Raw genomic sequence first — 70,590 nt, forward strand, 5'->3', positions numbered from 1 at the left:
GTCTGCAGCGTAGACACACTCAAAGATCATTGCATTATGGCGTCTGTACGTATCAATTTCACATAATCCAAAATGTCATTCAGTCTAACGCTGCGCTAGTGAGAGGAGCAAAGAAAGGAACAATCACATTATCCTGATAATTCAAGCTGCATATCAAACGATGGCTTAATAAAACTGGTTTTGAGACCACACATCACTAGATGGCTGGGTATTACATTTCATGTCCCAATAATTTAGCAAATGCAAACAGTCACATCATCTTTCGTTGTGTGGAAGGAAGATCATATTGCTTTTTGATTTGAGGTATCAGTATGGAAGCAATTGATGAAATAGCCATATACAACCCACAGCGGAGTAGTGCAAAGTGTGTAGGCTACAATAATGGGACATTGGAGGAGGGAGGGGGAGTGAAAGAGAAAATTAAAACCATTAAAATATAAAGGCAGCGGGATTTCCTGGGGATTGCTGTCATTAAATTGACATCGATGTATTTGTAACCACAGTTTCTCCGCAGTCACTGCTCTGCACTTTACCCACTGTGATCTGATCTCTACCTGCTGATTCCCCTTTGTGATACAGAGAGTAAAGTTCACCATTCGTTCAGGTTGGTGGATATAATGATGGGAGGATGAAAGGGGGTTGGGTCATCTTTTCCATTAGTATTAATATTAATATTAGTATCATCCTGAATGTACTCATTACATAATGTCTCTATGTGCCAAAGATTTTAGTTTGGGGTCAGTGACTGATACATTTCCATGATCACTCAACATGTATAAATTGATATTTTGTAATGTGCTGAATCAACTCCAATTGTATCAAATCAAATAGTGAAAAGAAATTCATACAGCTGATGCAAAAACATAAGTATAAATAAATATTATATTATATACATTGGGGGTTTATGTGAGTTAATGGTGTTATTTTTGTGAGATTGTGTTTTCATTTGTGGTTAATAACATTTAACATGATTTCTTTAGTTATTACAGCTCTCATTATCAAAGCAATTGGATTACTTACCGAAGTAAATTTGGGTAAAATGAAGCTTTTAAAGTTAATTGTCTCATCAGTAAACTTTACACATTTAGTCAATTAGTGAACCAGTGCCAGCTACTGTGAATTCAAATGACAAAATTAATATTTAACAACTAGGGCAGAATCGTTTGGCTCTCTGTGTAATCCAGATGTTTAACTGGTGGAACAGATCCAGACGGCCGGAACATGACACTCACCAAACAACTTCCTCTTGATAATTCTGTCGGCCATGTCTACTCTCCTCTCTGCAGCACTGCTGCGTCTGGCGTTATTGCTACTCACGCATATCAGTTCACCTTTTATGTCCTTGACACAGCAGCACACTGAAGACATTCATCAGAAATATTACAAGTGACAAGGATTTGGCTGTATTCGATTGACAAGCCAGTGGTGCAGAATTGAGTCCTACAACCCAGAAATTAGTTAGCATGTTTCAAAGTCAGGTACAAAAGTGTATAGGCTATGTTTTGTTCACCAAGAAATGAACACTTCACCACGTTTATTTCGCTTCAAATGTCGCCAGAATAAAATGTAGGCGTTGTACGTTTCTGCAATCCAAAATACGTTGCATATCACATTTAGATACATGAATATTAACATTATACATGTCATAGAGTCTGCTATTGAAAGACCGTGGTGGCGAGTGAAGCCCCTCTGTAACCTATCATAAATCTTTGTTTGCCACAGGGTATTTTCCGGGTTGTCCTCCAAACAACATGTCATCCTTGCACCATTTCAATAGGCCATTGGAAAGATTATAACCATGCACTTCTCCCACATAGCTCCCCAACAGACATCTTCAATAGATGCACGGCCATGGAGAAAAGACATTAAGCGCACTGAACAACAATCAAAGGCAATTCATTGCTGTTTGAGGCATCTGTTAAACAGTGGGTGGGGGAGAGAGAGAGAGGGAGAGGGAGAGATAGCCCAAGTAATAAATAATTAACAAATAAAGAAGTATTAATCGTTGCAAAAAGCCTGTCATCTCCCCTCTACTGGAGATAAGCCCGAGAGAGAGAGAGAGAGAGAGAGAGAGAGAGAGAGAGAGAGAGAGAGAGAGAGAGAGAGAGAAGATGGTGATGATGATGATTATGGTGATGATGATGATGATTATGCTGGACTGCAGGCATTTGGCAGAAACAGATGAAGTTCAGAGCCATCGCACAATCACAGCTGTCGTATAGCATCAGCCGACAAGCTATCATCTACCCCAGGGGGTGGTTATTAAGCCCCATGTGTTGGGTGGTCCCCTCCACCCAGAATGGAGTGGGGTGGGAGCAGAGACTGTAAAAAGTGCTGGTTGCCTGTCATGAAGCATTCCGTTTAATGACCCATCATGAAGTCGATTATCTGAGGCTGTCGATGCATCGATGATAGTATCATTTTCTCTGATCAGTATTCAACCAGCAGCAAGAGTAGTCATACAGAGACGGAGCTTATTATGGGAATTTCAAATTCCGCCTACGGTGGTTAGGTTAGCTATAGCCAGAGCTAGCAAACATTAGCTAGTGTAACCCAGCAGTCACTAATAGTATAACTACTGATAGGTAAACAAATTAAATTATTGAAGAGACCAGCAGAAAGTGGACCGTTTTAAGTTTGTTGTGAAACTATGAGTTCATGGAAACTCAAAAATGTAGAATGCTTACCGAGATTCATGCATACATTTGGGTTTATCTGATTATGTGAGATGGGAACCCCCCCCCCCCCAAGTTTAGATTCCCCGTCCATTGTCTCTGCCCCCTCCTCAACCCTATATATACCTCTGAAGTAACTCAAGCAGTACATGAAATAGGCACGGACTGCATAATCGGGCACGTCGGGCAAATGCCCGGTGGCCTGGCCTGCAAAAAAAAAAAAAAAAGAAAAAGTGGTGCCCGCAGTCAGGCCACTCACTGAACAGCATGCCAGGCGCCGCCTACTGGTTTACTAGTGGTTTTATTACTTTATTCAGGGTTAAAGTGGGTGCATCTCATTGTAAAATTGGACTCGGCCCAAATTGGGCTTCAAACGGCCCAAATTGGGCTTCAAACGGCCCAAATCTGGCTTCAAACGACCCAAATTGGGCTTCAAATGGCCCAAATTGGGCCAAAGGTCGCCGGCACGCGCGTCGGCCCGTATCGGCCTGGCCTGCTTGGTATCTAATGCCTGGCCTGAATTATGATCCCAGTCCGCCCCTTAAGTTCATGAGCCATTTACTCCCTTCATAATGACATGTCTGTACCTGGCATGGCCTTAAGAAGGTCTGTATATTTTAATATTATTTGCTAGAATATTTGAATATTTCTATTTTTTTTTTACTGTCTAAAGGCCTAACTGCCTAACTGCCTGACTAACCTGACAACTTAGTCTCATTAGTGCAGACTGGTGTCAGCTGCTGTCAGGATCTCAGGCTTGTTCATGGTTGATTGAACATGTAATTGTTCTGTTGCCATCCATCTGTCATCAACTGTTCATTAGGAGAATATATATACACACATATAGACACACACACACAGTTGCGTCAGCTAGTTACTGTAAATTGGTCAGGATTCACACTCTTGAGTAGCATCATGTCAGAGAACTGAGCACTGTGATTTATTCCCAGAAATGACATCAAAATTCTAATTTCACTTACGCATACATTATTTTCTGCATCACTAATAGAAAGAACTTTAGATAAGCGTTTCATTTGGCTGTGTCGAATGAGTCGCAGATCTGATAAATGGATGACGAAAACCCATTTTGTTCTTTAAAATGGTTAAAGTCACACTGCAAACAGAGAGAAAATCCCTCAAAACTTCATTAGTGATGATGATGTTGTTATGCAGTTGAATATCCGTCGACTTCTTTGTTGTGCCTATTATCAGGCTAAATTGCTATATGAAGAGACACAAAAGCAGGCTATTTTCACAGTAGATGTGGCCATGACAGTGGGGCACGTTTGCGCAGAATGGTTGATTTCTTTTATTTTCCTGTCAACCATTTTATGTGAAGCACTTTGAATTGCCTCTGTGTATGAAATGTGCTATACAAATAAACTTGACTTGACTTGGCAGACACACAAATGATTGAATCGCTTTCAGAGAAGAACACATTATGAAAATAGAATATTACGTAAGAATAAGTAGACGTAAACAGACACAGGTGAAAGAAAAACTGTCAAAAGTGTCAAACACAGTTACGAAGACTACAACTTCGTAAGAGAAGCAGCAAGCAGGATTACACCAGCCGCGATGCCTGCAACTTAAAACATGTGGGCCAGGGGCGTAGTGGGCGTGTGTGTGTGTGTGTGTGTGTGTGTGTGTGTGTGTGTGTGTGTCTGGGTGTGTGTGTGTGTGTGGGGGAGAGACGGAGGGGGGGCAATGTATGGGGGCGGCCCCCTTACTCGGATCACGGCCATTTTTAGAAACTCGACCTTCATTTTTACGTCACCGACACACCGGTAAAGTTTCGTGACTGCATACTGTCGTTTTGGTATGAGGACGTGTTGCTCAATCAGGGCCAATGGGGGACACTCGTCTCTGTTGCAGTCCCACTTTGTGAGAGACTTTAGAGACACACTTTGCCTACGGTGCTGCAGCTTTAAAGTTGCACACTGTCTTGTCCACTCGCTCTCTGGATGTTGCCGGCATGTGTTGTGTTGGAACCAAGGCTAGAGCTGACCTTTAGTCTGGCTGTTTATCAGTTCAGACCAGGCAGGAGAAGAAGGGGAACTTACTACCGTGGTGTGTGGATGGCTGGGAGATTGTCTTTACATAATTTATGGAGTGAGTGGGTTCCTGGTTAATGCCAAAATGTGCATTGTTTGAAAAATATCTCTGTCAGTATGCCAACAGAACAAAGGCTTTTTCTTTTTTACATTTAAAAAAGAGTGCATTGGTTTTCTTTCATATGCTCTATTGTGGACAAAGGAACTGACGTCATTCTAGGATTTCAATACAGCGTTTTTGTCCTGATCAATAGCACTGTAACCAAGTTTGACTTTACTGTCTGTATTCCTCCCTCAGTGTTAAACAGTGGGAGCAGATATTAATAACAGCTGTCTGGCTGTATGGTATGAATGGTGCTTTACTGCAGAGGGAATTCAGATGCTCACCTAAGCCCCTCCATCTTTCTGTTGCTTGATGCCACAGTGTTGATCTATATTGATGTTTCTCCAAAGTTGGTGCGGTGGTGATGTGATCTATATTGTGGATGAACTGCTCCTCAAATCAGATGTTTCAGGCTTCTGTTAGGTTTGTGTATCAGTGGTAACACTTTATTGACAATAACGTGGATGTATCATCTCATCAGTCATAATTAACTTATGTACAAGTTTATATAATGCTAATTGGTGTCCGATTGATTTGACTGTTATCTTCTAGTTGGTGCAACAAATGTCTAGAATAATATAATGTAGAATCTGTACTTATTGTTTTGAAGTGATATCATAACCAATCACCAAAGCCAACATAAAATGTTGGCTTTGTACGTTTCTGCAATCCACGGATACGTAATCTCTCAATCTCAGAATTTACGTTTCCAAAACTTGGCATTTTACATTTCTGCAAACCTACAATCTCAACGTAAATTTGAAACAAAATGCTAGTTAATTTGAAAACCCAATGTAATTTTAAACGCAAAAAAACCCCCAACGTTAACAACTTTGGTTATGTTTAGGCAAGTAAAACCACTTGATTATGGTTAGGGTTATGGTTTGGGTTAGGCTTAAATAACAAAAATGTTAAATGTGATTTAGGGCAGAGATATAGCTTGCTTTTAACTACGCATTCTGATAATGGCTGCCTTGCTTAGCTGCGTCAGTTTGGAGCATATGCGTAGTGTTAATTTTGATAGGACGCCTACGACCGACGGGCCAGACAGACACAGGTGGATGCGCATGCGAACACATAGCCAAAAGCATATATCTCCACCCTTACAGTTGAAATGTAGAATTTGGAAACCCTGAGGATTGAACATGGCCCTCCAGTGTGAAAGTCTAGTAATATGGAAGTCAACGGGAAAATGATCTTATTTTCAATAGCAGACTCTATGACATGTGTAACGTTGATAATATATATACACGTATCTAGAAAGGTAATACTGTGTGTTTGGTTCAGTAACGTGATATGCTACGTATCCGTGATCCGTGGGTTGCCGACACGTACAATACCGGCCTTTTATTCTGGCAACCAGGCTGACACCCACTGGGCCCTCAAGCTTAATATCTCTCTGCTATTTTACATATATACTGTCTCTGCTTTAAGGCACTTCACTTCTCTTTACAGATCAAAGTGCCAGAGACAATCTGAGACGTAAAGTAAAGGAGGTTATAACTAGTGGGCTAAAGGTCACAGGGACTTTTCTCTCCTCAGTATTCTGTGTTTGTGTATTCAGATAGGGTGAGTCATAGGCCCTATTATTCCAGCTCAGAAATAATAAGCCAGGTTTTTTCTGAGAGGATCTTTCTCAGGTCACTATGATAATGGATAGCCCACTAAAACACACAGCAGAAAGTCTCCTGCTTTCTGTCCTTTTCAAATGTCATACTGTAATGATGTCATACCAATGATGTCATAAGCCTTTTTCCTGCGCAGACGAGCAGAAATGCAATCACAGACCAAAAGCCCTCTCCTCCTTTTTAGCTGCGAAATACCTGTTTAGTATTCTCTGCTCGAAGTGACGGGGGTTAGTGTGTGTGTGTGCATGCGTGCGCGCATGCATACGCTCGTGTGTGTGTGCGCGTGCGTGTGTGTGTGTGGGTGTGCGTGCACGCGTGTGTGTCTGTCTTGATGAGCCACCTGCATCCAAAGGGCTCTTACTCAAAACAAATAGACGGAATAGAAGTTTTGGACTTCAAGTCAACCTGTTATATAAAGGTTGAATTGCATATCTAAGCACTTCCCTGAGCAGGACTGAGCGGGAAAGTTTCTTTTGCTCTAACAAATTGAGTGGCAAAGAAAGGGTCTCCTAGACTGAATGAGCAGCGGATATGAGCAGAGAAGGATTCAGACGAGGAGATAGCCTTATAGTGTTTGACCTATCGAGAGGTGAGGAGAGAAGGATTCAGATGAAGAGAGAAGGATTCAGATGAGTAGAGGAGGATTCAGATGAGGAGAGAAGGATTCAGATGAGGAGAGGAGGATTCAGATGAGGAGAGAAGGATTCAGATGAGGAGAGGAGGATTCAGATGAGGAGAGAAGGATTCAGATGAGGAGAGGAGGATTCAGATGAGGAGAGGAGGATTCAGATGAGGAGAGGAGGATTCAGATGAGCAGTGGCGTGCCTGACCAAGTTGGTGCCCTAGGCAAGATTTTTGCTGGTGCACCCCACCCCTCCCCCCTCCCCCAAAGAAAATATAATAAAAATTATATCGCAGCTAATCCAGCACTGCAGTGCAGGCTCAGAATCGCCCTTCCCCAGTGGCGCTGGAAGTACTTTTAGGTAGGGGGTGCTGTAAGGAAGGTAAGGAAAATTTTACGTTTTTTGGACTTTCATCCATATTTAGAAGAATATTTAATTTTAAATTAACATTAGGATTATACTGTTGTGATGTCATTATTCAGTATCTTCTCCTTTTCTCACTCACTTTCATGTAAGCACCTGCTCTCCCTTTAGTCGTTTTACACTACAACAGACAGAAACACAGGCATAAACACTGAACTTATTATTATTATTATTATTATGGAAAACCAGATTATGATGAAAATCAAACACTTTTGAAGAGAGAGCGTATGAAATAAGATTAGAGCTGGGAAGCACAAACTGTTTTTTAATCCATCTTGTTGGTGGTATAAACACAAGACAGCCAAATCCAACAATTTCGAAAATCCATTTCTTGCCACCAGGGGGTGCTGCAGCACCCTCAGCACCCACCTTCCAGCTCCCTTCCCCCACTCTGGGAAAAAGCTCTGAGCAGGTAGAAGGGGGCGCGGCCGCGCAGGGGGTGGGGTGGTATGGATTAGGGACCATGGTGAAAGTGCTGCAGCCCGGGCAGCCAGAAAGCCAGAATTAGAAAAATGATTTCACTATTATTTAAAGACTTAAGATGTTGTTCTTCTTATTTTTGTCTACTATTGTAAAATAATAGTAGGCCTATTATCATGAAAAAGTATTTGTAAAAAAATATATATATATACCCTCTCTGGCGCCCCTAACGGCTCAAGCGCCCTTAGCATTTGCCTAGTTCGCCTAATGGACGGCACGCCACTGCAGATGAGGAGAGAAGGATTCAGATGAGGAGATAGTGTTTGACCTATCGAGAGGTGAGGAGAGAAGGATTCAGATGAAGAGAGAAGGATTCAGATGAGGAGAGAAGGATTCAGACAAGGAGAGGAGGATTCAGATGAGGAGAGAAGGATTCAGACGAGGAGAGAAGGATTCAGATGAAGAAAGAAGGATTCAGACGAGGAATGAAGGATTCAGACGAGGAGAGAAGGATTCAGACGAGGAGAGAAGGATTCAGATGAGGAGAGAAGGATTCAGACGAGGAGAGAAGGATTCAGATGAGGAGAGAAGGATTCAGACGAGGAGATAGCCTTATATGTGTTTGACCCATTGAGAGGTGAGGAGAGAGGCTGCCTTGAATGAATAAGTCAGCAATTCGGTGGAAGGAGTGATTCAATTAGTCTTCATGGAGATTCAAGGATTGTTGCACAAAGCCAGCTTGCTTTTACCCCTATTTCAGAATATGAAGGCTTTACTACAATAAGCTCATTATAGGTGTTGCAGGTGTTTTGGTTTGTTATTCCTGATCCTACTGCTCATCATAAACAGCTCAGCGGATCACCCCATCACAAGCTACGTGCAAAACAAGAGCCAGTGTGAAATGTGTGCATGGCTGGTAAGTAGCTCCTTCACAGCATGGCTGCTGCTAAGTAGCTCCTTCACAGCATGGCTGGTAAGTAGCTCCTTCACAGCATGGCTGGTAAGTAGCTCCTTCACATCATGGCTGGTAAGTAGCTCCTTCACAGCATGGCTGCTAAGTAGCTCCTTCACAGCATGGCTGGTAAGTAGCTCCTTCACAGCATGGCTGCTAAGTAGCTCCTTCACAGCATGGCTGCTAGCTCCTTCACAGCTTAGCCCACACTGAAGACTGACATGTAATTAGCTCCATCCGCTCTCCAGTGGCTCTGCAGTATGAACATTAGTCGGGGGGGCTGTGTGTGTGTGTGTGTGTGTGTGTGTGTGTGTGTGTGTGTGTGTGTGTGTGTGCATGCGAGTGTGTGTGTGTGTGTGTGTGTGTGTGTGTGTGTGTGTGTGTGTGTGTGTGTGTGAGTGTGTGTGTGCGTGGGTGCATGGTGGGTGGGTGGTGCACGCCTGTGCCCTTTACTTTGACAGGCTACTAGTAAGGGCTCTGTCTCGCTCACTAGCTCTCTATTACTGTATAGGAAGGTGTCACAACGAAGGCAGAGAGGAGAGAGAAAAATCCATATACAGAAAGAAAGAAATTAAGAAAGAAAGAAAGAAAGAAAGAAAGAAAGAAAGAAAGAAAGAAAGAAAGAAAGAAAGAAAGAAAGAAAGAAAGAAAAAGTCATTCTGCTAAGTATAGCAAACAAAGTTGCAGGCAGAATAATAACTGAAGGAAAGAACACAGAACACTGTGCGGATACTGGAAACTGAAAATACGATGATGATCACCAATAACAGCGTGTTTCAGCAGCAGCTTGCATGTTGATGTGTTCCGGCGCAGAATGAGAGCTTGATCAGCTGCTGCCAGATGGGACAGGGCATAACTCAATATATAATGAAGAAAGCAGTTCCCATCCGAGTTCAGCCTCAATATTATGTGAAACGTGAGTCAATGGCACCACGTCAATGTCACCCAAGACTCAGTAAAACCCCCAAAACAACATGCATCTTGTGAGTCACTGCTATTTCGTTTATAACCGCAATACTCTAACGTGAGATTGGAAGTAAATTAATTTCTTGTTGATCGGGCTATTTTAGGATGGTAGAAGGTGACAAGCAATCTGAGCCCCCACCCAGAGTCTATCAGTGTGACGACTAATATGTCCCAGAGTCTTATGAGTCGTCAGGCTGATAGACTCTGGCTTCCCAGACCGGGTGGGAAGCAACAATCATCCTTTGTCCTCTTAATCAAGCGGCTCAGGTGGAGAGCGAGGGACTCATTTCCCTCCATGTCATCTCAATGTAAAACCAGAACCAGACAGGTACACTCCACTTTCATGAACATCTGCTGATGCGCCTGCACTGAGGCAAATTGACCGTCATAAGCCAGAAAAGCCATTCAAAAAGGACACAGTGCACTTAGGACTTTGATTTTCTCGAGCTTTTACACATTAGGTGTAGCTACTTTCCATTTGTTACATTAGTGCTCTGAAGTAGATGTTGCTGCTCTTGAGTGCTTGCTGATCTCAAATAGAGGGGGGACTGCATGAGCAGTGAATAGGTTACGGCAGGGATACTCAACTTGCTTTTCCCGGAGGCCACGTTTGCAAAATGATAGGAGGCCAGGGGCCAGTTAATAAACAAACATTAATAATATCCATTTTTCCGTAGAGGATTGCAGGTATTTGGGGTGTCAGCCGGAATTTTGTCTGACAATTTTGTGCACACAGGATAGGTTAAGTTAGTTAGTACATATAAGTACCTGGGGGGCGAGCAGTTGGCTATATTTGAGAATTTAGCTGGAGCTCAGTCAAACTTTATAGTTTTCATTGTGAATTAGAAAATGGCCAGGGGGCCACTTGGCACCCTATCGCGGGCCGCATCTGGCCCCCGGGCCACAAGTTGAGTATCACTGGGTTACGGGTTCAAGAGAGCCATGTAATGTCAGTGTGCTCATAGTTCAACGACAGAACAGAGTAGTACACTCACATCAGAGGCCACTGTTGACATGTAAATATACATGAGTACAGGCCATGAAGTAGTCCACAGCCCCCAGGCCAAGAAACATCCTCCTATTTCTTACATCTTTCATGTTCACCAGTAGACTGTCAGTGAGGATGGCCTGACGCAGACATGTCCGTTTTCATAACAGAGATGTTTCACGAATTGCGGTAATCTCCTGCCATGGAAACTTTCTATTGCTTAAAAAAAAACGTCCTCTTCTAGTTCTGATATAGACACATTTTGAAAGGTCACTGGGATTATTCTGACTGAGGTTGAAGGCGTGACTTTGATAGACTGATGGCATCTTAACACTTCACCCACATCAGGTCATCGAAAGACAAGTATATTTCCATGGAGAAAATGCCATCTGGTAATATAGACACCATGGGCACTTTATGGGCACCATCTCATGTGCTCAGACCACAGAATGAACACAGCAGTTTGTGTTGGCTTTTCAGTGGAATCAACCACATCTAATGGGGAGTTGTGGCCTTTTGTGTTTGTAAAAGCACATCATTGTGAAAAATGTTGAGGAAAATACAACAATTCTGAGTATCCCTGTTAGATGTTTTTATGACTTTTAAAGAATATTCTTTTCACAAATGTTTTTTCCTGTGTGTGTGTGTGTGTGTGTGTGTGTGTGTGTGTGTGTGTGTGTGTGTGTGTGTGTGTGTGTGTGTGTGTGTGTGTGTGTGCAAGAAAGACCAAATGAAACAAGCTAGATTTTTTTTAGAATATCCTTTTCAGTTAGGCAATTTAGGAGTCAGATAAAAAACAAACGATGCATTAAAAATGTTTTCAGAACATGTAAAACATCAGGGGCAAGGATGAGATTTCTGGGGACGTGTATGTGATGTGAAAACCTCCGTCTCCAGTTTCCTCTCTGCCTACCTGCTGCAGCACCTGCAGACCCATGTGACAGGCTCAGGATCTGGGGTCAACCTGCAAATGAGACATGGGATATTAATAGCAGCTTGACCTTTCATTATCACCGGGTGTTCTTTACTCAGGAACAACAGTATTACATCCTGGATTCATATAGGCTACTTTAGAAAAAAAAGGTTTGGATGGGTGGTGATATCAGTGGTGCTCAACCTTCTTAAGGACCCCTAGTCCACATCAGGCCATTGACCCCCCATTTGATGAGATATTTGTCTCTCTGACCCAAATCTGACAATATTTGTTCGATATGATTTTGTGCAGACCTCCATGACTATCGTATTGTAGGTAGATAACAGTGAAAACTAAGATCAAAATAGTTATTCTTCTACAATTGTTCTTGCAAATGAAACAATGTTTAAGTCATGAATTTGCTGGGGACCCCCTGTGATGCCCTCAAGGACACCTGGTGGTCCCCGGAGCCCACGTTGAGAACCCCCAGTGTAATGAGTGTGTGGGTGAACGAGGGTGATTTCTCCAGACTTGTCAAACAAGCACACTTGATCATCACCATTCATGGAACACTGGGTGCTGCTGATTACTTGATTCCTGTGATTGCTGGACTGCCTGGACGCCACCCTCCTCATCAGGAAACAGGTCCGGGAAGCCTCTCGATGGAAAGTACAGCAATGTAATAAATGTAAATGAACGGCCTGTCCCCGCCGCCGCTGATTTGTTGTTTCATTATTAAGGTGAGCGGGGCGTGATAGTGAGTCATCACAGAGCGCTCACATGAAAGGTAATGAAGTAGTTGACGTCTCATCATTTGCTCTGGATATTTCCAGCTTTCATTGGACCTCATCTATATTCATGATAACATGCTGGCTGCATATGAACCCGCCCCGGAGTGCTTCTTGTGAAAATATGACGGCGCACTGCACGCCCAGAGAGCCTATTTTCGTAAAACTCATCAACGCCTGTGTTTGAAAGAAATGCACGGCTTGAATCATTACCATCAATATTTACAGCTTGAACACGACCCTCGTTGATCCACGCAAGAGAAAATAACCACATAAGATCCTGAACTGACAGAGGGAAAGATATTTGTTTAATGATATCTCCACATTTTTCCCTGCGGGCCGTGAAACTTTGGTTTCCGGAGTTTGCTTGCTTACAAATGCTACAATAACGCTTATATGTTTGTAGCAAGCTACAATGTAGCCATCTGTAGCATTTGTAGCAAGTAAACTCCGGAAACAGCTGCTACAAGCTCCGGAAGGCATGTGACTTTCACAGAAACATGACGTCGCCCGTCGCAATAATAGCGATTGGTCAGTTCACACACATGGGCGGGACCTCTCCTCTCTCATTGGCTGCCATTTTAAATACCCTCCCTCTGATTGGCCGAGAGCGCCTGGCAGCCATTGGCTGATTCCACACAACATGATGCACATTTTGAAATCGGCGTTTCGCTGAAGAAGTTTCGAGGCAGACAGAGGAGCAGACTCTAGGACTTCTTTTATATCAGAAGGTAAGAAGAGTAGAAGTAGTAGTAAGAAGAGCTTTATTCCAACGTTACTTTTCATTTATTTCGATCGTGGTGTCGAGTTAAACTCTTACATTGTAATCGATCAAGATCACGCAGTTAGATGTGTGTTGATTGTGTCTGTATGAGATGCAGCTGTGGTATTGTTTCAAGTCAGGATAGTTGCTGTCCTAATCCAGTGATTCTCAACCTTTTAAAGGTTGACAATTATCATACATACAATGGACCCCTAATATAGTCCACATTAGAGCCACAATCCCCCCATTTGATGAGATTTTGTCCCAAATCTGAAAATATTTTCGACAGATATGATTTTCTACATAATTCTAAAACTATCTGTACTGTTAGGTAACGTTGGAGAGAAAACAGCTAAACTAATCAAAATCGTATTTTCTTCTACATTCTCTTTCTCCAATTGTGTTAAGTGCTTCTAAATTAGATGATGCTGCAATTTAACAATTCATCAAGTTGAGCAGGATAAAGCCAGCAACAATTTTTGGGTTAGGTTGTTTCAGGTTGTATTAGGGTTAGTTTTAGGGTAAAATCGCTAAACCGGAAGTCAAATTGTGGGAGATTGTTGCTCACTTCATGGAGATATCAAGTTGCCGGGGACCTCAAGGACCCCTGGTGAGCCGGAACCCCATGTTGAGAACCACTGTGCTAATCCATACACAACTCCACTGTATTATATTATCCATCTTTTTATTGTAAAGACTGTCTTGATGAATGGCAAGTTGTTAATGCATACGTTTGCCCACTGCAGCACCGGAGGCCACTGTCATGCTCCAGGGGGAGGACTCAGCCCAGCTGCAGTGCTGCGTGGCGGTTGAGCGGCTGAACGCAGCCGGACAGGCCACCCGGCGGCAGGTCATCCGCAAAGCCTCCGTCATCCTGGGCCGCAACGAGTTCCAGGAGATCACTCTGCAGGTGCACGACGGCAAAGTGCCCCAAAACTACATCCTGAAAGAGTTCAAGCTCTTCACCAAGTTCGCCCGGGACGGGAAGTGCACCGTCAAACTGCTCCCCGAGAACACCCAGGTGCTGATCTCCGACTGCCCCCCCCACCAGCTCAGCCTCTTCCTCAAGACCCTGAGCATCAAGCACCAGGCGTGGAGGGCCGGCAAGCCGCTGAGCGACCGGGAGAAGCTGAAGGCGGCTCTGCCCCGCAGCTTCGAGGCCATCAGCCCGCTGCAGCAGAAAGACGTGCAGAAGGCCAACGAGCTGAGACTGGGCCAAGCTCCTCCCAACGGGCTGGCAGAGCGGACCAATAGGAAGCCCGGGGCAGGGACGGGACAGCAGGTCAAAAGGTCGAGGAGCGACTGCAATTTTAGCCCAGTGAGTTCGTTGTGACGCCGCAACCCGTTTGCCAGAATGTAGCGTTGGTATTTTACGTGTCTGCAAAACAGGGATACGCACAGTTTTGGCATAGATGTGAAACAAAACGTCAGCATTTTACGTTCCTAAAATGTCTCCATTTTACATTTCTGCAAACCTACAATCTCAATTAATATTTTAAACAAAACAGCCGTTAATTTGAAAACCTCGCTGCCTTTCCAATGCCAAACGTGGTTATGTTTAGGTAAAGTAAAACAACTTGGTTAAGGTTATGATTATGGTTTGGTTTAGGCAAAAATAACAAATGTTAAAAGCTCTTTGTATGAGTCAGTGTGCTCTGTGCTACGTCCTTTCAGGTGACGCATCTGAGCAGCACTAAAGCTCTTTGTATGTATCATGAGTTTGCTCTGTGCTACGTCCTTTCAGGTGAAGGCCAACCCGAGCAAGAAGCCGGTCCTGTCTCTGCCAGCAGCGCGCAAGCTCAACAAAGAGCAGGCTGCAGTGCTCAGCGCCGTGCTGAGCGGCAAGAACGTCTTCTTCACGGGAAGTGCAGGTATGAAGTGTGTGTGAGGCTGTACAGCACATTTAACACAATACATCTGAGTACGTTTACAGAATCAACATTCAACTGTTTCAACATGCTTGGGAGATCCGGATACCTGATGAAGATTCACTTTTATACAATTATTTTTTAGAAGACCCTCATTCTTTGAGTTGGTAATCATTAAATTAGCTGGACTTTTCTTCATACATTCACACACAATACTCCTGCTCAAACCAGTCAGGTGTAAACATTCTCCTTCCTGTGTATTTATCGTCTTGTACTAGTAACACACACACACACACACACACACACACACACACACACACACACACACACACACACACACACACAGACACACTTCATATTTTCTGAAGTTCTCCATTAAAACATCATCATCTGGATGTTGTGTTTTCTTCAGGCACAGGGAAGTCCTTCTTACTGAAGAGAATCATAGGATCTCTTCCTCCGAAGAGCACCTATGCCACGGCCAGCACAGGAGTGGCCGCATGTCACATTGGAGGAACAACCTTACACAACTTTGCTGGTCAGTCACTGCGTGTCTGAAGTGTCTATAGCACAGCTTTAGTGACTTCTGTGTTTGACTGAACATTGCTGTTAAATGGCTTCCACTGTTGCCATGGGGTATTTACAGAGGCCTTTGTTTTTCTCCTGTCTCCCCTCTGCCTTTCTTTCTTCCTACACTCGTGTCTTTCTCCTCCCGTGCGCTCTCAGGTATCGGCTCGGGCTCGGCGCCGCTGGAGCAGTGTATCGAGCTGGCTCAGAGGCCCGGGGTGCTGCAGCACTGGACCAGCTGCCGCCACCTCATCATCGACGAGGTCTCCATGGTGGAAGCCCAGTTCTTTGACAAGCTGGAGGCCATAGCCAGGTGAGATCCCATTCACAGCTCAACGTTTCACAGGTCAAGTCAAGTTTATTTGTATAGCCCTAATTCACGAGCATGTCTCAGAGGACTTCACAGAGAATATGTCTAGCTAAATCTAGCTGACACGACAGTAACAATTACAGTAGTAATAAATAACAACAAGATTGAACAATCATATGATAGAGATGGAGAGAAAGGGAGAAAAGGGGGATGGAATGTGGGGGAGGAGAGAACGGGTGACATGCAGGTGGTGGGCCAGGTTCAACAACATCAACCAAAATGAGGGCAATGTTTTCACAATATGACATTGAGGCACACGCAGGTTTGGAAACTGTTTTTGAAAGATATTTAGGTCCTGAGGGAACAGAATACTAATTAGGAAATATTTAGAAAAGAGAAACACAGGTGTGCAGTTTAACACTTAAAGGAGAACTTCAACATAAAACAATACAGATTTATTTTTGCACGTGATCATTTGTGCATGAATGACATCACTGATCCACAATTGAACTCAAATCAACTGTGGATAACTGGCAAACTAAATGAATGCCTGCTCAACTAATTTACAGTCATTTACACGGATATGTGTGAGATCATGTGCAAAATAAATCAGCATTGTTTTTCTCCTTTTTAAGTTGGCTATATTCATCTCCAGTGACATGATGCCCCTGACTCTGTGCCCTGCTGTAGGTCGGTGAGGAGGTCCACCGAGCCGTTTGGAGGCATCCAGCTGATCGTCTGTGGCGACTTCCTCCAGCTGCCTCCAGTGTCCAAGGGAAAGGAGAAGGCCCGGTTCTGCTTCCAGGTCCGACAAGTCTGGGATGGCAGCAGCACTTACTTATTTACTTAGCATAATGTTCATGTCATTACCATCGTTGTATTCTGCATCTATACTCATTAGGCTGAGCATCATTTATATACCCAGAGGAAGAGCTGAGTATAGTCAGTATAGCTGTGTTTACTTTTAGACCCCACTGATTCGCATGGACCTTGCATGGCTCATCAATTTATCTTATGATTTATTGCCCTCAAACTTAAAGGGACACTTCACCGAAAAACAATGCTGATTCATTTTGCACATAATCTCACACACATATCTGAAAACTGTAAACCGTTTGCAGGCATTCATTTCATTTTGACAGTTATTGAGAGTTGATTTGGGTTAAGTTGTGGACCACTGGTGAGAAGAGATGTGTGAGATAATGTGCAAAATAAATCGCCATTGTTTTCCCCCAGTGAAATGTCCCCCTTAACATAGGTCAGGATAAGCTCGACAGATTCTAAACTTAGTCCATGAAGCATCTCAAACCTCGAGGAAGAACTGAGACCTTTACCCCTCTGTAAACCCTGCAGGCCAGAAGCTGGCGTAAAGTCATCCAGGCTAACATGGAGCTAACAGAGGTGCGGAGGCAGACGGACCAGTCCTTCATCTCCCTCCTGCAGGCAGTGAGAGTGGGCAGGTAATGAGCACTCGCACAGCCCAGATATACTGTATAATGTGTTATGCATTAGTTATGCGCATATATACATATTTATTTAGAGTTATCACATGTACTCAGTATCAAACCTTTATTGACAGACACTTAGTCCATAGATGGCACATACACAATTACAAAAGGACATAAGCGCACACACACAAAAAACATACATTATAAAAAGGATTCGTACCAGAATTTCCACATATGTGACTGGTATCTCACAGTGCTTAGCCCAGGATCACTGAGCAACTTAATAATGACATTCTGAGACACGTTCAATCGACGGATGAATCTGTACATCAGATTTCTCAGGAGCGCCTGGAAAGTGGCCACCCCTGCCGTCACTAGCACTGCTCCACCTGGGCTTTTTTTCAGCAAGATGCGCATGCAGTCATTATAGGCAACCTGAAGTTTATGGATGCTTAAACTTTACCCACATGGGGGCAGTATACTGATCAGTAATGTGAACATAAGTTAATAAATAAAATAATCTACAGAACCTCGGTGTTGTGCTATGGATTTAGTTTACCCTCCCAAATGAAGGGCAACATAACGATCGTATCTCGATTATTGACACCATTTCAGAGTCACAGAAGAAGTCACGGCTAAGCTGATTCAGAGCGCCTACCATCAGATCGAGAGGGACGGGATTCTAGCGACCAGACTGTGCACACACAAAGACGACGTGGAGCTCACCAACGACAGCAAGCTGCAGCAGCTGCCAGGTGTGGGAATTCTTCTTCTCGCTCCTAGCCCTTTCCTCCAGGTGTTACCACGGTGTCTGTGGCTTGGAGCAAGGTGACAATAGGCTGGAAATATCTCCTCCTGTGATTTACTTTCACCAGAGATTTCTGAGAAAGTAACGGTGTGTGTTTGACTCATGACTATCGGCTGTGGTTTTCAAACTTTATAAGTGAACAATATTTTGTATAATAAAAAAAATAGAACGTTTTTACTCTAGTCACAGGCAGGTTCATGCACAGACATCTTAATCCCACCCAAAAACATTCCCTTAGAATTTAATTTTATGAGAAATTGTGGAAAGCTGAAACAAACGGAAAGCATTTTTTTAATAATCAAGACAAACTGGCTTATAAAGGGTTACAATTTTGAAAATGAATAAACATTTGGGTATGTATGATCATCTGAAGGTATAAGGTTTGGCACACACACAAAAATGTCACCACTGTATCGTTAACATATTAAGTGACCAAAAATGGTAAGTCAACCTGGGATAGGTGAAATATTAATTTACCCATCATGAGGGTTAAGTAGGGGTGGGCAGAGACTCGTGTAAAGGGCGCCTAACATATTTAGGATGAGGAGCCGAATGGTAATTTAGAGTTCCTTCGCTGCGATATGAACTCTTAAGCGTGTTTCACGGTGCTTCGTGTCCCTCAGGATCGGCGCGCGTGTTTGAGGCGCTGGACAGCGACCCGGCCCTGGTCAAGACTATAGACGCTCAAAGCCCCGTCAGCAGACTACTGCAACTCAAAGTGGGAGCTCAGGTAGGCATGCCTGCGTGTGTGTACAGTAAATAGGCATTTGAGTTCAGATATGATATGACATTTATGCTTCTGCTTTTACCTGAAGGTCATGCTGACAAAGAACCTGGACGTGCAGCGAGGCTTGGTGAACGGAGCCCGCGGGGTGGTGGTGGACTTTGAGCCTGGAAAACAAGGTCAGTGTTTGATTATTATTATTATTTTAAATTATTATTATTATTTTTCTCCCCAATTGTACTTGGCCAATTCCCCCTGCTGTCCTGATCGTTGCTCCACCTCCTCTGTGCAGAGCCGTAGACTAGCAGCACATGCTTCCTCCGATACATGTGCAGTCGCCAGCCGCTTCTTTTCACCTGACAGCGAGCAGTTTCACCAGCAGCACGTACAGTAGTGCATGGGAGGATCACGCTCATGCCGACCACCCAGTTCTTCTGTTTATTCAAACCGACTTGCAGTTAATGCCCTCATTAACATCAAATGCATCACTTCCTATGTGCCAGAGTGCTGCTGCTGTTGTTTTCCTGGGAAAGCATGTAAAACCTTAACAAACTGGCTATAGGCAGAATCACTATTGTGCTACATCAATCAGTGATGGAAATGGAAACAAATGGATACAAAATGGAAATGTATTTGTATCCAAATGTCACTGATCATGACTTAAACTAATGCAGCAGTGATAACCTCTTGTCCACCGGCCCTCTGCCTCTCTTCCCTCAGGACTCCCACGGGTGCGTTTCCTGTGCGGGGTCACCGAGGTGCTGAAGCCGGAGCGCTGGATGTTTAAGTCCGGGGGCGGGCTCTACCTGAGCCGACAGCAGCTGCCACTCAAACTGGCCTGGGCCATCTCCATCCACAAGAGCCAGGTGAGCCAAGGTTCAACGGCACCGCAGCAAATAGGATACAGTAAAGTAGCGGTACTGTAATGCCAGTGCTGGGCTATAAGGTATAAAGCTATGATGGCCAGATTTTCCCTTTCTATATGCCATTGTATCATGTTGGTGAGTATAGCTTGAATGAGTGACTCACATGTGAATGACCAGGCAAAAACTTAATTTATTTTCCCTCAATGTTTCGTGATGATTCATCTGCAAAGAGCAAAAGATGGCTGCGATTTTCATTGCCGCGTGAATTGATTCTCTGCTGGGCTTTAAGAGCTCAGTCACTCTTTGCTCAGTAATCATTATGACTCTTACCATACAAGGTTATGATCAACAGAAGGGGATGAGATCAACATCAATTAGAACCCAGACTTCATTCAGAGAAGAAAATCATCTATTTTTCTTTTACTAGAGGAAGAGTTTCTAATTCAAATTGATTTATTTCTGACACCAACACAGCAGTGGGAAGATTATTTGCAAGCAATAGGGTCACGGAAGTTGTAGCTTCCACTTATTTTATGCTGGATTATTTACGTCGGAACTCGCCACAGGTGATCGATCGATCAGAACCACGGGGATATCTTTCAAGCTTTATTGAAGTATCACAGGCGGAGAGTGGAGCTAGTGGGCAGAGAGAGAGTACATGGACTGAACATTGCTTCTTTATGCTTGGGATGTATGACATCCTCGGTGACATCACAGGAGCAACTCGGACATCACCGATGACATCATCACAACAACTATGACATCACAGGTGCACCTGCCGTGATGACACGCTGCGGTGACGTCATCGTTGGGTCGCTGGCTTGAATCCGGCCCGTGGGTGTTCCCCAGGCATGGCCTCATCAGTCGGTATGACCACAGGTCAATAGGGTTACCACACAGGTCAATAGGGTTACCACACAGGTCAATAGGGTTACCACAGGTCCTTGAAATCCTGTACATGTACTGTAACGGCACAGTTGAGAAGTGGTCACACATTCAAGCCTCTTTTTAATTATCTGTGAGCTTCTGTCTGCTAGCTCTCATTATAGAAATGTCAGTGTATAAAAATGTCTGTGTTGTAACGGTAAATAACCTTAATGGAGAAGGTGTGTGGACCCCCAGAGCAAGAGCTCCTCTCCTTTTTGTTGAGGAGGAGCGCCGTTCGATCTGCTATTTTTACTGCTACTTTCCCGGGTCCGCCTCCTTTATGAATGTTGGTCTCTGGGGTACCAGTGAACACTGTCTGCTCGTTGCAGAGTCACTGCTAAACTATAGACATTTGCCGTGCCCACCACATGTTAATGAGAGAAATGGCCATTATGGGCCGGGTCACTGACCCTGAACCAGTATGGATGGATGAACCTGCAGTGGTGTTGACATATCAGTGATCGCACTCTGTCTCACCAACAGCCCCTTATTCTGCTCTCAGACTCACAGCAGATTTATATCCTGAACTCGCTCCCTGGAATTGGTTAGACAAGGAAACTGGGCCCGCTGGGTAATTGAGTTCATTGGTCACGACCAAAATGTCACCCACGTTTGATCTACAGCAGAGGAACAAACGCGAGGGACACAAAGTGCATCCCACATTCGCATCCATTCAATGCAAAAGAAAATTGAAAATGTAAGAAAGTAAAAATAAAAAAACAGACCAGATTGTTTACCACAGATAACCTGTCAGTCAAACGGTCAACTCCCCTATCAATAAATCTTGTCAAATCTGATTTTAGCTGCAACAATCTTCCTCTTGTACAAGAAATGTACGCTGCAAAAATATAATATTCATATATTGGTAGGCTGTGTGTTACACCTGGAAAAGGGAGTTCCTATTTGTTTTTGAACACATTTGCTGCAAAATACTGGAACCTCTATCCCTCAACATGCTGGCTGCGTTAGAAGTTGGAGAGCAGCAGTGAATGTCCAAACGCTTCTTTCTGCCTGTCATCAAACCCTCTTGCTAGTTCAAGTGTTTCTTATGTCTTTTTATTTTATTTCAGGGGATGACACTGGACTGTGTGGAAATCTCTCTGGCGCGCGTGTTTGAGAGCGGCCAGGCGTACGTGGCCTTGTCCCGGGCCAGGAGCCTGGAGGGGCTCAGGGTCATGGACTTTGACCCCCGTGTGGTGCGGGCCGACCCGGACGTTCTCCTGTTCTACAAGAAACTGAGGAAAGAGAGGCTGCTCATGCAGGTGAGTGCAGACCTTCACAAGCCTGAGATCCTTGTAATCCTCACTGACATTAATAATATATTATTATTATTATTATTATTATTATTATTATTATTATTACCTGTGGACACACAACTTGTCATTTTCACCCAAGCTGTATTATGGACAAATACACCATGAAGTCCTGATCCAAGCAATGGTATATGATTATTTGAAAAAATGCAGTCCTGTAAAATTACTTTCTGTGTCGCTCTCTGTAGGCGTCCATGGAGGAGTTTGTTGGCAAAAGCAACAAGGAAAACCGCTGGTGATGAGAATCGCTCATACCTCAGTGATGTTGTGCACCATGTGCATGAGTATGTGGACAGATCATCCACACTGTAATTACTAGTATATTTTTTCTATTGTTTTATTGACGCACTCTTGTGACAGTCTGGTTCCTGAAATCATTGTTATAACTGTAGGAACGCTCTGTACAGTATCCACAGCATTGTTTTCTTTTCAACAATGGGCATTATTGGAGCCACGCTGCCACCATCTGTTAATTTGGTGCAACTTTTTTAAGAGCTTATTTTTATATTGCCAATTGTATTTATTATCATGATTGCCTTGATGTATTTTTTCTCTCAAATAAAGTTTTAGTCAACTTACTAATTGTATGGTGTACCTTCTGTAGTGAAAATCATCTGGAAACTTGCCTTAAATATTGCATATTTAATGTGAACTGACCTGGCCGTACCCTGCTGTAAGGAATTTAGATAGAAATATGGATTTTGATATCACTATTGATTCAATAAGTTAATATCAAAACCCCGGGGCACCACCACGTTCATCAGTAATTTATATTACTTTAATAAGTAATTTATATTACTTAATAAGTAATCTATATTACTCCTGCCGTCAGTCACAGGTAAATCAGAGTCAGTTCTAAAGGAAGGAGATCTTTAATCGACTGATATTATAACAAGCACTGAACACGTGTTTAACTTCAAAACATAATGCGTTTATTTAATCCACAAAATAGTAAAATCACAGTATTATGCATAACACCTTGTTCGATTGAGGTAAGAAAGGAGGAGAAAAGTGAAAAGAAAGGGAATAATATAGCTGCTGATAAAAGGTACCAGCAGGTCAAAAGGATTCTCTAGAAAGCCTAGTTTAAACCTAACCTAATTAAATACATATTCTAATTCAATAGGTGAGTATTCTAAGTTACTCTATATCTTCACAGCACTCTCAAAATAAGCAGAAAGATGTGTGGTCACTTTGCCTGACGTGGGGAGGCTGAACAAGTCGGCTGACTTCTCTCTGGCATGGTACGGGCTGTTTCTCCACCAAACCCAGGGTTGTCATGGCGACGACGGGCAGCCTGTCTGCTCGTGGAAGGGCAGGCGAGGGGTCCCAGAGGCCGGCTGGTTGTTCCTTCAATTGTCTTTATCTCATCCCGTTGAGAAAGGGGGATCGCCTCTGGTAGTGGCGATTAAATAAAAGGATAATCAAAATTGATTTAAGCTTCACCTATCAAAAAATAAAGCAACAAAAGGCATCTAATCTCACTATATTTAGTTCGATGAGCTCCAGACTATCGCTTGCTTCCGTTTGTCGAGTCAATACTGTTTGAATGGAGCTTTGTTGTCCACATGCCTGTTCTCGGGAAGTGGTCTCATGTGCTCATGGGACCTGACACGGCTTTCCTCCCTCAGGGCCAAGGGATCCAAAAATCATATCAGTGGGTTGGTTATCAAGCCCAAAAGGACAAACATAAGACTTATCACATGCTTAAAACATCTCATCAAATGACTTCATGGCCATGACACTTTCATAATTACAACACACACATTATTCTGATTATTTTAAGACCAAACATGGATGATGTATCCTTATATTAAGGAATAAACCAAAATATTTCTGGGACAATATATCTTTACCGAATCTTGTATACGTGTACGTAACAAAACCATATCTTAATGTCACACACACATTAACACACTATACATTCCTACTTATTAAGTACGTAATACTAATTAACTTGATTAAGTCTCACATCTTGAGAATAGTCAGTTCCTCTTAGCGCCATACAGCCCACTCCTGCTGCTCTTTGACAAAAAGGAATGTGAAGTGGTTTATAGCCTTTGATCCCCCACTTCCATTCGATGACCTTTGGTTTAAGGTGGAAGATGGGACCGTGTTGTACATTTACAAAGCATTATTAAACATACCCACAATTTATATAGATCAATGGGGGTTGCGATTTGGAGAATATTGATACCAAACACTCCATGAGTTGCACGTACGGTACACAAGTTCCTAAACTGTTTGCTTCAAGAGTCCTGTCCGGGGTCCTGTCCGTGTGACCTGTGAACTAAATCTCCGCCAACCGGACAGAACGGACATTGACGAAACACACTCGTCAACAGTCACCCTTTGGTATTTCCAGACAGGCTGGCGCCTTGGGCCCTTTTTGGCTCCCCCCAGATGCAAGGCGCAGCTAGAGGTCATTTCCTGTGACCAAAATCTGACATGGTACAATGACACTAGAAAATGTAGTTTTCACACTCCTGCAATAGTAGTTAGATTCAACAAAGTTTTTATGATCCCACCCTGTTTGCAGCAACACCATACAAGACATAACATAAAAGAAAATCTGAATATGAAGAAATATACAGAATATACCATATTAACCAGAATCTGGAGTTGAACATTCCTTAAACTTTAAAGAGATGAGACACATTACTGGGCTTTTTTCACCAACGGTTTGTATAATTATTCTCTCAGTTAAGAACTCCATTAAAATAACAAATCCATCTTCAAATGTGCATAAGACAAGGCTTTGAAGCCCCCCCCCCCCATAAAAATAAATGAAGTCTGCATTATTATTGTTAGAATGGCTATAACAGCTACCCGAAGGAGGAGGAGGAGGAGGAGGGGGGGGTGGGGGGGGGCAGTGTAAATGTACTATCTGAGGAAAAAAATGATTATATTAGTCTAATCTGTGTGATTGACAGGAGAGATGATCAGAGGGGTGGAGTTTACATCACCATTTTTAGGACATTTCCCAGGACCCAAGATTGGGTAGAGTTTCTCAGTGAAGGTGCAGCCAGTAAAGGAGTAGATAAGAGCTGCAGCATCTACGTCGTAAAAGGAGACCAGACCCTCCTCATAATTCACAAACACCCCCACCTTCTGAGGCTTCGTCTTCAGAGCGAGGCGGACAGGAGGGCCAGCAGCAGCTATGTACTCATTTCCATTGCTCAACACTATAGCCCAGTAGCCATTCTCAGGACTTGTCGTGATGTGTCCCTTCCTGTTGATCGAGCCTCTGGCCACTCCTAAAACCCAGTCAGTCTTCCCTTTAACCTGAACCTCGTAATAAAACTTCCCTGAAGAGAAGCTCTGCTTTCCTAAGGTACGGGGAAATAAAGAAAATCTCTCTGGGTTCTCTGGGAGATTCTTCTTTACACCACCATGATATACTTGTTTCCCGTCATCAGACAGGATGAGCGTGGGATTTGCTGTAACAGGATCGAGAGTCACATTCACTGCAAACTGCTGGATCCTCTTCAGCTCAACATCAAGCAGCTTCCCCATCTCTTTACTGAGTGTCTCCTCCAGCTGAACCACAGCTCTCATCACCGTCTTCTCCAGTTGAGCCACAGCTCTCCTCACAGCCCCTTCATATGATGAGTGGACACTGACCTCTTCTAACCAGTCCATGTTGTGTGGAGGAGTGTTCAGGGATGGGAAGCCTTGGATGAGGTGAATGTGGTCTTCAGTGTGTGAGAGCTGCTCCACCTCAGTGGTTCTCTTCATCAGCTCAGAGATTTCCTGATCCAGCTCTTTGATGAAGCCTTGAGCCTGCTTCTCTGTTGTTTTCTGCTTCTCTTCGATCATCTGAATGAGCTCAGCCTGGCCTCTCTCCACAGACTGCCTCAGAGCAGTGAAGACCCGCACACGGTCTGCTATCTCTCTGTCTGCACCTTCCTTACTGAGCTCTACTGAGTCTTTGATCTCCTGAATCTTTAGCCGTCTCTCCTGGATTCTCTTCCCCAGCTCAGCCATCTTTCCTTCATATCCTTCTTTCAGAGGAACAATTTGATGTGACCTGTGGTCTGTCTCAGTACAGAACTGACATACACACATCTGGTCAGTCTTGCAGAACAGCTCCAGCGGTCTGTCATGCTTCTTACACATCCTGCCTTCCAGGTTCTCCACAGGATCCATCAGCTTGTGTCGTTTCAGGCCTGAGATTCTCTGATGAGGCTCCAGATGAGTCTCACAGTAGGAGACCAGACACACCAGGCAGGAATTCAGGGCCTTCCTTTTGGTCCCTGTGCAGACATCACAGGGAACTTCTCCTGGTTTGGCACTTTGCTGGTCTGGGCAGCTGCTGGCTTTCATCTGAGCTGACTTTCTGAACTGAGCAGCCATCTCCGATATGAAAGTATTGACATGCAGCTTAGGTCTTCTTTTGAAACGCTTCTGGCACATGGGACACTGGTGCTGGACACTAAAGTGCTGTGTGATACAGTTCTTGCAGAAGTTATGTCCACATGGTAGGGCGACTGGATCAGTGAACACATCCAGACAGATGGAGCACAGAAACTGATCTTCGGATAGGAGACAGCTGGCAGCAGACATATCTATACACGAGACCAAAAGTGAAAGTGTGAAATAAATAACACTAGTAACATGTGTAACACCAATTCTTGAATGTTCATATTAAAAAAAAAGTCAAAGTCAGATTATTGGAATATTAAGCTACGAAAAGTCAATTTGATTATGTAATTTAGTTAAATTGCACTTCACTGAAAACAGTGCAAAATGAAAACCAGGAAACATGGATACAGGACAATTGGGTCGACAGTCTCGTCACTGGCTGCTCTCTGTTTAATGTTACTACTGCTGTAGGTTACTCACCTCTGTTGTATTGTTGAGAAAGGCTTGATGAACTTATAGGTTTAATTTTCTTTAGAGAAAGACAGACTTCTTGACTGCAGCAGTGCTATCGCTTTGAGTAAGTTTTAGTTTAAATTCTCCTCTCCTCTCCTAAGAGAAAGACAGACTTCTTGACTGCAGCAGTGCTATCGCTCTGAGTAAAATTCTCCTCTCCTCTCCTAAGCAAAGACGTTTTTTTTCCTTCCACGCTGGTGACATGTGATGTGATGACTGGACTGCAGAGACTGGGGCAAATAGAGGCCAGTGTGAAGGGTATAATGGAATGTGTGGGGGTAGTGGAGGGGAAGAAAATAGTTGTCAGTTTTTTTTAGAGGAACTGGACTGTTAATGTCTCTGCTTTTCCTTTCATTACAAATTACAACTTGTATTTATAATTATAGACAGTCAATGTTAGACAGGATTACAATAATAGGCAATGCAAAATCTGTGTTTACATCAAGAGTTCCACGTTTTTGAATGGCCGAACTAGGTAGCAAGCCAAATTATAAACTGCTATCACATAAATCTCTGGTTGGAGAGTCGATCAGACACACAATATATTGTTCTTACTACGAAGGACACGTGACGGCAACATTGAAAGAACAGACCATTTCTTCAGATGGAATCGTCATGTGTTCAGAGTGAATTTAGGAGGTCAATGTAGTTAATTCACTCAACTGAAAAGGAGAACAAATGGAGATGTGTGTTGAGTAGATATGGAATATTAGGCTACAGTCAGCGTTTGTTTTCTCACATTCCATAGATTTTTGCAAAACTATCTACATCTATTCAGCAATATGTTCAGACATGTTTTAGATCATCTGGGCACACAGAGATATTTTTTCTTTTTCTTTCCCCCTCTATTTCTTGACAGGTTTTACAGCACATATAGGCCTACCGGTAGGCTAGTTCTCCATACCAAATATGTGATGTTATGTTTCATTTTGCAAAATCATACTGATGCTAAGTTTGATGGTGTTTGTATACAAATCCTTACAGCCTAATCTCACACACAATCATAGCACCCATTTGGATGACCCCCTCCCATTTTTCTTTTCTAATAAATAATATTAAAAAAAAAATCACTTATGATAACAAAAAAAAACATGGTTATATGGACCAGGCCACACATTTCTTTCCACTAGACTTTGGCTTGTCTGTGATGACTATTAAACTTGCCTTTACTTGGGTATATAGTGTGTATGATTACTAGCCTACTAGAAGGCATTTTATTTCATCATTCATCATTTCCTTTATTTAATCAGCTAAGTCCCATTAGACCAAGAATCTTTACATTTTGTCACACCTCACTTGTATAATTCTTCCTCATATAAATAATACCTCCTAGGAAGTTGCTTTACAATATGAATGAATAGAGAGATGGGAATGTGATATTTTTGTAAAGATAGCCTACAAGAATAGATGGACTGTCTTCTCAAATCAATTGCCCAACTACAAATATATTATTATTAAACCAGTGAGTGATTTTGATGGTGATGATGATGATGATTATCACCATCATCATATTTTCTGGTTTTGCTTAGTTTTGCGTATTACCAAAGAGGGTGGAACGGAAAGAGTCGAGAAGTAAAGCATTTTTAGAAACAGCCGCTAGAGGCGCTGCGGTAGCGCCAAAGCAGTGCTGCCGCCATCTTGGCCCCTAAAATCAGCCTTGTGTCAACAACAGAATTTGTACTGAACCCATGTTTTCAAAGTGCTGTATCAGAATTAATGTTTCTGCTTTGATTCGTTCATACATTGAATATGCATATTTATTATATTTCTTCATTGTTCAACTGGCAGAGGTAGGCTAATATGTACTGGATGAATGCTGTTTTTACCAAGACAGTCCACAGACAGACCGGTTTCACTAGTCTGCTTTTGGGCCAAAATGGCGGAGGCGTAAGCTGCTTCTGCGCGCTGATGTTGCAACGGTGTGAAACTATAACCACATCTCTTATTAATGTACGTTCTTTGGTTTTGCTCTCCCTCGCCTCGTCACGTGGCAGGAAGTTGCTGTCACTGGCTAGTTAAAAGAGAGGGAATTTGCGGTTGTTTGAAACTCACAGCTGTTTTGCGTACTGCAGCTGCTGCTTCGCAGAAGACGGTTTGGGTAAGCGTATTTATCAATCTAGTTATGTTTTATGATGTTTCGTTCATTTTGGGTTGACTTTAAGACGGGTTAGCTGCATAATAAGCGAGTTGACGTTGCCGTTAATCTCGAATGTAGCGTTAGCGTTGTCTTGTTCTTAACGCTAAGCTAATTAGCTAGAGCTAACAGTTTGGTTTGTATGCTAACGTTACATTACGCAAGCCTTGTGTCTTCCCTACCATTTTCAATCACGCGCTTACTATATTTTGATTAGCGTTAAATATACAAGGTAATGCTGGAACATTTCCCAAACTAACGTTATCCAAAATGACTAAAGTTAGCTAACGTTAAAGTGCTGCTTGGTGGCCGCTATCTGACGTTAGCCTGTTATTGCATAACGTACTTTTGGGTGTAGTTTTTTTCTGCAATACAAAGCATGTCCTTTTACTGAAAGCAAACTTACAGTTAACGTTATAGTTAGACGGTGAACATTGGATAGTGTTTGGCGTAAAGTTAACGTTGTACGGTGAACTATTGGATAGCGTTTGGCGTAAAAATGGTTACTGGACTCCAAATCGGTACTAGTTAACTTGCTTTTGATGTGTTGATGTGTTGCATGTCTATAACCGCGTGAGCTAACGCAATGCCTTGTCCCTGTTTCATGGTTTCGTGTTTAGGGACTTGTAGCGTAACACTGACTATCATGGACCCAAGCGACAACCTCAGCTACGAATTCGATGCTCCCTCCCATGTTGATTTTAAATCCTTGGATGATGGAGATAACAACGCAGACCTTTGGTTTGGTGAGTTTGCATTATGTTTTCTTTATACGATTTCCAGGGGCGGCCCATATCTCCTATTTTGATTGTAAAATGGCTGATAACTGGCCTAACTGTGATGGCACAAACAGCCACTGGATGGCATTGTGGTCTCGTGTCGAATTCCTTCCATCCTCCTGGCTAGTTTAAAAATGTTTAGATGTCCCGTCAACGTGGTATGTCTCAGGAACCAATGTTATATTTCACAGTCCTGCATTTGAGTTTCAAGATGACTGTAATTTGATTGAAACTGTTTTGGGTGAACTGTTGACTGTGGTTGTACAATGACTTTGTGAAATGCTCAATAATCGTTTGTTCATCACTGACTCTTGTGTGCAGAGAAACAGGAGGCCAGTGGCGATGCCAGCGGTGGTCCCCTATCCACTCCACTCAGGAATGATGAGCCTTTTAGGGGACCTGATAAGCCCAGAGCCATCGTAACTCCAATGGAGTCTGTCAACACCGACTTGGAACCTGGTTAGTCATCTCAATGTGTAGCTGGCCACTAAGGATGCACTGATGCTGTGGTGATTCTAGAGTAAGGTGTTGACACCAGAGAATGTCCATAGTAATACCATGTGTCCAGTGTTTTTCTTTGAGGCTTGTGGGGTGGCAGTTAGTACTCTGGTCAATATTTCCTTGTACTGCCTCAATACACACCACAAGTGCTCCTGTAAGCTGAACAGTTAAGCTTACAGGAGCACTTGTTCAGAACTCTTTTAAACACACAGTTCTATAACTCAAGAGTTGGTAATCTTCCTGGCTTGGTGAACATGAGTTAATGTGAGATGTAGGAGTCTCTTGCACTTCAGCCCCTCCAGAGGGAGGCCGGTGCCATCAGAACAGGACAGCGTATAACAAAAAACAATTCAATGGGCCTCTTCTCGGCACACAAATCACTGGAAAAGGTTTATAGGTGCAACTAACATTTCGACGCGCACATCATTTTCATCAGTCAAACGATGACCATTCAACTGACATGTGTCAATATTGTAGGTTCCAGCAGGCCTTTGTCACCACCTTCCAACATCGTCACTTCCTGGGGCGACGCAGCTCCTCCTCGGATGGGCGCCCGCCCAAAGAGGAACCAAGCCTCAGCTCAACCCCCTGCCCAACCTCGCAGGTACACACATTATGATGGCTAATATTGACAAATGACGTGCATGGAACAAACCTTACACTATCATGTGACCACTACATTGTCAACCAGTGGATAAAATGATTTAATAATAATTTGTCAAATGTGTATATAGTGCTTTTCAGTGACCCAAAGACGCTTACTGTAATGAAGAAGAAACGGGAACATAACGTAAAGCAGCTAAACGGGGATGAAAACCTAGAAGGAAAATGGCCATTCAGCAGCAGGGGGGGAGAGGCAGTGTCTGATTTTGGCAATATTGCGGAGATGGAAAGAGGGGGTCTCTTGACAATGGAGCTGACGTGGGGATCGAATGAGAGGGTGGGCTTGACATTTTCTCGTTGAACTTGCCAGGCACAGTAAAGACAAGTCGCTGACTCATCTTTTTTTTGTGGTTCCTGATCTGAAGGGTGTTGAAGAAGCGCAAAGAGGAAACTGGGCCTGCCGCTGTGGCTCCAGCGGCACCACCAGTCAAGAGACTCAGAAGGTGAGTGACTTGACTGGCCCGTCATTATTAGCCATAGGAATATCTGTATGGATGGATGAGATGGCTGACAATGAAAAGCTCCTGATATGTCAGTCAAAGCTGCTTTCCTACCATTGCAGCAGCCTGCGCAATGCTGGGGCAATGTGGTTACCTCGACGTGTAAGGTGATTCTCGGCTCCATTTCTACCTTGTTACTCTATTGTCACCGGGTGCATTTCTAAAAACCCAGAGTCACTGGATCATTCATAAAATATTTTGGTTGGTTTGGTTTATACCCCACACGTAGCTACCAGGGATGCAAACTAGTCACCTTTTTGATCCCCAAAATAGGGCACTTATTGAATGATTTTGTGTCTGCCTTGGTATCTGTCACCTTTTTCACTCTGGAGAGTTTGCATCCCTGACCTACGCAACATCTTATTGCAACCAAAAGAGTAAACGCCTCTTTTTACCGTAACCATTCAGCCACAGGCAGCACACCACTATATAAGTTGGCACATCACTTATGGGAGTTGTTTCAAACCACTGACGGATAACCTGAGGGCTTGTGTAGAGACTGGCTAACGGTGGTTGTTTTTCTAGGAGTACTCCGAGCCGATCAGCCCGACTGTCCGTTGGCAACGACCGCAAGAAGGGGCAGGCAGCCCGACGATCCAGCGGCAGGCAGAGGCAGCCGAACAGGGCTGCCCCCAAGGCTGCAGCCGCTCAAGCCAGCCCACCGTGAGTCTGCCTGAACACAGGGACATGTTTGTTAGCGTTTTTAGACTATACGGATTAGCCACTTGGCAGGTGGTGATGTCAGACCTATTTCCAAAACAAAAACTTTATTCCTGCATACACTTAAAAACCTCTGCATCGATTTTATTAAATTTTCTCTCACAAGGCCCTTTCTGAAGACATGCACAGAATGGCGTGGTATTTAGGAACTGCCCATACATGTGCCTGCAATTTCCCGAGATAGTCCACAGCTGTGTTTGGAGGTGTCGCATGATCACAAACACAACTGTGGAGTGTAAACTATAGAGCTCAACAAGTCACGTGACTTTCCGTGAGGTTTCCAGCCCCGGAAGAGAAGTTCCCCATCATTTTCTCCATAGACATTTCGAAAAATCCTTGATGAGTTTTAAGGCCGGAACCAAGCCAAGCGTGACCGGCCGAATCGTGAGTGACCATAAAACATTTCACTATTGGGCAATTGCAGGCACATGTATGGGCTGCCGTTTTGTGTATACATCTTGAGACGGCTCCTTGTGAGTCACACATTGACAGTTTAATAAATCAATGCAGAGGGTCACATGTGTACAGGAATCATCTTTTTTCCTTTTGGAAATGGATCTTCTGGAGATTTGATTCCTGCACAACAAGACAAAGGACAAGCAACTGGTGTTTGTGTTGCCTTCATTTCAGATGCTGAGATCCAACCTCTAATAACCGCAAATCTATAATAAAAGTGCTTTGTCAGCATATGGAAAGAATCTCTAGGTTTAATGAACTGGAAGCATGCAGAAAGGTAGTGTGCATAATAAAGATCTTGCACTCCTGGGTGTTTTGGTGTTTGGATGATAACTGTTTTGTCCACACAGGCCAAACAGCCATGAGGCGCTGGAGCTGGAGCGGATTAGGAATCTCCATAGGGAAGTCGCTGAGCATCGGAAGCAGAACGAGTCCAGCTACAAAGCTGCCCTGGCTGGCAGTGAGTGGCTGTTATTCACTATTTAAATTAACCCACTAGTTTTACTTGTGTGTATATATGGAAATTCAAGCTGCTTTTGTGTAGACTGACCTCATCAGTCTAGACAAACATTAAAAAGTCAAACACTGACAGCATGCAGAGCAGAGCCGTGTAGATAGAAGAGTCCCGACATCTCCATTCACTCCAATGGACCAGTTTTTTTTTAACTCAAGAGTTCCAGGAAGTAAGGTCCTGGATTAAGCAGCACTGTCGAGTTGCAGCAAAACAGTTTGTGTTATACTCTGAAAGGGTTTTTCCCCCCTTGAATCAAATTGTACATTATCAGCTTTATTTTAGCATGCAAAAGTAGCGCAAGACCCCTTCCCGGCTGTTCATTGGCTAATGAGTCTCGCATTTTGGTCCTCCTCCGCTGACACCACTCTCTCTAGAGGACACGAATGCAGACATGCAAACATTGGCTGACACCCTGTCAGGCTAGACAATAATTAGTTAAGTCTAATCTAATTACGGATGACCCAAACGATGTACTGTACAATGTATGTACAAATGTTATTGGATCCCAACCAAACATCATAGCGGGTGACATACCTGTTGTGTGGTCTTGCTCATTAGTTTCTGTTTGAGTGTTTTTTTTATAGTTATGCTTCTGATTTGGATGATGGATTATAATTATTTTTTTCTTGAGTAATGCAAGGTCTGACTTGTAGTTTCTAACGCATCACTTCATTCCTCAGGTCAGCTCCCAAAGAAGTTGGCCCTTGCCACCACTGTGCCAAAAGAGTTCAATTTCACCACAGATACGCGTGTCAAGGTCGGCACTGCATCCACCGCTGACAAGGAAGTGGACTTCATTGCCCAGCTCCGGAAACATCCTCCCTCCCCAGTAAGTTCTTGACTAAATACTGAGCCCTGTCAGCATGCTGCTTGTATCACTTGGCTTTACGGCTGGGTATTGCCAAGGCCCGTAAAATGTGTATCATGATGCATTGTGATACAATGTATTGTACAGTATATATTGCGATACAATAATTGACTGAAAATTAAAAAATTGAGCTGAAAATACAAGTTGCTGTGTAGCAACCAGGTAGTGTCGCATGTACAGCCCATATTGATAACCAACTATTTAGTTAAACATTTTATTTCTATTTATTAGAATGACAGTTGCACGCACACTGAACTAAAAATAAATAAAGTGCATAAATATTTTTATTGTATCACTGAACACACAGCCGTGCAAAAAAAATCGATGCATTTTTCTGAAATATCGGTACAGTATTGCGGAAGAAAATATTGCCATATGGGTTTTATTGCACAGCCCCAAGTCAGAGTAGATGCTCATAGGAAATGTGCCTCCTAAAAAGTAACTTGCATCTTGTCCAGAACACATGAAAATGTCATCTTCCTTGCTTTCACAATCTTACCTTTTCTTTTCTAGGCGAAGGCTCCCAGAGGTACAACCGTACCGAAGCCCTTCAATCTATCCAAGTCCAACAAAAGAAAGGCGGAGGATTCTGCCGCCGCCTATGTGCCCATGGCTCAGCAGATTGAGCAGTACCAGAGAAGGACACCTGAGCGCTACCATTTGCGTAGCCGCCAGAGTCAGCAGAGAGGTGTGCGATGTTTCTCTATGCAGTACTTACTTGACAGTTTTTTTTGGTAATGGCCCCTAGAAGCAGTGTGGATAACCGATGTGATTTCCGATTGTAGTATTGCTTGATCCCTAGACCAAATGTCTTGTGTGTGTCAGGGCCATCTCCAGTGAAAACCAACCCGCTGAAAATCACGGAGCCCCACACCCCTCAGCTGATGGCCCGCCAGAGGAAACGACCCACCGCTGTTAAGAGCGCGGCCGAGCTGGAGGCCGAGGCGGCTGACGAGCAACGCAAGTAAGCACACAAGGCTCGTCTGCTAGTTCTTAGCCATCCCATCTCAAAGATCGATATCTGGACCGAGCAAGGCATTTTTTTTTAACTGGTCGCTATCGGCTTTGGTGAGCACGCACCTAAGCCTGGTCCTTTGCTTTACGGCAGCCTTCACTTTAGGGATGTCACGATACTAGAATTTCTACTTCGATACCGATACGCAGGAAAATATCACAGCAGATTACCCCTGCTCTAGCCATCAGAGCATTTAGCACATTTATTGCTTGTTGAAGCAAGAGATACCCAATGATAGGGAGGGGCAAATCTGTGATTTTCTTTTCATTAAAAGAAAGCACTGATTGTATCAAAACTGTTGCAAATGAGTATTGTATCCATTTCAAATTTTTTGTATTGATAATTATCGATACCTATTGCAAATGAGTATTGTATCCGATTAAAATGTTCAGTATTTATACTTTTTTCGATACTTTTGACAACCCTACTTCACGTTAGCATGTGGGGGAACATAAACGGCAGTAGGTGGTAGTAGAACGGGCAGGATTTTATCTTACGATATTCCAAGTCAGGTGAACTATGTTTTCCACACGCACATATCATATAAGGTTGTAACACTCGCACACAATTTATAGAGTTGTCATCCAACATCATATTTTACCGGCAGGTATAAATTCAAGGCCCTGGGGCTGAACAGGGAGATTCTGGAGCGTCAGATCAACCCGAAGAAGCCAGCGGCGAAAGAGTCCACCAAAGTTGAAGGATTTGACCTGCAGATTGAGAAGAGGCTCCAGGAGAGGCAGGCCGCCAAGAAACCTCAGGAGGAAGAGGAGGTGCCGACCGCTTTCCACTCCCGGCCGCTGCCGACAAAGATCCTGGAGGGGGTGGTGGTGAGTTTGAGGGGTTGTCAGAAAAAAAAAAAGTAGTGTCTCAGTCACAGATCTGCAGCATGCTGTAACGTAGTGCATCTGTGTAAGAACTCTCATGGGTCTGGCTTTGAGACTAGCCACAACCAAAGTCCACTTTTCATCATGGTGTTTTAGTTTGACCATGTGAACACTATAAAGTTGCTTCAACAGTATTTCCATGTGTTGAGAGCAGCATAATGACAATGAAATCTTCCCGTCAACAGGGAGTCCCTGAGAAGAAACCCATGCACACCACTGTCCCAGAGTCCCCAGCCTTTGCTCTTAAGAAGAGGGTTCGCATGGACCGCAAGGTTGAGGAGGTAAGGATTTTTGATGGTCTATCTAGAAGGGGTCTCTTGTGCTTCAGCTTCTCCACAGAGGGAGGTCAGTGTTCTCAGGACGGTTACTGCAAAAAAGCCACTTCTCATAATTTCCAGTGAATCGTGTATTCAGTATCCTCTTTATGTTCACTCACTGAGAAGTGGCCTATTGATTTGACTATCGTTTTTAGAACTGACAGAATAATTTTGTAATCACACTGACTGAATTGATCTTTACCTAACTTGGTTGACTCTTTATTCCTTTCAATAATGTATTAGTTTGGCTAAATCTGACTTTTGTTTTTAAAAATGCAGAGAATTGTCTTTACCTCGTGAGATGCTAAATAAACACATTTTATGAAAAGCTTGGTCAGGTGACCCAGTGGGTATATCACGGATGCAAGCTAGTCACTTGAGTGGTTTTGTGTCTGCCCTGGTACGGTTTCTGTCACCTCCATGAGTTTGTAACCCTGGTATACCTGTATATGGATACGTTTGTATAAGTTTTAATCTGATCGGTTTTAAAGGTTTTGGCTTCTGTTCTCATCTGCTTTCAGGCAAAACCACCATCACCCATTAAGGCCCTCCCAGTGCCTCACTTCGCCCTGCCGTTCCAGCCGCAGCTGCCAGAGAAGAACCAGGTGGAGGTGGTCCCCTTCTCCTTTGACGAGCGAGAGCGCGAGAGGAAGGCCCTGAAGGAGAAGAGGCTGGAGGAGCAGCGCAACGAGGAGGTAGAGGCACAGCCCTGACTCTCTCTGGAGCCCCGAGGAGAAAGCTGCCATTGAGCCACATTGACTGACCTCTTTCCTCTGAACTCTTTAGGTGCCAAAGTTCAAGGCGCAGCTGCTGCCCGACTTTGAAGTGGTCCTGCCTGCAAAGAGAGTGGTGGAGCCCACCAAGCCGGAGCCATTCAGGATGCTTATTGACCAGCGGGGGGCAGAGAAGGCCGGCCGCTGGGAGCAGACGGTATGATGGGAGTTGGCACAGAATTTTTTTATTTTTATAATATGTCTGAGGAACATGTTGATATTCTCAACAGTCTCATCTTGTTTTCCTTTGCATTTCCTGCATTAACCTCACTAGCTAGTGGTTGCTAGCTTGAATGCCAATCTTATTGTGTAGTACACAACTTCCCGTCTTGTATTCACGGTAAACACGCGGCCAAGTGAACAAAGCGTCAGCCTCACTGTGTCAAACTTGACCGTGTGCCTCCCCTCGTCCTGTGCAGGTGAAGGAACAGCAGAAGCATCAGGATGAGGCAGCCAACTTCAAGGCCCGACCCAACACCGTCATCCACAAGGAGCCGTTCCTGCCCAAGAAGCCGAGCCGCTCCGAACTGGGTAAGAACACCGTTAGCTGCTAGACGACGAAAAGAAGCGGCCGGGGCGACTTGCACATGTATCGGGAGGAAGCGTGTGCTAGTCTACAGAATTCTCCCCGGACCAGCAGAGGGGGGTGGAGCAACGACCGAGACAGCAGGGGGAATTGGCAGAGTACATTTGGGGAGAAAAGCATTGATTTAAATGAAATGAAATAAAATCATCTAAAGCAGGGGTGGTCAAACTTTTTTGAATGGGGGCCAGATTAAATAATGTGAAAATGCCGGGGGGCCAGGTGCTTCTCTCGTCCTATGGTTTTAAACAAATGAAATAAAACATCACATACAATTGTAACAAGTCGAGCTGAACCCAAAAATGACTTATTTTCTCTTAGTTCAAATACCTGGGTATGCAGTGCACCTATTTAATAATGTATGCAAAAAAATCACACAAATATAATTTCTTTAGTTTTTCACACTTTTTCACATCTCATTTTTCAAGATGTCATTGATAACGGTAATCTACAGTTTGCTGACGTCACCTAGTACTATCAAATTTCTACCCTTCATTTCAGGATAATTTTCTCTTCCAAATGTAGAAAATGGCGCCTAGTGCCGGTCATCTGGCAGAATTACTTGGCCAATTGTATGAAACGTAAACACAAACGATAATGTCTAAGAATGCAAAGAAATGTAACTGGCTCGTTAAAACGCGCATTCCAGGAATATCGTATTTACAGCAATAGCGATACAGGCGCACGCTTGAGAGCCTGGTTGTCGGGGGTCGCCCCTCGGAGATTCCAGGCGGGCGGGCAACACCCATGAATCGGATTGTCCGCTCGCTCCGCACGAAGCAGGTGGCTGCCTGGTACTCCACGGATCCCACTCGCGTAGCACGACAACACGCTGAATCCCACTCTATTTTGGGGGTGGAACACGCCATGATTGGCCAATGCCAAAGCCAGTTCCCAGAACTGTCAAATCAAATCATCGACACCCGGCGTTGTGCCTCTCAACCCTGTCATCTCAGACAAGATTCGTTTGAGTCTCTGACGCTTGCGCATTTGCATTCGCCTCCGGTTCACTTCGACTTAAGTATTTTGTTTACCATCTGAAAACATTAGTTCTGCATGTGCTGTTCCTACTTGGTGCTTGTACAAACTGTATGATAGTGCTGTCATCGTTGGGTGAAGGGAAAAAATGCAAATTGAACTTGCTTGATTAACCAATGCTGTGTGGAGGGCCACATATAGTATATTTTGAGAGACAAGCAGAGGGCCAATTAACATCTGTCCGCCGGCCCCAATTGGCCCCCGGGCCGGACTTTGGACACGCCTGATCTAACGGCTAGCTGTATAATAGTTTGGTTTGTTGTGTCCCTCCTGTCGCTGTCTCTTTGCCCTTTCCATGTTCCAATAGACAAAGGCCACATCAGAGTAATATCTTTACACATCTTGATGATTGTTAACTTAATTGGGTCTGTCGGTGAGAAAAAGTGGCTTGGACTGAGTAATGCTGATCTGCAGTGCCTTCAGAAGGGATTCTATCCCTTCATTTTTCTGCATTTGGCACCCTGAATTCAAAACGGATTGAATTGAATGTTTTTTTTGTCATACTACACAGTGAGAAAGAAATTACTCCCGCACACTGTCTCCAAATGCAAATAAAAGTTTGTCATACTACACAAAATGATGAGAATGTGTTGTGAAATTGTTTCAAAATTATATTCATAATTATGTGTCAGATTTTGGGATTCTCTCCCATTCCAATTTGCAGACTGTCTCAAGCTTAAAATGGCGAGTGTCTTGAGCAGCCATCTTCACACATGCAAGAACAAATAAACTGTTGGAATCCTTTCTGAAGGCACTGTGTGCAGCGATGCCATGCTGCCCTGTGTTATGTCACCTAGCGTGTCCTTTTGCCTCTACCTCACCGCTCTGACCCTCTTACTGTCACTGCCCGTCTTGTCACGGCACTGTAGAAGGCACTAACGCCTCTGTCCCTCTTACTACCCGTCTGTCACGGCACTGTAGAAGGCACTAACTCTGTCCCTCTTACGGTCACTACCCGTCTTGTCACGGCACTGTAGAAGGCACTAACTCCTCCACAGTTGCAGAGGCCTTTGAGCTGTCGACGGAGAGGCGTGCCAGGGAGCGGCTGGAGCACGACCAAGTTGCCAGTGAGAAGGAGGCGCTCCGGGACCGCATGAAGGAGGAGCAGTGCCGCGAGGAGGAGCAGCACGAGAAGGAGGAGGTCGCCAGGATGCGCCAGGAACAGGTAACGGCAAAATGTCATGTCGTCGTCACTGGTCCACAACTTGACTCAAGTCAACTCTCTAACTGTCAACTATCAGTAGTTTGAAGGAATATCAATAGTTTTGGACGTGTGAGATCACGGGGCAACATAAATCAGGATTGTTTTTCGGTGAAGTTCTCTTAGGGATAATTTTGAAAAAGTTTTAAGTCTTAAATTGAGCTTCTGAAAAAGCAGTTTGGAGTCGAGGGTTCGAGTTGCTAATTTCTTGCTTTCCTCCACAGGTCCACAAGGCCCAGCCAGTGCGACAATACAGGCAGGTGGTTGTCCAAAAGAGTGACCCATCTGCCCTGACCGTTCCACAGTCCCCTAATTTTTCGGACCGCTTCCGCCTCTGATCAATCTTGTCAATATTTAATTTTTTTTCTCAATTGTACTTTTACATCGCTCTATACCTCAGTGATGTTGTGCACCATGTGCATGAGTATGTGGACAGATCATCCACACTGTAATTACTAGTACATTTTTTCTATTGTTTTATTGACGCACTCTTGTGACAGTCTGGTTCCTGAAATCATTGTTATAACTGTAGGAACGCTCTGTACGGTATCCACAGCATTACGGTATTTTGTTTTCAACAATGGCCATTATTGCCACCATCTGTTCATTTGGTGCAACTTTTTTAAGAGCTTGTTTTTATATTGCCAATTGTATTTATTGATGTATTTTCTCTCTCAAATAAAGTTTTAGTCAACTTACTAATTGTATCGTGTACCTTCATTGTAGAGTAATCTGGGTAGTGTGTAACTGATCACTGATAAAAAGTTTAGAGATGTAAGAATAAACAAGAGTTCATGAATTTTGAACTTGATGTAGTTGAAAGAGCAGAGTAGTGTTTTTACTTTACAGTCCTTTGAAGGGATGAAACCGAATACTGCTACAATTTATTCTATCACTCCTTGTAAACCTGCAGATTTTCATGTTTTATATTTGTTTGCTGATTTTTAACAAGACTTGACCCCAACCCTTGAATTTTCCATGTAGTAAAATGCCTGTCTGAGGAAGGCAATCACTTCTTACAAGCTCTTGCTTATTTATTTCAGTAAAAAAAAATGTTTTTATATCAAACAATACAGTAGATTGCAGAATAGTTTGTCCCCCCTTTTTTAATGCTAATTAGTAAATTGTGTAGAATTAAATGATCAGAATATGTACACTGCTATTACAGTAATCACTTTTATTTAATCTGACATGGTACAATGACACTAGAAAAGGTAGTTTTCCTGCAATAGTGGTTGGAGTCAACAAGTTTTTATGACCCCACCCTGTTTGCAACAATACCATACAAGAAAATCTGAAGAAGTATACAGAATATATTTTAAACTATATTAACCAGAATCTGGAGTTTAAAGGGATACACCATTTTTTTTTAAAGTTTAGCTCATTTGCCACATCCCCCCAACATAACCAAGATACACCATGCCTTACCGGCACTGTCTGCTCAGTTCACAGTGAGCTACAGTCGTGAAGCTAGTAATTATCGCCATAGAATGGAGGCTAATGGTAGGAACGCTCTGTATAGTATCCACAGCATTATTTTGTTTTCAACAATGGGAATTATTGGAACCACGCTGCCACCATCTGTTCATTTGGTGCAACTTTTTTAAGAGCTTATTTTTATATTGCCAATTGTATTTATTATCATGATTGCATCAATGTATTTTCTCTCAAATAAAGTTTTAGTCAACTTACTAATTGTATGGTGTACCTTCATTGTAGAGTAATCTGGGTAGTGTGTAACTGATCAAAAGTTTAGAGATGTCACAAAACGAGTTCATTAATTTTTAACTTGGTGTAGTCGAAAGAGCAGAGTAGTCTTTATGTTAGTTCTTTGAAGGGGGATGAATCTGAATACTGCTACAATTTACATATAAAAAATTCTATCACTCCTTGTAAACCTGCAGATTGCATGTTTTATATTTGTCTCCTGATTTTGAACAAGACTTGACCCCAACCCTTGAATTTTCCATGTAGTAAAATGGCTGTCTGAGGAAGGCAATCACTTATTTAACTGTACAAGCTCTTGCTACTGGCTTATTTATTTCAGGATTTATTTATATTTTTATATCAAACAATACAGTAGATTGCAGAATGGTTTATCCCCCTTTTTTCAATAAAATGCTCAGTAATTGTGTAGAATTAAAATGATCAGAATATGTGCACTGCTATTACAGTAATCACTTTTATTTAATCTGACATGGTACAATGACACTAGAAAAGGTAGTTTTCACTCCTGCAATAGTAGTTAGATTCAACAAAGTTTTTATGATCCCACCATGTTTGCAACAACACCATACAATACATAACATAAAAGAAAATATGAATATGAAGAAGTATACAGAATATACCATATTAACCAGAATCTGGAGTTTAACATTCCTTAAACTTAACTTCATTTTGCTAATAAAAATAATTAAAGGTAAAGAGATGACACATTAGTAGTTACTGCCTACTGGGCCAACGGTTTGTATAATTCTTCTCAGTGAAGTCAAATGTGCATAAGACAAGGCTTTGAAGCCCCCCCCCCCCCCTAAAAATAAATGAAGTCTGCATTATTATTGTTAGAATGGCTATTAACAGCTACCTGAAGGGGGGGGGGGGCAGTGTAAAGTTACTATCTGAGAAAAACAAATGATTATATTAGTCTAATCTGTGTGATTGACAGGAGAAATGATCAGAGGGGTGGAGTTTTCACCACCATTATTTCTACCGGGACCCAACATTGGGTAGAGTTTCTCAGTGAAGCTGCAGCCAGTAAAGGAGTAGATAAGAGCTGCAGCATCTACGTCATAAAAGGAGACCAGACCCTCCTCATAATCCACAAACACCCCCACCTTCTGAGGCTTCGTCTTCAGAGCGAGGAAGACACGAGGGTCAGCAGCAGCTTGGTACTCATTTCCATCAAGCCATACAGCCCAGTAGCCATTCTCAGGACTCGTCATGATGCGTCCCTTCCTGTTGATCGACCCTCTGGCCACTCCTAAAACCCAGTCAGTATTCCCTTTAACCTGAACCTCGTAGTAAAACTTCCCTGAAGAGAAGCTCTGCTTTCCTAAGGCACGGAGACAATTAGAAAATCTCTCTGGTTTGTCTGGGAGATTCTTCTTTACATTACCATTATTTACTTGTTTCCCATCATGAGACAGGATGAGATTGAGATGTGCTGTATTAGGATCCAGAGTCACATTCACTGCATACTGCTGGACCCTCTTCAGCTCAGCCTCAAGCAGCTTCTCCATCTCTTTACTGAGAGTCTCCTCCAGCTGAGCCACAGCTCTCCTCACAGCCCCCTCATATGATGAGTGGACACTGACCTCTTCTGACCAGTCCTTGTTGTGTGGAGGAGCGTTCAGGGATGGGAGGCTTTGGATGAGGTGAAGGTGGTCTTCAGTGATTGAGAGCTGCTCCACCTCAGTGGTTCTCTTCATCAGCTCAGAGATTTCCTGTTCCAACTCTTTGATGAAGCCTTGAGCCTGTTTCTCTGTTATTTTCTGCTTCTCTTCGATCATCTGAATGAGCTCAGCCTGGCCTCTCTCCACAGACTGCCTCAGAGCGGTGAAGACCCGCACACTGTCTGCTATCTCTCTGTCTGCATCCTCCTTACTGAGCTGTACTGAGTGTTTGATCTCACAAATCTTAAATCGTCTCTCCTGGATTATCTTCCCCAGCTCAGCCATCTTTCCTTCATATCCTTCTTTCAGAGGAACAATTTGATGTGACTTGTGGTCTGTCTCAGTACAGAACTGACATACACACATCTGGTCAGTCTTGCAGAACAGCTCCAGCGGTCTGTCATGCTTCTTACACATCCTGCCTTCCAGGTTCTCCACAGGATCCATCAGCTTGTGTCGTTTCAGGCCTGAGATTCTCTGATGAGGCTCCAGGTGAGTCTCACAGTAGGAGACCAGACACACCAGGCAGGACTTCAGGGCCTTCCTTTTGGGCCCAGTGCAGACGTCGCAGGGAACTTCTCCTGGTTTGGCATATTGTTGGTCTGCGCAGCTGCTGGCTTTAAGCTGAGCTGACCTTCTGAACTGAGCAGCCATCTCAGATATGAAAGTATTGATCCGCAGCATAGGTCTTGTATTGAAAAGCTCTTGACACATGGGACACTGGCACTGGACACTAACATCCCAGTGCTGTGTGATGCAGTTTTTGCAGAAGTTGTGTCCACATGGTAGGGCGACTGGATCAGTGAACACATCCAGACAGATGGAGCACAGAAACTGCTCTTCAGAGAGGAGACAGCTGGCAGCAGACATATCTATGCACAAGACCAAAAGTGAAATTGTGAAATAACACTAGTAACATGTGTAACACCAATTCTTGAATGTTCATATTAAAAAAAATGTCAGTCAGATTATTGGAATATTACGAAAAGTCAATTTGATTATGTAATTTAGTTCAATTGCACTTCACTGAAAACAGTGCAAAATGAAAACCAGGAAACATGGATAGGCGGTGCCAGGTCAATTGTGGGTTGTCACTGGCTGCTCTCTCTGTTAAACAGTAAATGTTACTACTGCTGTAGACTACTCACCTGTGTCTGTTGTATTGTTGAGAAAGGCTTGATGAACTTAGGTTTAATTTTCTTTAGAGAAAGACAGACTTCTCGACTGCAGCAGTGCTATCGCTCAGAGTAAGTTTTAGTTTCAATTCTCCTCTCCTCTCCTAAGTGCTCCGCCTTTTTTTCTTCGAGGCAAAGTGGTACGTCACTTCCTGCTTCAGCACTGTACCAGAGATTTTCATCCGCCATTTATTTTCCCATAGACATTTCGTAAAATGCTTATAAAATAGTTTTACTTCGTCGAACCAAACGGTTCAGCTAACGCTATAATCGGGAGAGACCATAGAACATTTAACTCGGACCAAAAAAAAACAACAACATTGAAAAAATATTTTCTTTAAACCCGCATTTTTTTACGTTTTGGTCCTAGTGAAATGTTCTATGGTCTCTCCAGATTATAGCGTTAGCTGGACCGTTTGGTTTGAACCAGTAAAACTATTTTTATACGCATTTTACGAAATGTGTATGGGAAAATAAATGGCGGATGAAAATATCTGGTACAGTGCTGAAGCAGGAAGTAGGCGGTCACTTTGCCTCTGTATTGGCAGTTGGCAAACACCAAATTGGTGCGTCACCAATGGCGTGTGGATCAGAATCTAGTAGCCTACTGTATTTACAAAATGAAAAGAAAAATAATAATAAAAATAGCATCCTCATATCCTTTCAAACAAATTAGTTGTTCTAAGATACTCAAATAGGAATCGATAACACTTCCTGAGTTATTTTGTAAAATATCTACACGAGGGATCAGCTGAGCAGCATTTTGGTAAACAAACCGCGTCACTGGGTGGCAATGGCAATGGAACCCTATGGAGCCCAAGTGGCACGAGGCTTGTGTGTCTGACTCTAGCCGGCTAACTCTGTTTACATTTTAAAAACTGCGACAGTTCACACAACTTTAACAGGACATGCATAATTTTATACATCCAACTCGAGCTAACTGGAGGCACGCTCTGTACAGTATCTACACAGCATTATTTTGTTTTCACCAACGGTATTATTGGAACCACGCTGCCACCATCTGTTCATTTTGTGCAACTTTTTTAAGAGCTTATTTTTATATTGCTGATTGTATTTATTATCATGATGTATTTTCTCTCAGTTTTAGTCAACTTACTAATTGTATGGTGTACCTTCATTGTAGAGTAATCAGGGTAGTGTGTAACTGATCACTGATCAAAGTTTAGAGATGTAAGAATAGAACGAGTTCATGAATTTTGAACTTGATGTAGTCGAAAGAGCCGAGTAGTGTTTTTACTTTACAGTCCTTTGAAGGGGGATGAAAGCGAATACTGCTACAATTTATATATAAAAAACATTCAGTCACTCCTTGTAAACCTGCAGATTTTCATGTTTTATATTTGTTTCCTGATTTTTAACAAGACTTGACCCCAACCCTTGAATTGTCCATGTAGTAAAATGCCTGTCTGAGGAAGGCAATCACTTCTTTAACTATACAAGCTCTTGCTACTGGCTTATTTATTTCAGTAAAAAAAATGTTTTATATCAAACAATACAGTAGATTGCGGAATAGTTTGTCCCCCTATTTTCAATAAAATGCTCATTAGTAATTGTGTAGAATTAAAATGATCAGAATTTGTACACTGCTATTACAGTAATCACTTTTATTTAATCTGACATGGTACAATGACACTAGAACATGTAGTTTTCACACTCCTGCAATAGCAGGCCTAGTTCGATTCAACAAAGTTTTTATGATCCCACCCTGTTTGCAACAATACAATACAATACATAACATAAAAGAAAATATGAATATGAAGAAGTATACAGAATATACCATATTAACCAGAATCTGGAGTTTAACATTCCTTAAACTTGACTTTTTTTTCATGGTAGGACAATAATTTTGCTAATAAAAAGAATTAAAGGTAAAGAGATGAGACACATTAGTAGTTACTTACTGCCCCCCCCTCTCCTCCATAAAAATAAATGAAGTCTGCATTATTATTGTTAGAATGCTTATACAGCTACCTGAAGGAGGGGGGGGGCAGTGTAAATGTACTATCTGAGAAAAACAAATGATTATATTAGTCTAATCTGTGTGATTGACAGGAGAGATGATCAGAGGGGTGGAGTTTTCATCACCATTTCTTGTACCAGGACACAACATTGGGTAGAGTTTCTCAGTGAAGGTGCAGCCAGTAAAGGAGTAGATAAGAGCTGCAGCATCAACGTCGTAAAAGGAGACCAGACCCTCCTCATAATCCACAAACACCCCCACCTTCTGAGGCTTCGTCTTCAGAGAGAGGAGGACAGAAGGGCCAGCAAGAGCTTTGTACTCATTTCCATTCCTCATCCATATAGTCCAGTAGCCATTCTGAGGTCTCAGTGTGATTTTTCCCTTCCTGTTGATCGACCCTCTGGCCACTCCTAAAACCCAGGCAGTCTTCCCTTTAACCTGAACCTCGTAGTAAAACTTCCCTGAAGAGAAGCTCTGCTTTCCTAAGGCACGGAGACAATGAGAAAATCTCTCTGGGTTGTCTGGGAGGTTCTTCTTTACATTACCAGTATGTACTTGTTTCCCATCATGAGACAGGATGAGATTGAGATGTGCTGTATTAGGATCCAGATTCACATCCACTGCAAACTGTTGGACCCTCTTCAGCTCAACATCAGCAAGCAGCTTCCCCATCTCCTCCAGCTGAGCCACAGCTCTCCTCACAGCCCCTTCATATGATGAGTGGACACTGACCTCTTCTAACCAGTCCATGTTGTGTGGAGGAGTGTTCAGGGATGGGAAGCCTTGGATGAGGTGAATGTGGTCTTCAGTGTGTGAGAGCTGCTCCACCTCAGTGGTTCTCTTCATCAGCTCAAAGATTTCCTGTTCCAGCTCTTTGATGAAGCCTTGAGCCTGCTTCTCTGTTGTTTTCTGCTTCTCTTCGATCATCTGAATGAGCTCAGCCTGGCCTCTCTCCACAGACTGCCTCAGAGCAGTGAAGACCCGCACACTGTCTGCTATCTCTCTGTCTGCATCCTCCTTACTGAGCTCTACTGAGTGTTTGATCTCATGAATCTTAAATCGTCTCTCCTGGATTCTCTTCCCCAGCTCAGCCATCTTTCCTTCATATCCTTCTTTCAGAGGAACAATTTGATGTGACCTGTGGTCTGTCTCAGTACAGAACTGACATACACACATCTGGTCAGTCTTGCAGAACAGCTCCAGCGGTCTGTCATGCTTCTTACACATCCTGCATTCCAGGTTCTCCACAGGATCTATCAGCTTGTGTCGTTTCAGGCCTGAGATTCTCTGATGAGGCTCCAGATGAGTCTCACAGTAGGAGACCAGACACACCAGGCAGGAATTCAGGGCCTTCCTTTTGGTCCCTGTGCAGACATCACAGGGAACTTCTCCTGGTTTGGCACTTTGCTGGTCTGGGCAGCTGCTGGCTTTCATCTGAGCTGACTTTCTGAACTGAGCAGCCATCTCCGATATGAAAGTATTGACATGCAGCTTAGGTCTTCTTTTGAAACGCTTCTGGCACATGGGACACTGGCGCTGGACATTTGGCACATCCCAGTGCTGTGTGATGCAGTTCTTGCAGAAGTTGTGTCCACATGGTATGGCGACTGGATCAGTGAACACATCCAGACAGATGGAGCACAGAAACTGATCTTCGGATAGGAGACAGCTGGCAGCAGACATACTGTATCTATACACGAGACCAAAAGTGAAAGTGTGAAATAAATAACACTAGTAACATGTGTAACACCAATTCTTGAATGTTCATATAAAAAAAAAAGTCAAAGTCAGATTATTGGAATATTAGGCTACGAAAAGTAAATTTGATTATGTAATTTAGTTAAATTGCACTTCACTGAAAACAGTGCAAAATGAAAACCAGGAAACATGGATACAGGACAATTGGGTCGACAGTCTCGTCACTGGCTGCTCTCTGTTTAATGTTACTACTGCTGTAGGTTACTCACCTCTGTTGTATTGTTGAGAAAGGCTTGATGAACTTTGAATTTTCTTTAGAGAAAGACAGACTTCTTGACTGCAGCAGTGCTATCGCTTTGAGTAAGTTTTAGTTTAAATTCTCCTCTCCTCTCCTAAGAGAAAGACAGACTTCTTGACTGCAGCAGTGCTATCGCTCTGAGTAAAATTCTCCTCTCCTCTCCTAAGCAAAGAACTTTTTTTTCCTTCCACGCTCTTAAGTGCTCCGCCTTTTTTTCTTCTTCTATTATTGGCGGTTGGCAAACACCAAATTGGTGCATTACTGTCACCAACTGGTATGGCGTGTGGATCAGAATCTAGTAGCCTACTGTCTAGTATTTACAAAATGAAAATAAAAAATAAAAATAGCATTCTCATATCCTTTGAAACAAATTAGGGTAACGCTTTAGAATACAGCCCGCAAATAAGCATGGAACTAGACTAGATGGTAACAAGATCTGTACTTATAGGCTAATTACGACTTTAGACTTACGAATTAGACTGTATAACTAGTCTAGAGGGTAACAATATCTGTACTTATAGGCTGCGGTACCACACTGTAGCCTACTTATAGTGTAACTACGGGGTACAAGGAGTGAACTATAAAGCGTTACCCAAATGAGTTGTTCTAAGATAAAATAGGAATCGATAACACTTATCCTGAGTTATTTTGTAAAATATCTATACGAGGGATCAGCCGAGCAGCATTTTGGTAAACAAACCGTGTCACTGGGTGGCAACGGCAATGGAACCCTATGGAGCACATCTTCACTAAGCCGTTTTCTAGTTGAAGCCTTCCCAGTCTACACCATGGTCTACACTAGAGCCGTCTCCCCGCCTCTATGTGTAGTACTGGAGTCCACAACGAGAGGGCAGCAACTACGCCTACGGTCAAGGCAAAGAAAGAAGAAGAAGGCGACGACGCATGCGCGCAGGTGTTAAAAAAGACCAGACCAGCTGGGGGGGCAACCAATTCAGTGGCAGCATTAGCAAGTGTTAAAAATGGAGCAGGGAAAAGTCATCAAGATTTAGTATATGAACTGTTGTTTGTTAATTCAAGGTTAGATAGGCAGGGGAAAACTATAAAGTTCATGTGGGTGCCAGCTCATGTAGGAATCTCAGGTAATGAGAAAGCAGACAGGGCAGCAAAGGAGGCGATCAGGAGAGAACAGACATTGACATCAAACTTTCAAAATCAGAGGGGAAGAGTATAGTATGGAGGGAAATAGTTAAACAGTGGCAACAGCAGTGGGATAGGGCAATAAAAGGGAGACATCTGCATAGTATACAAAATAAAGTGGGAATGGTGGGGAATAGTGGGACTAATAGAATTGAACAGAGAGTTATAAGTAGATTGAGATTTGGGCTGAACAGGGAGATTCTAGAGCGTCAGATCAACCCGAAGAAGCCAGCGGCGAAAGAGTCCACAAAAGTTGAAGGATTTGACCTGCAGATTGAGAAGAGGCTCCAGGAGAGGCAGGCCGCCAAGAAACCTCAGGAGGAAGAGGAGATGCAGACCGCTTTCCACTCCCGGCCGCTGCCGACAAAGATCCTGGAGGGGGTGGTGGTGAGTTTGAGGGGTTGTCAGGAAAAAAAAAAGTAGTGTCTCAGTCACAGATCTGCAGCATGCTGTAAAGTAGTGCATCTGTGTAAGAACTCTCATGGGTCTGGCTTTGAGACTAGCCACAACCAAAGTCCACTTTTCATCATGGTGTTTTAGTTTGACCATGTGAACACTATAAAGTTGCTTCAACAGTGTTTCCATGTGTTGAGAGCAGCATAATGACAATGAAATCTTCCGGTCAACAGGGAGTCCCTGAGAAGAAACCCATGCACACCACTGTCCCAGAGTCCCCAGCCTTTGCTCTTAAGAAGAGGGTTCGCATGGACCGCAAGGTTGAGGAGGTAAGGATTTTTGACTGTCTATCTAGAAGGGGTCTCTTATGCTTCAGCTTCTCCACAGAGGGAGGTCAGTGTTCTCAGGACGGTTACTGCAAAAAAAAGCCACTTCTCATAATTTCCAGTGAATCGTGTGTTCAGTATCCTCTTTGGGTTCAGTCACTGAGAAGTGGCCTATTGATTTGACTTTCGTTTTTAGAACTGACAGAATAATTATGTAGTCACACTGACTGAATTGATCTTTACCTAACTTGGTTGACTCTTTATTCCTTTCAATAATGTATTAGTTTGGCTAAATCTGACTTTGTTTTTAAATTTGCAAAAATGCAGAGAATTGTCTTTACCTCGTGAGATGCTAAATAAACACATTTTATGAAAAGTTCAAATACAGACATTTAATGAAAAGCTTGGTCAGGTGACCCAGTGGGTATATCACGGATGCAAGCTAGTCACCTTTGAGTGGTTTTGTGTCTGCCCTGGTACGGTTTCTGTCACCTCCATGAGTTTGTAACCCTGGTATACCTGTATATGGATACGTTTGTATAAGTTTTAATCTGATCGGTTTTAAAGGTTTTGGCTTCTGTTCTCATCTGCTTTCAGGCAAAACCACCATCACCCATTAAGGCCCTCCCAGTGCCTCACTTCGCCCTGCCGTTCCAGCCGCAGCTGCCAGAGAAGAACCAGGTGGAGGTGGTCCCCTTCTCCTTTGACGAGCGAGAGCGCGAGAGGAAGGCCCTGAAGGAGAAGAGGCTGGAGGAGCAGCGCAACGAGGAGGTAGAGGCACAGCCCTGACTCTCTCTCTGGAGCCCCGAGGAGAAAGCTGCCATTGAGCCACATTGACTGACCTCTTTCCTCTGAACTCTTTAGGTGCCAAAGTTCAAGGCGCAGCTGCTGCCCGACTTTGAAGTGGTCCTGCCTGCAAAGAGAGTGGTGGAGCCCACCAAGCCGGAGCCATTCAGGATGCTTATTGACCGGCGGGGGGCAGAGAAGGCCGGCCGCTGGGAGCAGACGGTATGATGGGAGTTGGCACAGAAAAAAAAAATCGCCTTTTTCCTGATGGCACTCGTGCTCAATTGGGCTCGTGTTTACCGTGAATACGACATAAATCCACTTGAATGGCCCCCCTCATGTGGTGTTCACGATTTGGTACGTGGATCTTTCTGAAAGCTTCGCGCTCACGACTTGTGCCTGTGACGTTTCACAAAATGGCGGACGCATTGGACAATTAAATATATTGACATTTTAGCTGTATAGCTAAAATATATATATTTCATAGTCATTTTATAATATGTCTGAGGAACATGTTGATATTCTCAACAGTCATCTTGTTTTCCTTTGCATTTCCTGCATTAACCTCACTAGCTAGTGGTTGCTAGCTTGAATGCCAATCTTATTGTGTAGTACACAACTTCTCATCTTGTATTCACGGTAAACACGCGGCCAAGTGAACAAAGCGTCGGCCTCACTGTGTCAAACTTGACCGTGTGCCTCCCCTCGTCCTGTGCAGGTGAAGGAACAGCAGAAGCATCAGGATGAGAAGGCCCGACCCAACACCGTCATCCACAAGGAGCCGTTCCTGCCCAAGAAGCCGAGCCGCTCCGAACTGGGTAAGAACACCGTTAGCTGCTGGACGACGAAAAGAATCGGCCGGGGCGACTTGCACATGTATCGGGAGGAAGCGTGTGCTAGTCTACAGAATTCTCCCCGGACCAGCAGAGGGCGTGGAGCAACGACCGAGACAGCAGGGGGAATTGGCCGAGTACATTTGGGGAGAAAAGCATTGATTTATGAAATTAAATTCAATCATCTAAAGCTTATTTTCTTTTAGTTCAAATACCTGGGTATGCAGTGCACCTATATTTAATAATGTATGCAAAAAAATCGCACAAATCTAATTTCTTTAGTTTTTCACACTTTTTCACATCTCATTTTTCAAGATGTCATTGATGACTGTAATCTACAGTTTGCTGACGTCACCTAGTACTATCAAATTTCTACCCCATTTCAACCAATCATATCACGACATGGCGGCTGTCAATCAAATATTCATTTCAGGATAATTTTCTCTTCCAAATGTAGAAAATGGCGCCTAGGTCCGGTCATCTGGCAGAATTACTTGGCCAATTGTATGAAACGTAAACAAAAACGATAATGTCTAAGAATGCAAAGAAATGTAACTGGCTCGTTAAAACGCGCATTCCAGGAATATCGTATTTGCAGCAATAGCGATACAGGCGCACGCTTGAGAGCCTGGTTGTCAGGGGTCGCCCCTTGGCGATTCCAGGCGGGCGGGCAGCACCCATGAATCGGATTGTCCGCTCGCGCCGCACGAAGCAGGTGGCTGCCTGGTACTCCGCGTAGCACGACAACACGCTGAATCCCACTCGATTTTGGGGGTGGAACACGCCATGATTGGCCAAAGCCAGTCCCCAGAACTGTCAAATCAAATCATCGACACCCGGCGTTGTGCCTCTCAACCCTGTCATCTCAGACACGATTTGTTTGAGTCTCCGACGCTTGCGCATTTGCATTCGCCTCCGGTTCACTTCGACTTTTAAAGTATTTTGTTTACAATCTGAAAACATTAGTTCTGCATGTGCTGTTCCTACTTAGTGCTTGTTGAATTATTATTCATAATTATGTATCAGATTTTGGGATTCTCTCCCATTCCAATTTGCAGACTGTCTCAAGCTTAAAATGGCGAGTGTCTTGAGCAGCCATCTTCACACATGCAAGAACAAATAAACTGTTGGAATCCTTTCTGAAGGCACTGTGTTATGTCACCTAGCGTGTCCTTTTGCCTCTACCTCACCGCTCTGTCCCTCTTACTGTCACTACCCATCTTGTCACGGCACTGTAGAAGGCACTAACTCCTCTGTCCCTCTTACTGTCACTACCCGTCTTGTCACGGCACTGTAGAAGGCACTAACTCCTCCACAGTTGCAGAGGCCTTTGAGCTGTCGACGGAGAGGCGTGCCAGGGAGCGGCTGGAGTACGACCAAGTTGCCAGCGAGAAGGAGGCGCTCCGGGACCGCATGAAGGAGGACCAGCGCCGTGAGGAGGAGCAGCACGACAAGGAGGACGTCGCCAGGATCCGCCAGGAACAGGTAACGGCAAAATGTCATGTCGTCGTCACTGGTCCACAACTTGAGTCAAGTCAACTCTCGATAACTGTCAACTATCAATAGTTTGAAGGAATATCAATAGTTTTGGACGTGTGAGATCACGAGGCAACATAAATCGGGATTGTTTTTCGGTGAAGTTCTCTTAGGGATAATTTTGAAAAAGTCTTCAGTCTTAAATTGAGCTTTTGAAAAAGCAGTTTGGAGTCGAGGGTTCGAGTTGCTAATTTCTTGCTTTCCTCCACAGGTCCATAAGGCCCAGCCAGTGCGACAATACAGGCAGGTGGTTGTGCAAAAGAGTGACCCATCTGCCCTGACTGTTCCACAGTCCCCTAATTTTTCGGACCGCTTCCGCCTCTGATCAACTTTGTCAATATTTAATTTTTTTTCTCTCAATTGTAATTTTTTTTTTTTTTTGTACTTTTGCTGCTCTATACCTCCAGTGATGTTGTGCACCATGTGCATGAGTATGTGGACAGATCATCCACACTGTAATTACTAGTACATTTTTTCTATTGTTTTATTGACGCACTCTTGTGACAGTCTGGTTCCTGAAATCATTGTTATAACTGTAGGAACGCTCTGTACAGTATCCACAGCATTATTTTGTTTTCAACAATGGGCATTATTGGAACCACGCTGCCACCAATTGCCAATTGTATTTATTGATGTATTTTCTCTCTCAAATAAAGTTTTAGTCAACTTACTAATTGTATGGTGTACCTTCATTGTAGAGTAATCTGTGTACTGTGTAACTGATCACTGATAAAAAGTTTATAGAGATGTAAGAATAAAACAAGAGTTCATGAATTTTGAACTTGGTGTAGTCGAAAGAGCTGAGTAGTGTTTACTTTACAGTCCTTTGAAGGGGGATGAAACCGAATACTGCTACAATTTATATTAAAAAAACATTCTATCACTCCTTGTAAACCTGCAGATTTTCATGTTTTATATTTGTTTGCTGATTTTTAACAAGACGACCCCAACCCTTGAATTTTCCATGTAGTAAAATGCCTGTCTGAGGAAGGCAATCACTTCTTACAAGCTCTTGCTACTGGCTTAATTATTTCAGTAAAAAAAAGTTTTTATATCAAACAATACAGTAGATTGCAGAATAGTTCCCCCTTTTTTAATAAAATGCTCATTAGTAATTGTGTAGAATTAAATGATCAGAATATGTACACTGCTATTACAGTAATCACTTTTATTTAATCTGACATGGTACAATGACACTAGAAAAGGTAGTTTTCACACTCCTGCAATAGTGGTTGGATTCAACAAGTTTTTATGACCCCACCCTGTTTGCAACAATACAATACATAACAAAAGAAAATCTGAAGAAGTATACAGAATATACCATATTAACCAGAATCTGGAGTTTAAAGGGATACACCACTTTTTAAGTTTAGCTCATTTGCCACATCCCCCCAACATAACCAAGATACACCATGCCTGACCGGCACTGTCCGCTCAGTTCAGTGAGCTACAGTCGTGAAGTTAGTAATTATCGCCATAGAATGGAGGCTAATGGTAGGAACGCTCTGTACAGTATCCACAGCATTATTTTGTTTTCAACAATGGGCATTATTGGAACCACACTGCCACCATCTGTTCATTTGGTGCAACTTTTTTAAGAGCTTATTTTTATATTGCCAATTGTATTTATTATGATTGCATTGATGTATTTTCTCTCAAATAAAGTTTTAGTCAACTTACCAATTGTATGGTGTACCTTCATTGTAGAGTAATCTGGGTAGTGTGTAACTGACCACTGATCAAAAGTTTAGAGATGTAACAATAAAACAAGAGTTCATTAATTTTTAACTTGGTGTAGTCGAAAGAGCTGAGTAGTCTTTTTATGTTACAGTTCTTTGAAGGGGGATGAAACTGAATACTGCTACAATTTATATATAAAAAAATTCTATCACTCCTTGTAAACCTGCAGATTGCATGTTTTGTATTTGTCTCCTGATTTTTAACAAGATTTGACCCCAACCCTTGAATTTTCCATGTAGTAAAATGGCTGTCTGAGGAAGCCAAGCACTTATTTAACTGTACAAGCTCTTGCTACTGGCTTATTTATTTCAGGATTTATTTTTATATCAAACAATACAGTAGATTGCAGAATAGTTTGTCCCCCCTTTTTTCAATAAAATGCTCATTAGTAATTGTGTAGAATTAAAATGATCAGAATATGTACACTGCCATTACAGTAATCACTTATTTAATCTGACATGGTACAATGACACTAGAAAAGGTAGTTTTCACACTCCTGCAATAGTGGTTCGATTCAACAAAGTTTGTATGATCCCACCCTGTTTGCAACAATACATAAAAGAAAATATGAATATGAAGAAATATACAGAATATACCATATTAACCAGAATCTGGAGTTTAACATTCCTTAAACGTAAACTTTTTTTTCATGGTAGAACAATCATTTTGCCAATAAAAAGAATTAAAGGTAAAGAGATGAGACACATTAGTAGTTACTGCCTACTGGGCCAACGGTTTGTATAAAAATAAATGAAGTCTGCATTATTATTGTTAGAATGGCTATAACAGCTACCTGAAGGAGGGGGGGGGCAGTGTAAATTTACTATCTGAGAAAAACAAATGATTATATTAGTCTAATCTGTGTGATTGACAGGAGAGATGATCAGAGGGGTGGAGTTTTCACCACCATTATTTATACCAGGACCCAACATTGGGTAGAGTTTCTCAGTGAAGGTACAGCCAGTAAAGGAGTAGATAAGAGCTGCAGCATCTACGTCGTAAAAGGAGACCAGACCCTCCTCATAATCCACAAACACCCCCACCTTCTGAGGCTTCGTCTTCAGAGAGAGGAGGACATCAGGGTCAACAAAAGCACTGTAGTCATTTCCATTACGCAAACACACAGCCCAGTAGCCATTCTCAGGACTCGTGATGCCTCCCTTCCTGTTGATCGACCCTCTGGCCACTCCTAAAACCCAGTCAGTCTTCCCTTTAACCTGAACCTCGTAGTAAAACTTCCCTGAAGAGAAGCTCTGCTTTCCTAAGGCACGGACACAATAAGAAAATCTCTCTGGTTTGTCTGGGAGATTCTTCTTTGCATTACCAGTATGTACTTGTTTCCCATCATGAGACAGGATGAGATTGAGATGTGCTGTATTAGGATCCAGAGTCACATCCACTGCAAACTGCTGGACCCTCTTCAGCTCAACATCAGCAAGCAGCTTCCCCATCTCTTTACTGAATGTCTCCTCCAGCTGAGCCACAGCTCTCCTCACAGTCCCATATGATGAGCGAACAACACTGACCTCTGACCAGTCCTTGTTGTGTGGAGGAGTGTTCAGGGATGGGAAGCTTTGGATGAGGTGAATGTGGTCTTCAGTGTGTGAGAGCTGCTCCACCTCAGTGGTTCTCTTCATCAGCTCAGAGATGTCCTGTTCCAGCTCTTTGATGTAGCCTTGAGCCTGTTTCTCTGTTGTTTTCTGCTTCTCTTCGATGGTCTCAATGAGCTCAGCCTGGCCTCTCTCCACAGACTGCCTCAGAGCGGTGAAGACCCGCACACTGTCTGCTATCTCTCTGTCTGCATCTTCCTTACTGAGCTCTACTGAGTGTTTGATCTCACGAATCTTAAGTCGTCTCTCCTGAATTATCTTCAACAGCTCAGCCATCTTTCCTTCATATTCTTCTTTCAGAGGAACAATTTGATGTGACCTGTGGTCTGACTCAGTACAGAACTGACATACACACATCTGGTCAGTCTTGCAGAACAGCTCCAGCGGTCTGTCATGCTTCTTACACATCCTGCCTTCCAGGTTCTCCACAGGATCGATCAGCTTGTGTCGTTTCAGGCCTGAGATTCTCTGATGAGGCTCCAGGTGAGTCTCACAGTAGGAGACCAGACACACCAGGCAGGACTTCAGGGCCTTCCTTTTGGGCCCAGTGCAGACATCACAGGGAACTTCTCCTGGTTTGGCACATTGTTGGTCTGGGCAGCTGCTGGCTTTAAGCTGAGCTGACCTTCTGAACTGAGCAGCCATCTCAGATATGAAAGTATTGATCCGCATCATAGGTCTTGTATTGAAAGGCTCTTTACACATGGGACACTGGCACTGGACACTAACATCCCAGTGCTGTGTGATGCAGTTTTTGCAGAAGTTGTGTCCACATGGTATGGTTACTGGATCAGTGAACACATCCAGACAGATGGAGCACAGAAACTGCTCTTCGGATAGGAGACTGCTGACAGCAGACATATCTATACACAAGACCAAAAGTGAAAGTGTGAAATAACACTAGTAACATGTGTAACACCAATTATTGAATGTTCATATAAAAAAAATGTCAGCCAGATTATTGGAATATTACGAAAAGTCCATTTGATTATGTAATTTAGTTAAATTGCACTTCACTGAAAACAGTGCAAAATGAAAACCAGGGAACTTGGATACAGGTCAATTGTGGGTCGTCACTGGCTGCTCTCTCTGTTAAACAGTAGGCTAAATGTTACTACTGCTGTAGGCTACTCACCTGTGTCTGTTGTATTGTTGAGAAAGGCTTGATGAACTTAGGTTTAATTTTCTTTAGAGAGAAACAGACTTCTCGACTGTAGCAGTGCTATCGCTCTGAGTAAGTTTTAGTTTCAATTCTCCTCTCCTCTCCTAAGTGCTCCGCCTTTTTTTCTTCGAGGCAAAGTGGAACGTCACTTCCTGCTTCAGCACTACCAGAGATTTTCATCCGCCATTTATTTTCCCATAGACATTTCGTAAAATGCTTATAAAATAGTTTTACTTCGTCGAACCAAACGGTTCCGCTAACGCTATAATCGGGAGAGACCATAGAACATTTAACTCGGACCAAAACAAAAAACAACAACATTGAAAAAATATTTTCTTTAAACCCGCATTTTTTTACGCTTTGGTCCCAGTGAAATGTTCTATGGTCTCTCCAGATTATAGCGTTAGCTGAACCGTTTGGTTTGAACCAGTAAAACTATTTTTATACGCATTTTACGAAATGTGTATGGGAAAATAAATGGCGGATGTTAATATCTGGTACAGTGCGTGTGGATCAGAATCTAGTAGCCTACTGTCTAGTATTTACAAAATGAAAATAAAAAAAATAAAAATAGCATCCTCATATCCTTTCAAACAAATTAGTTGTTCTAAGATACTCAAATACGAATCGATAACACTTCCTGAGTTATTTTGTAAAATATCTATACGAGGGATCAGCTGAGCAGCATTTTGGTAAACAAACAGCGTCACTGGGTGGCAATGGCAATGGAACCCTATGGAGCCCAAGTGGCACGAGGCTTGTGTGTCTGACTCTAGCCGGCTAACTCTGTTTACATTTTAAAAACTGCGACAGTTCACACAACTTTAACAGGACATGCATAATTGTATACATCAAACTCTTGAGCTAACTGGAGGCACGCTCTGTACAGTATCTGGTATCTGTGATGTTGTACTTATGTTTAGCCTGAGGGGCGCTGTTAAGTTACCTACTTGTGAAGTGACCTGTAACAACAACGTAGAAGAAGTATTAAGTAAACGGAGACAAGCTAACGACACGCCACGCTGTCTGTCTGTTCCTTAACTACACACATCAATATTCCTAACATTATACATTACATGGTGTCAGAATTAAACTATGGAGCAACTAAAACCGCCGAACAGTTTGTGCCTGGAGGGAAACTTGGCAGAAAACTGGCGTTCGTGGATCCAGAAGTTTGAGTTGTACCTGGTGGCTAGCGGCATCTCGGAGAAAACGGAGAAGGTGAAATGCGCAACCTTTCTACATGTAGCTGGAGACGAAGCTATAAAGGTATTTAATACCATGGATTTTGATGATGATGTGGATGACTTGGACATACTGAAGGATAAGTTTCGGCAGTACTGTGAACCAAGGAGGAACATAACGTACCTGAGGCACATTTTTTTCACACGGGTCCAAGCGAAGAGTGAGTCAATCGACGCATACGTGACTGACCTGAAAAATAAAGCAAAGGACTGCGAGTTTGGGCAGCTCACAGAGTCGCTGATAAGAGACCGCATCGTGTGTGGAGTCACAAATGATCAGGTGAGAGCCAGGCTGCTCAGAGAAGCCGACTTGTCATTGAGTAAAGCTGTTGATATCTGCAGAGCTAATGAAGCTACACAAAGCCACCTGAAAGCTTTACATGAAGAGAGTGAAGTGACGGTGAACAAGCTAAGTAAAATGAAGCTAACGAAAAGGGCCAAGGACAGCAGTGTCAATGATAAGATTGAATGCAATAAATGCGGATACAAGCATGAGCCTCGCAAATGTCCTGCCTATGGCCAAAAATGTAAAGTGTGTTCAAGAAAAAATCACTTTGGTCGCATGTGCAGAGCGAATAAGCCAAATGAAAGCTATTGGAAAAAGGAGAGGAGTGTTAATGACATTGAACAAGAAGAAAGTGAAATGTTCATTGGAGCTCTTGAGTCAAAGAAGCGAGGAAAGAAAAAAATGACTCGCACAGAGACAAAACAGAAAAAGTGGACTGAAGTAATTAAAGTGAATGGCCAAAAGCTCACATTCAGATTAGACACGGGGGCAGACTGCAACGTGTTGCCTATAACAACCTTTCAACAAGTGGCTGGAAAGGATGTGCCATTATTAGAGTCCAGCACCAGGTTGGTGGCATATTCCCGCCACAAGGTGGTGCCACTGGGCAAGGCAAAGCTGAAGTGTGAGTACAAAAATGAAGTGCATGAGTTGGAATTCCAGATAATAGAACCCGACTTCCCAGCTATCTTAGGAGGAGATTCCAGCACACAGATGGGACTAATAAAAAGACTCTATAAGGTGGACAAGGAAGTGGAAACAGACATCCTGAGGGAATACAAAGATGTGTTCACGGGGTTGGGGTGTGTACCTGGACAGCATCACATTCAGGTTAATCCAGAAATAGCGCCAGTCATACACCCACCCAGAAAGGTACCTCTAGCACTGAAAGACGACATAAAAAGTGAACTGGATAGGATGGAGAAACTCGGTGTGGTTGAAAAACAAACGGAACCAACTGACTGGGTTAACAGCATGGTCACTGTCAGAAAGCCAAACAAAAAGATAAGACTCTGCATTGACCCCAAGGATCTCAACAACGCCATAAAGAGAGAACACTACCCCCTACTGACAGTAGAGGAGGTTGTGGCAGAGATGCCAAATGCAAAGTTCTTTTCGGTTTTGGACGCAAACCATGGGTTCTGGCAAATCCAGCTAGATGAGGACAGTTCGAAGTTATGTACCTTTAACACACCATTCGGTAGGTACCGGTTCAAACGGCTTCCGTTTGGCATCTCGTCAGCTCCAGAGGTCTTTCAGAAGTGCATTGCTCAGAGACTGGAGGACCTGGAAGGAGTCGTGAACGTCATGGATGACATACTGGTGTGGGGCGCAGACAAGGAACAACATGACAAAAGGCTGAGGCAGCTACTTGACAGAATAAGATGTATCAATCTCAAGCTCAACAAAGATAAATGCAAAATTGGATTGACTGAGATCAAATATATTGGACATATTCTGAGTGCAGAGGGCCTCAAGCCAGACAAAGAAAAAATCAGAGCAATAGTGGACATGCCACAACCAGATGACAAAGCTGCACTGCTGAGATTCTTAGGCATGTTGCAGTACCTCTCAAAGTTCATCCCGAACCTGTCTGATGTAAGTGCGCCGCTGAGAGTGCTTTTGGAAGGGGATGTTGCATGGCATTGGGATGCACAGCAACAACACAGCTTTGAACAGTTGAAGAAACTGGTAAGCGACACCCCAGTGCTAAAATTCTATGATGTAAACAAGGAAGTCACGCTGTCAGTAGATGCAAGCTCTGAAGGACTGGGAGCTGTGATAATGCAGGAAGGACAACCAGTGGCATACGGCTCAAGGTCTCTTACTGACACACAGAAAAGATATGCGCAGATCGAAAAAGAGCTCCTAGCCATTGTGTATGGATGTGAAAAGTTCAAACAGTATCTGTATGGAAAACGGGTACAGGTCGAGAGTGACCATAAACCACTGGAGTCAGTGTTCAAAAAGGGACTACAAAAAGCACCTCCCAGACTGCAGCGGATGCTGATGAGACTGCAGTCTTTTGATTTGCAAGTAGCCTACAAACCTGGAAAAGACTTGCACATAGCAGACGCACTCAGCAGAGCGTATCTACATGAACAGGCTGAAGGACTACTAGAGGAGGAAATAGAAGTTAATCTTCTATCAGAACACCTTCCAATCTCAGAAGAGAAACTGAGTCAGTTCAAAACTGCGACAGCAGAGGATGATGAACTGCAGTTGGTGATAAAAGCGGTTCAGTCGGGGTGGCCAGACCACGTTAACCAAGTTCCAGCTGAAATAAAGAAATACTGGACATTCAGAGACGAACTCAGCTGCTCAGAAGGACTTGTGTTTAAGAACTCCAGACTCGTTGTCCCTCAAACACTGAGAGCAGAAATGCTTAAGAAAATCCATGAAGCCCATCTTGGGATCGTCAAATGCAAAGAGAGAGCAAGAGATGTGTTGTTTTGGCCCAGCATGTCTAAACAAATTGAGGACATGGTGTTGAAGTGTGCTGTCTGTAACACTTTCAAAAAGAGCAATGTGAAAGAGCCACTTCTGTGCCATGACATTCCAGACAGATCATGGGCAAAACTGGGTGTGGATATTTTCCATTTTGATCAAAGTGAATATCTACTCTGTGTAGATTACTACTCAAAGTATCCGGAAATTGCCAAACTCCCCCAGACAACAAGCAAGCATGTCATAATAGCTCTTAAATCCATGTTTGCCAGACATGGAATTCCAGATGAAGTCATGTCGGACAATGGACCGCAGTTTGCGAGTGAAGAATTCAGACAGTTTGCAGAAGAGTGGGAATTTAAGCACACTACATCAAGCCCAGGATTCCCACAATCAAACGGCCAAAGCGAAAGAGCGATCCAAACGATAAAAAACCTGCTCAAGAAAGCACGAGAGAGCCGAGGAGACCCATATCTTGCTCTTCTTGAGTACAGAAATGCACCTTTGGATGGAGTGAAACTGTCGCCTGCCCAACTGTTGATGGGTCGACGACTGAAAACAAAACTGCCAGTGACTACACTACTGTTAAAGCCTCAGCTCTACAAGAAAGTGCAGGAGCGCATGAAGACAAGACAGTCGAAACAGAAACACTACTTTGATCGCGGTGCGAGAGACCTGCCTACGCTACAGGAAGGAGAGACTGTTAGGTTCAGAGTTGGCAAAACATGGCAGCCAGCTGTTGTGAAACATAGCCATGTTCAGCCACGGTCTTTTGTGGTCCAAACACCTGAAGGCAGTACATTTCGGAGGAACCGGCGACACCTGCTGAAGAGCAGAGAGGACAGTTTTCCAGAACCGGACAGTATAGAGCAGGAACAGGAAAACGTCACGGCATCTAGTTGGGAACCAGCAGACACCGGAGGGATGCCAACACCTGTTCCATCCCCTGTGAAAGAAACTGTAACACCTCTAGTGACTACAGCAGTTCCACTAAAGACATCACGCTTTGGTAGACAGATTAAACCCCCGAAACGTTATTTGCTGTAGATGACACAAAGTGTGGAAATGTCAAGTTGAGTTAGCGTTGTTACATTACAGGTAGCATTCTCTTGGTTAATGTTTATTCTGAGTTGAAAGCAGCATTGCATAAATGTTTAAGTAAAAAAAAAAAAAAGCGAAGTAAATTGAAAGAAGCTAATTTCAGAACAAAGCAAATTTAAAGATAATGGTATACTGTATCCTGATGCTCTGCTTAAAAGAAAGGAGATGTGATGTTGTACTTATGTTTAGCCTGAGGGGCGCTGTTAAGTTACCTACTTGTGAAGTGACCTGTAACAACAACGTAGAAGAAGTATTAAGTAAACGGAGACAAGCTAACGACACGCCACGCTGTCTGTCTGTTCCTTAACTACACACATCAATATTCCTAACATTATACATTACAGTATCTACACAGCATTATTTTGTTTTCACCAACGGGTATTATTGGAACCACGCTGCCACCATCTGTTCATTTGGTGCAACTTTTTTAAGAGCTTATTTTTATATTGCTGATTGTATTTATTATCATGATGTATTTTCTCTCAGTTTTAGTCAACTTAGTAATTGTATGGTGTACCTTCATTGTAGAGTAATCAGGGTAGTGTGTAACTGACCACTGATACAAGTTTAGAGATGTAAGAATAGAACAAGAGTTCATGAATTTTGAACTTGATGTAGTCGAAAGAGCTGAGTAGTTTTTAGTTTACAGTCCTCTGAAGGGGGATGAAACCGAATACTGCTACAATTTATATATAAAAAACATTCTATCACTCCTTGTAAACCTGCAGATTTTCATGTTTTATATTTGTTTCCTGATTTTTAACAAGACTTGACCCCAACCCTTGAATTTTCCATGTAGTAAAATGCCTGTCTGAGGAAGGCAATCACTTCTTTACCTGTACAAGCTCTTGCTACTGGCTTATTTATTTCAGTAAAACAAATATTTTTTATATCAAACAATACAGGAGTAGATTGCAGAATAGTTTGTCCCCCTTTTTTAAATAAAATGCTCATTAGTAATTGTGTAGAATTAAATGATCAGTATATGTACACTGCTATTAAAGTAATCACTTTTATTTAATCTGACATGGTACAATGACACTAGAACATGTAGTTTTCACACTCCTGCAATAGCAGGCCTAGTTCGATTCAACAAAGTTTTTTATGATCCCACCCTGTTTGCAACAATACAATACAATACAATACATAACATAAAAGAACATATGAATATGAAGAAGTATACAGAATATACCATATTAACCAGAATCTGGAGATTAACATTCCTTAAACTTGACTTTTTTTCATGGTAGGACAATCATTTTGCTAATAAAAAGAATTAAAGGTAAAGAGATAAGACACATTAGTAGTTACTTTCTGCCCCCCCCCCCGCTCTGTACAGTATCCACAGCATTATTTTGTTTTCAACAATGGGCATTATTGGAACCACGCTGCCACCATCTGTTCATTTGGTGCAACTTTTTTAAGAGCTTATTTTTATATTGCCAATTGTATTTATTATCATGATTGCATTGATGTATGTACATAAAAGAAAATCTGAATATGAAGAAGTATACAGAATATTCCATATTAACCAGAATCTAGAGTTTAACATTCCTTAAACTTGACTTTTTTTTCATGGTAGGACAATCATTTTGCTAATAAAAAGAATTAAAGGTAAAGAGATGAGACACATTAGTAGTACTTACTGCCCCCCCCCCATAAAAATAAATGAAGTCTGCATTATTATTGTTAGAATGGTTATACAGCTACCTGAAGGAGGGGGGGGGGCAGTGTAAATGTACTATCTGAGAAAAACAAATGATTATATTAGTCTAATCTGTGTGATTGATTGACAGGAGAGATGATCAGAGGGGTGGAGTTTGTACCAGGACCCAACATTGGGTAGAGTTTCTCAGTGAAGGTGCAGCCAGTAAAGGAGTAGATAAGAGCTGCAGCATCAACGTCGTAAAAGGAGACCAGACCCTCCTCATAATCCACAAACATGATGTATTTTCTCTCAGTTTTAGTCAACTTACTAATTGTATTGTGTACCTTCATTGTAGAGTAATCAGGGTAGTGTGTAACTGATCACTGATCAAAGTTTAGAGATGTAAGAATAGAATGAGTTCATGAATTTTGAACTTGATGTAGTCGAAAGAGCCGAGTAGTGTTTTTACTTTACAGTCCTTTGAAAGGGGATGAAACCGAATACTGCTACAATTTATAGCCTATATAAAAAACATTCTATCACTCCTTGTAAACCTGCAGATTTTCATGTTTTATATTTGTTTCCTGATTTTTAACAAGACTTGACCCCAACCCTTGAATTGTCCATGTAGTAAAATGCCTGTCTGAGGAAGGCAATCACTTCTTTAACTATACAAGCTCTTGCTACTGGCTTATTTATTTCAGTAAAAAAAAATGTTTTATATCAAACAATACAGTAGATTGCGGAATAGTTTGTACCCCTATTTTCAATACAATGCTCATTAGTAATTGTGTAGAATTAAATGATCAGAATATGTACACTGCTATTACAGTAATCACTTTTATTTAATCTGACATGGTACAATGACACTAGAAAAGGTAGTTTTCACCCTCATGCAATAGTAGTTAGTCAACAAAGTTTTTATGATCCCACCCTGTTTGCAACAACACCATAGACATAACATAAAAGAAAATCTGAATATGGAGAAGTAATACAGAATATACCATATTAACCAGAATCTGGAGTTTAACATTCCTTAAACTTGACTTTTTTTTCATGGTAGGACAATCATTTTGCTAATAAAAAGAATTAAAGGTAAAGAGATGAGACACATTAGTAGTTACTTACTGCCCCCCCTCTCCTCCATAAAAATAAATGAAGTCTGCATTATTATTGTTAGAATGGCTATTAACAGCTACCTGAAGGAGGGCGGGGGGCAGTGTAAATTTACTATCTGGGAAAAAGTGTAAATGTACTATCTGAGAAAAACAAATGATTATATTAGTCTAATCTGTGTGATTGACAGGAGAGATGATCAGAGGGGTGGAGTTTTCACCACCATTATTTCTACCAGGACCCAACATTGGGTAGAGTTTCTCAGTGAAGGTGCAGCCAGTAAAGGAGTAGATAAGAGCTGCAGCATCAACGTCGTAAAAGGAGACCAGACCCTCCTCATAATCCACAAACACCCCCACCTTCTGAGGCTTCGTCTTCAGAGAGAGGAGGACAGAAGGGCCAGCAAGAGCTTTGTACTCATTTCCATTCCTCATCCATATAGTCCAGTAGCCATTCTGAGGACTCAGTGAGATGTTTCCCTTCCTGTTGATCGACCATCTGGCCACTCCTAAAACCCAGCCAGGCTTCCCTTTAACCTGAACCTCGTAGTAAAACTTCCCTGAAGAGAAGCTCTGCTTTGCTAAGACACAGGGACAAGGAGAAAATCTCTCTGGTTTGTCTGGGAGATTCTTCTCTACATCACCATGATGTACTTGTTTCCCGTCATCAGACAGGACGACAAGCTTGGGATTTGCTGTAACAGGATCGAGAGTCACATCCACTGCATACTGCTGGACCCTCTTCAGCTCAACATCAGCAAGCAGCTTCCCCATCTCCTCCAGCTGAGCCACAGCTCTCCTCACAGCCCCCTCATATGATGAGGGGACACTGACCTCTTCTGACCAGTCCATGTTGTGTGGAGGAGTGTTCAGGGATGGGAAGCCTTGGATGAGGTGAATGTGGTCTTCAGTGTGTGAGAGCTGCTCCACCTCAGCAGTTATCTTCATCAGCTCAGAGATTTCCTGTTCCAGCTCTTTGATGAAGCCTTGAGCCTGTTTCTCTGTTCTTTTCTGCTTCTCTTCGATCATCTGAATGAGCTCAGCCTGGCCTCTCTCCATGGACTGCCTCAGAGCAGTGAAGACCCGCACACTGTCTGCTATCTCTCTGTCTGCATCTTCCTTACTGAGCTCCACTGAGTCTTTGATCTCCTGAATCTTTAGCCGTCTCTCCTGGATTATCTTCCCCAGCTCAGCCATCTTTCCTTCATATCCTTCTTTCAGAGGAACAATTTGATGTGACCTGTGGTCTGTCTCAGTACAGAACTGACAGACACACATCTGGTCAGTCTTGCAGAACAGCTCCAGCGGTCTGTCATGCTTCTTACACATCCTGCATTCCAGGTTCTCCACAGGATCTATCAGCTTGTGTCGTTTCAGGCCTGAGATTCTCTGATGAGGCTCCAGATGAGTCTCACAGTAGGAGACCAGACACACCAGGCAGGAATTCAGGGCCTTCCGTTTGGTCCCTGTGCAGACGTCACAAGGAATTTCTCCTGGTTTGGCGCTTTGCTGGTCTGGGCAACTGCTAGCTTTCATCTGAACTGACTTTCTGAACTGAGCAGCCATCTCAGATATGAAAGTATTGACATGCAGCTTAGGTCTTCTTTTGAAATGCTTCTGGCACATGGGACACTGGCACTGGACACTAACATCCCAGTGCTGTGTGATACAGTTCTTGCAGAAGTTGTGTCCACATGGTATGGCGACTGGATCAGTGAACACATCCAGACAGATGGAGCACAGAAACTGTTCTTCGGATAGGAGACAGCTGGCAGCAGACATATCTATACACGAGACCAAAAGTGAAAGTGTGAAATAAATAATACTAGTAACATGTGTAACACCATTTCTTGAATGTTCATATAAAAAAAAAAGTCAGTCAGATTATTGGAATATTACGAAAAGTCAATTTGAGTATGTAATTTAGTTAAATTGCACTTAACTGAAAACAGTGCAAAATGAAAACCAGGAAACATGGATACAGGACAATTGTGGGTCGACTCGTCACTGGCTGCTCTCTGTTTAATGTTACTACTGGCTGCTGTAGGCTACTCACCTGTGTCTGTTGTATTGTTGAGAAAGGCTTGATGAACTAGAGAAAGACAGACTTCTCGACTGCAGCAGTGCTATCGCTCTGAGTAAGTTTGAGTTTCAATTCTCCTCTCCTCTCATCTCCCTTAAGTGCTCCGCCTTTTTTTCTTCGCGGCAAAGTGGTACGTCACTTCCTGCTTCAGCGCTGTACCAGAGATTTTCATCCCCCATTTATTTTCCCAGACATTTCGTAAAATGCTTATAAAGTAGTTCTGTTTCAATAGACTACTTGCACAACTCCACTACTTCCTGAAATGAGTAGGGCATCTTGGTTTCCTGTCCTACACTATTGGATTAACTGATTATTGTCAGGTGTGCCTGATCACTGTTGTTGTGACTGCAGCAGTCAGGCACACCTGACATTAATCAGTTCATCCAATAGTAGGACAGGAAACCAAGATGCCCTGGACAGTGGAAAGGAAAAGAGAATATTTCCCAATTTTCATCAGTCTGCTGTATTGTGTCACTCTTCCTCTGCAGCTGTTGAATTTATATTTTCCAAAAAATAAATCATAGCCTACATAAACTGAAAATTGTGATATGCTTCAACTGAGAGCAAGGGGAAGTTATTTGAAAACCCAATCTCAGTTCTGTAAATCTATAAACAGATTGTAATCCACAGTTTGCACATACAATCCTCATTTTACAATTATATATCACCAATCGCATCCCTAAAAACTGTGGAAACAACAATTTTGCTTGTAAGGCATTTTTAGCCTCCAACTCCAAGGAGAAACTACAACAGCAAGTAGTCATAACTGGAAAGGAAGTTGCTGGAGCGGGTTTCAAAGTAAAAGTCTGTTTGTCTTAGTTTTTCGATTTGTCAGAGAAGTGTGCATGGCATGCCTTTCCATCAATGGGAAAATTACCCTACTTCTCACTTGATTTACTGTATTACCTCAGTAAACACTTTCCCAATGAGTTTACGGTCTCAGTCGCTAATTCCAAGTCTTCTTTAATACAACACGGTGTTCATTTAGTAAATTATGGTCCCATTTAGAGTAAAATAGATGATAAAGCAGACTAAAGAAGATGTTTTTGAGTCATGATTGACAGGTCGTCTGTCCAGTGATTGCGCAGCTTGCCAATCACGGGCCAATAGCAGGCGGTGCTGCAGCTCCAAACTCGAGGCTTCAAAACGGGAGTCCACAAACCAATGAAGTCACGGTGGCTGTATTCACATTTGTATACAGTCTTTGTCTGAGGTCCTTACAATACAAAACAGTCTATGTCTGAGGTCCTTACAATACAAAACAGTCTTTGTCTGAGGTCCTTACAATACAAAAGTCTATGTCTGAGGTCCTTACAATACAAAACAGTCTCTATGTCTGAGGTCCTTACAATACAAAACAGTCTATGTCTGAGGTCCTTACAATACAAAACAGTCTTTGTCTGAGGTCCTTACAATACAAAAGTCTATGTCTGAGGTCCTTACAATACAAAACAGTCTCTATGTCTGATGTCCTTACAATACAAAACAGTCTATGTCTGATGTCCTTACAATACAAAACAGTCTATGTCTGAGGTCCTTACAAAACACAACTGTCACACTGGGTCTCAACTAAATTTCACATTGAATCCTGGGTGTAAAATGCCCAACAGTCACCTCACACGCATCAGAAAGACAACCCAAAACACAGATGGCTTTCACAGTGCTTTCGGAGTTTAATAGTGTGAACCCTGATTACATGACCACAACTGAAGTAACCTCTCAATTATTGGAACAGCACGCTGATTTTTGCATAAATGAATTGAGAATCTTATGAAATACAACCTTTTACAACATGGATGCCCCCCCATCACCCATACAAGCAGTGACTCACAATTTACATACTGCTTCTGAATCTGCAATGAAAATACACTGTATATGCACTGTATACATACAGAAAAGTGGCATGGAGTTAGTACAGGAATCAAGAGAAACAAATTAGTTGTATTTTATTCACATGAATACACAGAAGAACAATCACGGAGGTCTCAACTTTTCCTGATACTGTAAATTGTACAATTCTAGCATTTAAATACCATAGATTCCACAGCTGCAACACTGGAATTGGGCAGGCAGTTCATTTCACTTTGTGAAACAACTTGTGCGCTACCTGTAAAGAGAAGGAGTGAAACTATTAGCATAATTATGCAGCCAACAATCATTTTCATTTTTTTTTATTGATAATTTAGTCTATAAAATGGCAAATGTCGTTACCAAAGCTCAAAGTCTTAAAATGGCAGAAAAATCTCAAGTATTCATTTTATGATATGAACCAGAGGAAAAACAAGCAAATCTTAGTATTTGTGTAGCTGTAACAGCAAATGTTGTGCTTTTATTTGATGAATGGCTTCTAAACGATTAATCGATTATTAAAATGATGATCAATCAATTTTCTGTCAATTGACAAATTATTTCAGCAGTAATCAGGAGACCACTGAAGGCACAGAGATGGACTCTTTCCAAAACGGGTGAGATGCAGTCTCTTCTCTCTATGATACGTTGTGTTTTGGGCCCTGAAAACACATCGTCTGATCCTCATCCTCTCAGTCTAAAAAGCTCCAGACACACCGGGAGAACTAGAAAGAACCAGCGGCAGCAAAGGCCGACTGTTGTGTCACCTCAC

At 42.8% G+C, this 70,590-nt stretch overlaps 8 protein-coding genes and 1 pseudogene across 9 annotated transcripts in view; 3 read left to right on the forward strand and 6 right to left on the reverse strand.

Moving 5' to 3' along the window:
• Window positions 1-14,059: 14,059 nt before the first annotated feature.
• LOC310796610 (ATP-dependent DNA helicase PIF1-like) lies at window positions 14,060-22,533 on the forward strand (the record flags this gene model as incomplete). The annotated part of the gene is made up of 12 exons (XM_083658825.1): window positions 14,060-14,614; window positions 15,041-15,167; window positions 15,577-15,702; window positions 15,891-16,044; window positions 16,732-16,846; window positions 17,395-17,501; window positions 18,105-18,244; window positions 18,921-19,027; window positions 19,113-19,200; window positions 19,742-19,887; window positions 21,885-22,076; window positions 22,316-22,533. The coding sequence occupies 12 exons, from the start codon at window positions 14,060-14,062 to the stop codon at window positions 22,364-22,366; spliced, it is 1,908 nt and encodes a 635-aa protein (XP_083514951.1). The 3' UTR covers window positions 22,367-22,533.
• A 2,045-nt stretch (window positions 22,534-24,578) lies between these two features.
• LOC310796738 (E3 ubiquitin-protein ligase TRIM21-like) lies at window positions 24,579-27,091 on the reverse strand. The gene is made up of 4 exons (XM_083658974.1): window positions 26,973-27,091; window positions 26,241-26,695; window positions 25,520-25,691; window positions 24,579-25,312 (listed from the first exon to the last, which is right to left on the reverse strand). Exons 2-4 carry the CDS (start codon window positions 26,691-26,693, stop codon window positions 25,041-25,043), a joined length of 897 nt encoding a protein of 298 aa, XP_083515100.1. The 5' UTR covers window positions 26,694-26,695; window positions 26,973-27,091; the 3' UTR covers window positions 24,579-25,040.
• A 2,673-nt stretch (window positions 27,092-29,764) lies between these two features.
• Window positions 29,765-40,505, forward strand: LOC310797075 (targeting protein for Xklp2-like). Its single transcript, XM_083659361.1, has 16 exons — window positions 29,765-29,885; window positions 30,240-30,377; window positions 30,897-31,023; window positions 31,448-31,525; window positions 32,108-32,245; window positions 33,109-33,218; window positions 33,953-34,101; window positions 34,654-34,828; window positions 34,966-35,104; window positions 35,763-35,985; window positions 36,228-36,323; window positions 36,881-37,054; window positions 37,146-37,289; window positions 37,552-37,663; window positions 39,752-39,918; window positions 40,179-40,505. Exons 1-16 carry the CDS (start codon window positions 29,786-29,788, stop codon window positions 40,290-40,292), a joined length of 2,184 nt encoding a protein of 727 aa, XP_083515487.1. The 5' UTR covers window positions 29,765-29,785; the 3' UTR covers window positions 40,293-40,505.
• Window positions 40,506-42,587: 2,082 nt separating this feature from the next.
• On the reverse strand, window positions 42,588-44,216 carry LOC310797072 (E3 ubiquitin-protein ligase TRIM21-like; the record flags this gene model as incomplete). Its single annotated transcript, XM_083659359.1, has 1 exon — window positions 42,588-44,216. The coding sequence occupies one exon, from the start codon at window positions 44,214-44,216 to the stop codon at window positions 42,600-42,602; it is 1,617 nt and encodes a 538-aa protein (XP_083515485.1). The 3' UTR covers window positions 42,588-42,599.
• A 2,358-nt stretch (window positions 44,217-46,574) lies between these two features.
• Window positions 46,575-47,252, reverse strand: LOC310796739 (zinc-binding protein A33 pseudogene; annotated as a pseudogene). Its single transcript has one exon. The product of its transcript is annotated as a zinc-binding protein A33 pseudogene (transcript).
• A 2,034-nt stretch (window positions 47,253-49,286) lies between these two features.
• Window positions 49,287-53,858, forward strand: LOC310796740 (targeting protein for Xklp2-like; the record flags this gene model as incomplete). The annotated part of the gene is made up of 8 exons (XM_083658975.1): window positions 49,287-49,366; window positions 49,851-50,043; window positions 50,286-50,381; window positions 50,976-51,149; window positions 51,243-51,386; window positions 51,883-51,982; window positions 53,316-53,482; window positions 53,745-53,858. The coding sequence occupies 8 exons, from the start codon at window positions 49,287-49,289 to the stop codon at window positions 53,856-53,858; spliced, it is 1,068 nt and encodes a 355-aa protein (XP_083515101.1).
• A 2,269-nt stretch (window positions 53,859-56,127) lies between these two features.
• LOC310797073 (E3 ubiquitin-protein ligase TRIM39-like) lies at window positions 56,128-57,744 on the reverse strand (the record flags this gene model as incomplete). The annotated part of the gene is made up of 1 exon (XM_083659360.1): window positions 56,128-57,744. One exon carries the CDS (start codon window positions 57,742-57,744, stop codon window positions 56,128-56,130), a length of 1,617 nt encoding a protein of 538 aa, XP_083515486.1.
• An 8,314-nt stretch (window positions 57,745-66,058) lies between these two features.
• On the reverse strand, window positions 66,059-67,669 carry LOC310796741 (zinc-binding protein A33-like; the record flags this gene model as incomplete). The annotated part of the gene is made up of 3 exons (XM_083658976.1): window positions 66,059-66,631; window positions 66,722-66,771; window positions 67,012-67,669. 3 exons carry the CDS (start codon window positions 67,667-67,669, stop codon window positions 66,059-66,061), a joined length of 1,281 nt encoding a protein of 426 aa, XP_083515102.1.
• Window positions 67,670-69,657: 1,988 nt separating this feature from the next.
• Window positions 69,658-70,590, reverse strand: part of LOC310797081 (cytochrome b-c1 complex subunit 6, mitochondrial-like) — a 3,094-nt gene continuing 2,161 nt past the window's right edge. The window contains exon 4 of the mRNA XM_083659369.1: window positions 69,658-70,077. Within this exon, the coding sequence (XP_083515495.1) occupies window positions 70,045-70,077 (33 nt within the window). The 3' untranslated portion in view covers window positions 69,658-70,044. The remainder of the gene's footprint in view (window positions 70,078-70,590) is intronic.

The sequence above is a fragment of the Poromitra crassiceps genome (genome assembly GCF_964638095.1).
Source record: "Poromitra crassiceps genome assembly, chromosome: 23".
Classification (NCBI taxonomy): Eukaryota; Metazoa; Chordata; class Actinopteri; order Beryciformes; family Melamphaidae; genus Poromitra; species Poromitra crassiceps.

Coding starts and splice junctions, on each gene's coding strand:
- LOC310797075 (XM_083659361.1), top strand. CDS start 29,786: ATGGACCCAAGCGACAACCTCAGCTACGAATTCGATGCTCCCTCCCAT. Junction 34,829..34,965: donor CCGCCAGAGTCAGCAGAGAG/GTGTGCGATGTT, acceptor TGTGTGTGTCAG/GGCCATCTCCAGTGAAAACC. Junction 35,986..36,227: donor AGATCCTGGAGGGGGTGGTG/GTGAGTTTGAGG, acceptor TCCCGTCAACAG/GGAGTCCCTGAGAAGAAACC.
- LOC310796738 (XM_083658974.1), bottom strand. CDS start 26,693: ATGTCTGCTGCCAGCTGTCTCCTATCCGAAGATCAGTTTCTGTGCTCC. Junction 25,692..26,240: donor ACCTGGAAGGCAGGATGTGT/AAGAAGCATGAC, acceptor CAACTGGAGAAG/ACGGTGATGAGAGCTGTGGT. Junction 25,313..25,519: donor CGGGAAACAAGTATATCATG/GTGGTGTAAAGA, acceptor ACTGGGCTATAG/TGTTGAGCAATGGAAATGAG.